The sequence below is a fragment of the Pelophylax lessonae genome, assembly GCF_965119305.1.
Source record: "Pelophylax lessonae genome assembly, chromosome: 6".
NCBI classification, from domain to species: Eukaryota; Metazoa; Chordata; class Amphibia; order Anura; family Ranidae; genus Pelophylax; species Pelophylax lessonae.
Window position 1 is genome coordinate 19,271,169 of NC_138773.1, and position 68,327 is coordinate 19,339,495.

General features: G+C 43.7%; 1 protein-coding gene and 1 pseudogene across 2 annotated transcripts; both read left to right on the forward strand.

Annotated features, from left to right (window-relative positions):
* The first annotated feature begins 12,948 nt into the window (after nt 1-12,948).
* LOC309557631 lies at nt 12,949-41,688 on the forward strand (annotated as a pseudogene). Its single transcript has 9 exons — nt 12,949-13,017; nt 13,398-13,674; nt 19,228-19,413; nt 22,569-22,618; nt 25,609-25,885; nt 30,129-30,317; nt 33,028-33,077; nt 39,632-39,911; nt 41,411-41,688. The product of its transcript is annotated as an uncharacterized misc_RNA (transcript).
* Nucleotides 41,689-49,861: 8,173 nt separating this feature from the next.
* LOC309557632 (uncharacterized protein) lies at nt 49,862-65,600 on the forward strand (the record flags this gene model as incomplete). The annotated part of the gene is made up of 5 exons (XM_082260421.1): nt 49,862-49,878; nt 52,831-52,881; nt 60,581-60,861; nt 64,131-64,319; nt 64,669-65,600. 5 exons carry the CDS (start codon nt 49,862-49,864, stop codon nt 65,598-65,600), a joined length of 1,470 nt encoding a protein of 489 aa, XP_082116547.1.
* Nucleotides 65,601-68,327: the final 2,727 nt, after the last annotated feature.

The window sequence follows — 68,327 nt, forward strand, 5'->3', positions numbered from 1 at the left end:
ACACAGCCGTCAGGTGGAACGGGACAGCCAATTGAAACATTTCAGCACATGGACAGTCCCCCTACCCTATAAATAGACCAGAGCTGGCAGCCATTTCACATTCTGCTTTTTGTCAGCATAGGGAAAGGTTGGCGAGTGCATCAGGGACAGATTGCCAGACACAAATACAGTATAAGGTAAATAAGTAGGGTGACAATATACATCCTTGCCGGACTCCTTTCTCAATTTTGAACCAGTCAGTTGTCCCATGTCCTGTTCTAACTGTTACTTCTTGACTTGCATACAAGTTTTTCAGAAGACAGGTGGGGTGGTCTGGTATTCCCTTTTCTTTCAGTATTTGCCACATCTTCTTGTGATCCACACAATTCAAGGCTTTGCCGGAATCAATAAAGCATAAGTAGACCTTCTTCTGGAGCTTCCTTGCTTTCTCTGTGATCCAGCGAATGTTGGCATTTTGATCTCTAGTTCCTCTGTCTCTTTGAAATCCAGCTTGTACTTGTGGTAGTTCTCGGTTCACATGCTGCTGAAGTATAACTTGTAGAATTTTCAGCATAACCTTGCTAGTGTGTGAGATGAGTGCGATCGTACGATAGTTTGAACATTCTTTGGTGCTGCCCTTCTTTGGTATCAGAATGTAAACAGTTCTCTTCCAGTCCTCTGGCCATTGTTGAGTTTTCCAAATTTGTTGGCATATTGAGTGCAGCACTTTACCAGCATCATCTTTTAGGATTTTGAATAACTCAGCTGGAATACCATCACTTCCACTAGCTTTGTTATTAGCAATGGTAACCTAAAAGCAAACATTTAATATACTGCAGCTTATTACTCTTAAAATTGAGCATTTGCATTTGTTTTCTTTTTTCTTTTTTTTCGGGGGGGGGGGGGGGGGCTTTTTTCCCCTGGCGAACTGGCCAACAACACATTTTCTGTGATAGGCTCCTTTCACACAAATTGTCCAATCTGAAAAACTGACGGGCGGACCTCTATGGATAGGCAGGTGTAAATATTCCATTTACACCCTCCTACCTCCAAGCCGATCCTGTCTGCTAAAAAATGAAGGCAATCCATCCCTCTCCATCTAGGTGGATCAAATCAGGGTGCAGTCAGGTGTAAACGGACAGCGGAGTCCATTTACTCCCAGCCACCAGTGCCATCTTAAGAGCATTATAGGCTCCTGGGCAATGCAGTGCACTGGGGCCCTGCCTAAACAATCACCCACCAGAATAACAATGCAAATTATCGATAAGGCTATATTTATTGGTACCTCCAACAAAATCAGTACTGATGGTGAGTACTGCTGGCGGGTACTAATGGTGGGTACTGCTGGCGGGTACTAATGGTGGGTACTGCTGGCGGGTACTAATGGTGGGTACTGCTGGTTTGTACCGATGGCAGGTACTGCTGGTGGGTACTGCTGGTTGGTACTGCTGGTTGGTACTGTTGGCAGGTACTGCTGGTGGGTACTGCTGGTTGGTACTGCTGGCAGGTACTGCTCTCAAAATTCATGTACGAGAGTTTACTCCCACTTTAAGTTCATGGAACTTCTGGGAAGATCTGATTATGTTCATTTACTGTATGTTTATGCTCACATGCACAGTAATGAATAAATATGTATAATACTTTCTTCAAGATAATACAATTAATCTTCCTTTGTTTTTATTTTGTCTTATGAACTGTCCAATTGGGACATCTAAGAGGTACAATGTTGGGATCTTCTCCAGATCTTCTAGTGAGGATTACTCCTGGTTGGTGGAACTCCTGACATCAGAATATTTCGCAAAGACGATCCGGGAAGTTAGACCTTGTTACATCTCCAACAATGGATTCCAGCAGTTCATGAATGATTTGTCTCAGTGCACATTTGGGATTCTGTATCACACCAAGAACAGAGGAAGAATCAATATCACCGATATCACCGGCTCCCTGTATGATGAAGAGTTGGAATATCTCAATGGAACACTTGGTACAGAACACACCAAAAAGTGAACTGTTTGTTAGCTAGGAATCAATAGGAAAATGTTTGCAAATAAAGCTGGTTGAATGTGGTCAGTAACCAGACCCTCCTTCTTCTTGGCCAGAAGCTGCTATTGTCCAAGAGTCCAACAACCAACATACAAACACACAATATTTAACGAGTATCACTTCTATGACCATATAATAAAAATATATGTAAGGCCAGAAATCTTGGCTTTTCCTAATTAAGACAGTTATCATTTATGAAGGCCTTCTTGACCTATAATTGGCTCAAGTTTAGGGTGTTTAAAAAAGACCCCTTTCACCAACGGAAAAATTGCAGTAAAAGGCACAGAAAAATTAAGTATTGTAAATGCATATTTGCAGTGTTTTTTTTCCTTTTACCTGAACAATTTTTAATTATTATTGTGCCTCAAAACTTGATAGCATATTTTACTAGTGAGTTCTCTAACACAGCCTCTCCCTATTACCATTTCATAGCCCACTCCTTGTCAACTCCCCTTAAAATATTATTCTAGGTTTAGAAAATTTTAAAGGATAAGGTAACCTTTGTAAAAAAATAAAAAAATAAATAAATAAATGCACATCTTTTTGCCGATAAAAAAAAGGCATTTATTTATTTATTTTTTGCTAGGAGCCTGAAAAAAATTACACCCCAAAACAACAGATCATGGCTGCCATACAATGCTCTCGCAGACTGTCTGCCTATACCTCGTACAGGCAGGCACGCAGATAACAAGCAATCGTGCTGCAAGTTTGAAAAGGACTAAAGCCTCATACATACGCAGCGAATTTCCACCGACCGGTCGTCCATCTTTTGTCCAGAGTGGTGTTTGTTGGTTGGAATGTGTTCTAGACTGCACACGAATTTTGCCGCCCGACAGAATTCTACTTCAGAAGTGATGTCATGTGTTGGATTGCTTTCTTTGTGTTCTTTCTTCACCGAGCATGCCCAGTCTTGCTCATTAGATTTTTCCCCGTCTAAATCTGTACTGACTGCCCGAAAATCGGCCGTGTTTTGACGGAGGACAAAAATTTTATAGCCAGCACACCAGATTTTTTTCGGCCGAAAAGTCGGAGTCGGTTGTCGGAAGCATCATACTAACAAGCCGAAAATCGGCGGATCCATCGTCGGACGAAAATTCCCTGCCGAAGTTCGACGCATGTGTACGGGGCTTAAGCTGTTGCTAGACTTGCCAGGCTTTACAAGTTTGTTGCACAATTGCAGCAAGTCCACATTGCATGACTCCAGATCAACTTTCTCTTCAACCGTTCTGCAAGTCTGCTGCAAGTTCTGGTTCAGTTATGTTGTGCAATAGTCATCCCACCACAGGGGGGCACTGTGGCTGAATTTTCGTGCTGTAGACTTGCAAAGCTCTTGCTGTAGACTCACCACTTCTTTGCACTTGCTAGAGACTTGCTATGCAAATTTTCTACAAATTGGAAATGTTTCAACTGGTTTCAAGTGCTTTGCAAATGTACAACTTGCCAGTAATAATGTGCAGCAAGTTAAGAGACTTACAAATCAACACTGCAAAATATTTGTGGCAAGTTATCCTTCTTGAGAGCCAGGTTAACATATTCGATGACAGACATTGCATGTGATTCGGAGCGCACTGCTCTGCAAATCACATGTGATGTCTGTTCGATGTAAATTAAGCCATATAGATTGCATGGCTGAATTTGCATCCCATTCGGACACAACGCGCACAGGACCCTTTTTTTGGGTCCGCACCAGAATCGGATAATATGGTTGTTCACACCTATGCAATCCAATTCACGTCCGAACTGACAGTATGCATTGTGATATGCGAACTGATCTGGGGTGTCATTATTATTCTCCCACTCTACAAGACTCTGGTCCAGCCACATCTGGAGTATTCTGTCCAGTTCTGGGCACCGGTCCTCAGGAAGGATGTGCTGGAACTGGACAGAGTCCAGAGAAGGGCAACAAAAATAATTAGGGGAATGGAGGACATCAGCTATGAGGAAAGACTGCAAGCACTGATCTTATTCTCTCTGGAGAAGAGACGATTGAGGGGGGATATGATATCAATGTACAAATACTGTACTGGTGACCCTAGCATAAGGAACATACTATTCAGAGAAAGGGAATACAATAAGACACGTGGCCACTCACTAAAACTAGAGGAAAGGCGGTTTAACCCTAAAGTACGTCGGGGGTTCTTCACTGTAAGAGCAGTAAGGATGTGGAATTCTCTTCCGCAAACCGTCGTATCACCAGGGAGCATCGATAGTTTCAAAAAAATATTGGATGGGCACCTTAAAGACCACAACATACAGGGGTATACAATGTACAACATACAGGGGTATACAATGTACAACATACAGGGGTATACAATGTACAACATACAGGGGTATACAATGTACAACATACAGGGTTATACAATGTACGGTTAACAGCAAACACACACACACATCATAGGTTGAACTGGATGGACTGATGTCTTTTTTCAACCTCACTAACTATGTAACTATGTAACACCCCCAGCGATTCGCACGTGGCAGTGTGAACTGCCTGCGAGTTGCATATGATGCGGGAACCCGCAGTGGATTTGCAGAGTTCCTGCATCGCATATGTGTGAACTGGGACTGACTGGGCAGTTACTCATTGACAAAAAGAGACAGTGGACTACCCAGTGCGCTCTACAATGCCATGGTAGTTCATTGAGAACTACGAGCTGACAGATGCAAAGGCTGTTGTAGTTTATTCATTCATAGAACTCTGTGAATGTGTCAGCATCACCTGTGGGAGCAAGTGATGGGGAGTGCCCCACGGAGGTTGTGAACCCAACGGCTGACTGCTAAGGGTCGATGGCTCAGAGAAGCGGCTACACAGGATCGCAGCCATGGACCTGGACAGGTAGCTAGAGCATAATACCTAATTTCCACTGAGCGGTAAGGTACGGTTTGGTACAGTTCAGTACGGTTCGGTACACCTGGATCAGGCTTGCGTTTCCACTGCCAACAGTACCTAAGCTCAACAGTATTGCTCCACCCTGTTGGTACGATACTAATGTGCTTGGTACCCCAACTAAAGGGTTCCAAAAAAGTGGTACGGTACGGTTCGGAATTAGGGTACCATTTACAACTTTTGACAATGGAAACAGCAAAAATTGTGTACCATACCGAACCGAACCATACCGTACCACTCAGTGAAAACTAGGCATAAAATTCCCCAGGGCATGGAGTCTAAAAGCCAGAGGGTTTTTACTAGAGCCTCTAATGGTAAGGAAGGACTTGGCTGCAGCTGACTCCAGGTCGTGGCCCCCAGGGTCTCCCAGCTCACGGCTGGCTCTGGTGGATGGAGAGGAAGCAGCATCCCAGGGCATCAAGGGATAGTCTGGAGAACACGCCAAAGGTCGGGGCAACCAGCAGACATGGATGGTAAGGTGAACAAGCCAAAGTCGGTACACAGAGATCCAATGTAGCGCAAGAAAACAAACAGGGAAGCCTTCACAGAATTGTTGCTCGGACAAAGCTGGCTTGCAGTGTGTGGGTTAATATAGTGTTTCCCATTAGAGGCTGGGGTGGAGCCATTCTGAGAGAAGATTACAGTACTTAGACACACAGGTGTGAGAGCACAGTTCCTAAAGCTGATACACAGACCAGAGAAGTAAGCAGACAGTCAGGGCATGAAACATTACTGCAGATTCATGACAGAATGAATGATGCAGCCGCTGATTTTTTAAAATGTTACTAAACCCACAACATCGGTGTGTATATGCAGTAAAGCATGCTTGTTATACTCACTGTGGAACCTAAGAGGTTAAACCTCTGCATTGTAAAAAAAAGGCTGTTTGATCCTGTCTTCTCTGATCCTCCCCTTCTTCCACTGTCCCCAATATATTTCCTGATAATACAGAGCCAGTGGACAGGCTGCACATGCTCAGTGTTGTGTATTGTATAAACAAAACTGGAATTGCTGCACTTAAAAAGAGTCCAAAAAGAGAAAAGTTACATGTTATGTTCCAAACAGCAATAGTTTTGGGCAGGCGTCCCAATACATTTGACAATATAGTGTATATACATCCATGATAAGTTAATGGACTAAAATAGGAACCACTGAATCCATGATCACATATCAGTAAGACATAATGCAATTGTTATCAGTACAATTAGAAAGATAGCAATCAAATGGCATTCATTCCCTGTTCAGAGGAGAAGAAATGAACCCGTAGTAAGCCTGTTACAAAGAAACAAAAAATAAACCAAACATCAGTATATGAAAGTAGTTTCAAAAGTAAATAATTCATCAATCAAAAATAAATGTACATAAAATAATTCAAATTGGATTTGTTTTTGTAATAGAAATCTGTGCTATTAAATATTGGATGTTTTTTGACAATATTTAATGATTATCTGTGACAGTTTATTAAGGGGTTAACCACTTAACGACCGCCTACCGCAGTAAATTTACTGCGGCAGGCAGCCACTTCTGGGCAAAGTGACGTAGGTCTACATCGCTCGCTCTCAGGTCTACGTCGCTCGCTCCCGCCCCCGCTCATCAGCGGGGAAGCCAATGCGTGTGTCAGGTGGCTCCAATTACCGCCTGACACCCGCGATCGCTCCCCGCTGAGAGAGAAGAACGGTTGGATGTTGTAAACACATCTGACCGTTCTTCTCTCTGAAATGATCACAGAGCGCCTGTGATCCTTCTATATAGGGTCACAGGTCTCTATGATCATTTCAGAAGCCACGCCCCCCAACCAATCAAAATACGCTTATTGCGATTTTTTTTACCAAAAATATGTAGCAGAAAACAAATCGGCCTAAAATGTTAAACAATTTTGATTTTTATATATTTTTTTTTTTTTGAGAATGTCATAGCAGAATGTGAAAAATATTGGGTTTTTTTCAAAATTGTTGCTATTTTTTTGTTTAAAGCGCAAAAAATAAAAACTGCACAGGTGATCAAATACCACCAAAAGAAAGCTCTATTTGTGGGAAAAAGAGGACGTAAATTTAGTTTGGGTACAGCGTTGAATGACCATGCAATTTTCCGTCAAAGTAACACAGTGCCGAATCGCAAAATAGGGCCTGGTCATTAACCCCCTTAGCGGTATCCCCGAGCGTGACTCGGGGTGGATTTTCCCTGCTATTATCGGTATCCCCGAGTCACGCTCGGGGTAAATGTGCAGAGCATGCAGCGCTGTCCCTTACCTTCTCCTGGCGATCCAGCGATGATCACCCATTGCTGTGACTGCCAGCCGAGATCCCCGCCGCTCCTCCGTCTGATGACTTCCTGGTTCTGTTCCCTGCAGCAGCAATGCTGCATGGGAGCGGAACTGGGAGGGAAATTCAAACGTTGCACAAAACACAAACACATAACATTTATATTATATAAATGCATTATTTTTTACTGATATGTGATAATTGCTTCAGTGGTTCCTATTTCAGTCAATTGAATTGTTATGAATGTACTGTAAATACGGTATATATATATATATATATATATATATACACATATACACACATTTTTTTAATTTAATTTATTTTTTTATAGATAAACACAGATTTACATTTTTTTAAGAGATTCAATTTCTCAAAATATTCAAACATTGATCATTAATTCATGTTTTTTTTTTAGGCCTTATAAATAAAATATATGCAAAGCTGCTATATAGTGCCTTTAAGATACATATCACTAGATTAGACGTTTGTATCCAAATTACAAATCTTACATAAACAGAGGGAACATTGAAAGAACATGGTCACTGACCGATATTTTTCTAACAATACAGGCAATTAAAAAAAAAAAAAAAATTAAAATGTAGCAATATTGACTGATAACCTCCTCTGTGTGCCCAGGGAAGGACAATGTCCTTGTGGTGGTCGATGATCTGGAGGACAGCAGTGATCAGGAGAAGACTCGGATCCTGGAGAATCAGCCCAGTATTGGAGTGTGGGCCAGTGACCTCCTCCTCATATCACACACACAGAAAGCTGATAAAAGTCAACTCGAAAGTATACTGAAGAGTATAAAGCAATTTTTTCATCTGTCAGGTAATTATCTCTTGATCTCTGTTCACTGGAGATAACAATGGGGTAATTCAAAATGCTGGTGAGTATAGCAGGGGCAATACTCGGATACCCAAAGTCCCAGGGACACCCCTGGACACATAGCCTGAAATGTTGCAGTTCTTAACAAATACCACAAAGATAAGTTATTATAGCACTGTAGTTGTGAATATGGTTAGTGGTGGTTGGTGGTGGTGGTTGGTGGTTGTAGTTGGTGGTGGTTGGTGGTGGTGGTTGGTGGTGGTGGTTGTTGGTGGTGGTGGTGGTGGTTGGTGGTGGGGGTGAAGGGTGGTGGTTGGTGGTGGGTGTGACGGTACTAACCGTCACTATGTGTGACGGATCACCCTGTCCCTGGATTGTAAACCCCTTTGTGTCATTTTCCTATGAGTTTGGGACATTGCCCTTTTATTGCATTTTATTTTCCCTTTATTCATCCTCTGAACAACTGAAGATGGCATGACTCATGGCATTGAGTTAATGTAATGTAATGTTGCAGCCCATTCCCCCCCCCCTCCTGTTTCTGTGTCTAAGTGTGTGGATTCATGACACAGACAATGGTCTGGGCTGGAGACATCTCTCCGCAGGGGGTGTGTATTAAGACAGCCTGTTTCAATGTACAAATGTTCTGTTCCCATTGGTTGGTCCTTGTCCCCCTCCCCCCCCCCTGTGGCAAGGCTAAGGGGAGTTTCCCTTAGCTGTGTGTAAAACTGTATGTCTTGGAATTTAATAAACATTTCTTGCTTAGACTCACAGCATAGAGTGTCATCTCATGTTTATGGGAGAAAGCTATACCAGCTCTATCTCCCTTCTGCTTGGATCGCTCAATCACTAGCTATGGTGAGAGCGATTCCTGCTCTACTCTACAGCATCCCTCACACTAGGAGGAAGAGAACATCTCTGGCGGCGAAACCCCACTTTCTATGGGGGTGGTCGCTACAGTGGGGGTGATGGGTGGTGGTGGTGGTTGGTGGTGGTTGGTGGTGGTTGGTGGTGGTGGTTGTTGGTGGTGGTGGTAGTTGGTGGTGGTTGGTGGTGGTGGTTGTTGGTGGTTGGTGGTGGGGGTTGTTGGTGGTGGGGGTTGTTGGTGGTGGTTGGTGGTGGGGGTGATGGGTGGTGGTGGTGGTTGGTGGTGGGTGGTGGTGGGTGGTGGTGGTGGTTGTTGGTGGTGGTGGTGGTTGGTGGTGGTTGGTGGTGGGGGTGGTGGGTGGTGGTGGTGGTTGGTGGGGGTGGTTGTTGGTGGTGGTGGTGGTTGTTGTTGGTGGTGGTGGTGGTTGGTGGTGGGGGTGATGGGTGGTGGTGGTGGTTGGTGGTGGTTGGTGGTGGGTGGTGGTAGTTGGTGGTGGGGGTGGTGGGTGGTGGTGGTGGTTGGTGGTGGTGGTTGTTGATGGTGGTGGTGGTTGTTGTTGGTGGTGGTGGTTGGTGGTGGGGGTGATGGGTGGTGGTGGTGGTTGGTGGTGGTTGGTGGTGGGTGGTGGTAGTTGGTGGTGGTGGTGGTGGTTGGTGGTGTTGGAGGGTGGTGGTGGGAGGGGGAGTTCAGACCACCATGCAAGTGCTACCTTTTTTAAAAAGAGTGCATGAGTCTTTAGCTGCAGACTCAAGCCTGTTACAGATTTTTTTTTATATGGAATGGCAGAAATGTGAAAATAAATAAATATAAGCTAAATATAAGTTAATCAGTATATTTTTTTTAAACCTAAAAATTGACTTAAATCCCAACATCGGAAGTAATCCCCACTGTCAATGTTGGGATTTAAGTCAATTTGTAGGCATCCTGAGTTGAACTACCCCAGATTTGGTTCGAACACGGTTTAGAGAACTTCAAAGATTTTACGATGTTGAATCATAAAAAACAGTAAAATCAAAGGGAGACAAATTTGTTCAATGAAAAAAAAACATAAAAAACAGCATTTTTGGGCACTACCGTTGGAAACATGTACCAATGCAAACGCATTTTTTTAAAATTCAATTTTGACAGGAGAAGTGGTGTTTTTATAGCATTGACATTTACAAAGGAAACAGAACTATTTTAAATTGCATGAAGAATGCACGGCGCTTGGGCTGTATTTTAGCTCAGTAAAAAAAAATAAAAAATGTAATGAACTTTTTCAATCTGCAGTGTGCAAGAGGCCTTTGGCATTAGTGGGCAGGGTGCGTTTTGATTTGAGTGCAATACTAATTAACTTTTGTACTGATTAGTTCCCGCATTGTGGCCATTTGATAGTAGTATTTGAGAATCAGGATTTTGTATTTTTTAAAGTATAATTACACACAAAGAGAGCAGCGATTCTTTATATATTTTTACATATTGCAAATTTTCAGTTGCTTATGTATCTGGAACCTTTGATTTTTACTGACAGCTGCCTATGAAATTTTTCACCATCTTAAAAGTGGTTGTAAAACCCATTTTGTTTACATTTACCTATAGGTAAGCCTACATTAAGGCTTACCTATAGGTGCTATAAATATCTCCTAAACTTGCACCGTTTAGGATATATTTACAGTGCATGCAGCCAATGACGTCATTGGCGCATGCGCCACCCGTGCCATTCCTGCATGCGCGGGAGTGATGTAATCGCGCCCCCGGCCAATCAGATGGCCGGAGGACGAGATCCAGGAAGCAGGACGGCCGGACATGTCGGCCGTCCTGTCGGCACTGAGGGGGCTTCGTTTTTAGGTAAGTACTTCACAATGAGCTAGTATGCGATGCATACTACCTCATTATGCCTTGTCTTTACAGGTTTTTTTTTTTTTCCCACATTTTTTAAACGGGTTTACTTCCTCTTTAAGTTGCCAGGTTTTATGACCATGGGTATTCATTACTTAAGAGTAGGGGTGTCCAACTCTGGAGGGCCAGGATCTGCACACATTTTTACTATTTCTCTAGCAGACGGTGATAATTGAAGTAAAGTTTGGTGTACAGAGTCAAAAAATTACTAATTTAATGCCAAAATCAAGGTGTCACGTACCTGGTCAGTGAAGTTGACGTGTAGAGGAGGGCCTCTCATACAGCTCTGGCTCGAGTGCAACTGATAGTTAGACAGCAGCCACAGGAGCACGGTGACGTAGGAGTGCCTGTAATCAGTCCAGTAGTCTGCATGGCCACAGTCAGCAGGGAGATGTAGTAGCGGACAGGCTGGTAGAAGGCAGCTGGAAGCAAGACTTGCTGGGCTGATAGTTGTAGCAGGATGCAGGGTCAGACAAGCCAGGTTGGAAATGGTCAGGCAGATGGACATAGACGGTAGACAGCAGGATGGTCGGGTCACAAGCCAAGTCGGTACCAGGAGAGCAGTAAGGCAGGATCAGGAGGCAGAAGCGAAATCTAGAAGACAAGCCGGGGTCAGGGTATGAAGCAGACAATCACAGGTTAGGGATAAACCGGATCAAGATCAGAGGTCACACTGAATCAGGAACAACACACAGACGCTGCAGACCAAACAGCAATGAGTCCATGCAGAAGGCCTGTTTAAATAGCCAGTCTGGCGTGATCATTAGTGACACGTGCGCGCATTGATGCGTACGCCTATGCGCACTCCCTAACCCATGAACAAGAATGTCTGCTTGACCAGTTGCTGGTCTACGCATGCACGTATGGTGCGCCTCGGAACTCCATCTGTGCTATGGACCTGACTTCTCTGACACAAAGCCTGTGTGGCCCTCAAAAACTGGAGTTTGACATCCCTGTTGTAGAGTAATGACATTTCTAGTTCTCATGATTTCAATTATACAGACAGTTATTCTTGTCTCCACAACTTTTGTATTTTTCAGAAAGTTTTCCAAAAAGAAGGCTACAAGAGCAAAGACGGAATTCACTAACTGTGAGTGACAAAGTCGAATAATTTTTTGTTGCAAAATGTATATAGACAGACATTTTTGGATCTCCAGTGACTAGTTTTATTTATTTGTGATGTGAAGTTTATGGATAGTGATGGGGAGAACACCCCCGGGTTCTGTTCTACACCAGAACAGGGAATAAGGTCTGACCATAACCCAGAACCCTATTTAAGTCTATCAGTACAGAGCTTGAAAAATCAAAAGTCACAATTTTTAAGGCTTATATGCAAGTTATTGCCATAAAAAGGGTATATGGTACTGCCCTGGGGAACATGTATCAATGCAAAAATAACTTTTAAAAAATTACATTTTCAAACAAGCAGTGATATTATGTTTGAAGTAAAACAATAAAAACAAAAAAAATCCTTTAAATATTGTGCCTGGGGGTCCCCTTAATCTGCCTACAAAGTGGTGCATGTGTATTATGTATAGAACCTGCTGCAGCAAAACTGACATTTCTAAAGAAATAAAAAATGACAGTTAAATACATTTTCCCTGCAAGCTTTCTCTAATTTGTAAACAATGACTTGGGGAGCCAGTCTGTATGATGAGGCCACAATTTAGTGCACATAGATGCTGCTGGCCCCCTCATATTGGCATGGGAATGTCTGCCCCTCCTAGTTGGCCCCTCAGACATGATGGAGGGGGACTTACTACATACATTTATTAGACAGTAAGAAATGGGTGATTGGATGCACTTTATTGAATGAAATGTGGTGTTTGGTTCACTATAAACTGTGTACAATTAGGGAATGCCTCTAAAACTAATTAAAAAAACTAAAAAAAAAAAAGAAAGTAAATAATAATAATAACAGGGCAACACCAGCATCGCATTGAGACAAACTGCCACTGACGATTTAAAAAATAGGTCAGGGGAACAAAAAAAAAAGGACGCAGCAAAAAAAGAAAAAACACTATACAACACTCACACTACACTAGTACTACACTAACACTACACTGACACTCTACACTCACACTAACTAGCTTGCTGAGCCCTGCTCTTATCTCCAACTTCACACTGCAAAAGGTTCCATGATAAGGAACCTTTTATAGTGTGGGCTTGGGACTATGAGCACTGAGCCATGATTGGGCAAAGTCATCATGGCTTTGTCCAATCAGGGCTCTCACAGTGGTCTGTTGGGCAAAGCCTTGCACATGACCAGTGGTCAGGTGCAGTGCTTTAGCCAATCAGGGTCATAGAATGCACTGTGCAGTGCAATGTGGGGCACTCAGTGGCAAACATCTTGAATGGGCTCTCTTCGGGACCGAACCAATGCTCGGCCCGAACAGCTCACCCACTCACCCATCTCTATTTATGGAACAAAACTTCTTTTTTTTAAATGAATAGTAGGGGGTGTTGAGGTTTTCCATTTTCGTAGAATCAGAAGACGAGTAGCGATAAGTATATGTGAGATCCAAGCATGGAAGCGGTATGGGTGCGTGTCAATGCCTAAATGAAGGAGAGCCAGAGCAGGGGAACAAAACTTCTTATAACTGGGACTTTTTTACTTTTTTTTTTACCTTTTTTTTTACCATAAATATGTTCTCAGGGGGCTCCAACACCAACAAAGCCCAGCATTGCTGTCTTCTCCATATCAGAAGAGGGTCACATTCAATGGTTGAGGAGATTGCTGTCATCGGACATATTTGGACACCAACATGTCACCTTCCATAGTATCTCTCCAGATGATGGATGGCTCGGGGCTGTGGACTTTCAGTGTAAAGTTGCCGTCTTATATCACACAATGCACAGCGGAATGTTTCCGGACAACCCTTATGGAGAATCTCTGTATCACAAAGTGTTACAACGAATGTCAGAAAAACTCGGTAAGGATTCTGCTCAGCTTAAAACTTTTTGCTACATTTTATCATTTCAATGTGTGTAAGGAGTAACCTGCCATACATGTAGCTTATTTCTGAAAATCAAAGAAAATACTGCATTTCTACAAGGCTGCTGGCGCAGCTCATCCACCTCATGTACAAGAAAAACAAAGATTAAAGCCGCACTCCACAAAGTCATACCATGAAGTTTATTCAGTATAGATGACTTCCAACACAGTCCCTGCCAAAGTCACTCCCCTCTGAAGCATTTCAGTTTAATGGGGCTTCTTTGTAGATGTAGCACCCTCCTAGGTAGGTGCTAGAGAGAGCGAGAAAGTAAAGTTTTGGATCCTTTCTGCTTGCCAGAAGGATTGCCAGGTAAAGCTACATCGTTCTCTGCTTACCAGAGAGCAGGATCTGCTAGTGAGGTCTGATCATTGTGCTCAGGTGCAACTCAGTTTGTCTGAAGTTTTCACACTGGTCCAATAGGGATGCTTATTGGACAGTGGGAGGAAACCTGACAAATGAATGCACAATCATTTAGTACAGTGTGGTTATTTGCAGAGGAAAGTGTCTCTGTGTATGCTGGGATACTGTATAAATGCTTGGGGTCTTTCAGCGAGAGAGTCCTGGAGGGAGGGGGCGACTGCCTTCTCCTCTGTAGAAGTTACCATGCAGCCTCAGGTGAGGGCCTAAAGAGCTAGAGAGGAACTGAACCCAGAGGTCCAGTAAAGCTGACTGGAAGGAAGATACTGGAAGGATCTGATTCTGTATACAGTGAGTACAGATCTGTGTCATGGGGCCTGACCTGAGGGGAGCCATCCCTGCAGCTAGAAGAGTAAGTGCACGGGTGTCAGTAAAGGGGTTGCTAGAGAGTATCCTGAAGATAATATAGTTCAACAATTCTATTGCTGGAGAAAGAGCAAGAAGACTTATCCCGTTCCATACATGTAGCAGTATGGTCAAGCAGTGTCTCACTGCTTCCACAAGCAACCTGGTGAGGCCAAGTGAGAGTTGTTCTTATCAGCTGTACATAGTTCAAGTTGTAGTATCCACTATTCCCTTCTCCCATCCAGGTTCCACAATAAATACCAAAAACCAACACCCCTGGACTGTTTATTGAGTAACGAGCCATTGGGAGTAAGCCCCGTACACACGTAGCGATTGTCGGCCGTAAATATTCGGCCACTGACCGATCGGCCGATTGTCGGCTTGTTAGTATGATGCTTCCGACAACCGACTGCGACTTTTCGGCTGAACAGAATCTGGTGTGCAGGCATTAAAATTTTTGTTGGCCAACACCAGAACGGCCGATTGTTCGCCAGTCAGTACAGAATTCGGCCAACAAACAGCAGATGAGCAAGACTGGGCATGCTCAGAGAAGAAAAAACACATGGAAACCATCACATGACATCACTTCTGCAGTCGGCTGTTGTTGGCCGACAAAATTCGTGTGCAGTCTTTAGCACTTTTCAACCGTCAGGACAGCCCTGGACAAAAGACGGCCGATCGTTCGGCCGACATTCGATACGTGTGTACGGGCCTTAAGAGTGAATGTGTGAACTGTACCCTAAGAGACTGTCTGCTGGTAATCAGAGGAAGCCCAACAAGTCATCACATATCAAGCCTTACAGCCTACATAGAGAACCAATGGTTCAATACTTGCGGGCCCAAAACAAGCATCTAGATCAGGATTAGAGGTGAGCTTGGGTATTCTCTGAACTATTCTATCTGAACTTCTACGTTGCACTTTTTTGCTGTTGACCTCATTGCCCTTATATGGACATCTCACCATATTTGGTCAGTGTTGGGGAATTAACCAATGCTCAGCTGATGAAGTGAAAGAGAGTCTGACTTGGAAGTTTGAATAGAGTTGAGTTTGCCCAAGCTCAGCTCTAATCAGAAGTTATGGTGCATACTTGATGCAGGTCAATGACTATAAAGCTATAATTTTCAGATGTAAATTAGCAATCTCAGTTTATGTATTTCTTTCAGGGTAGGTGTAAAGCTAAATTCCAGCCTTCCATCCAGACTTGCACAATTGTATGTGTTTCTCTCGTTTCCTGGCCAAAGGGCATCTAGCATCACTTAACTCTTTCCTACTCAACCTGACTACATGGGACCTGCCCATTTCATTAACTGGATTTCAGTTCTTTTAATCATGGAGGCTCAGTGTTCCAATGTGGGTGTTCCCTAAGGTGGTCTTTATGCAAATACAGCGTGTCTAGGAGAACCCACTCCTTGAGATTGACACCCACCCATTAAAGCAGCTTGATATTTGCATATTGTAACCCCTCCCAAGAGCCAGGCCACTGACAGAATCAGGACGGAGGACTCTTTAGAGGGTGTTTTCCATCCTTCTGTCAGCTGATCTACTGGCAATGCATAGAGATGCGTAGAGACCCATTGATGACATCACCGTGTCTAAAATAAGGTATGTAATGTAAACAGAAAGATTTTACCTAAAAAAATCGCATTAACATGTTTGAAGGAAGAAAAGAGGGACCAGTGAACGAAAAATATAAGCATATTGAACCTCAGTTGTAAAATACTTCTTTCCTTTATTTGTATACACCCAGTTCAAGTAACATGTTTACATTGCAGAGAGAAAAACCATATAGGTAATAGGACTTTAAAGGTAGCCACCATTAATCCCATAAGGAAGAAAATCAGTACTCGATTATATATAAAAATACAAAATTTATTTATAACAAAATAATCAAAAATTCATAAAAACCCCAACATGAATGGTATGCATGAGGTGGTAAACCACATGCTCCTATAGCAAAATAACCCATAAATTGCCCATCGTATGCCAGGGTCTGGTGTCTGTGGATCACAGAAACAAATGACCTCCGGTGTCCGGGCCAATATGGATTCTAGTATGTAGATACCAATGGATCGCTATGCGTTTTGCTAAGCAGCTTCCTCAGAAGATCCTATTGGTGTTTGTATAGTAGTCACGAGGCATCAAATATTTTCTCATTTTCAATATGAAAGAGTGATGATGGTGATAGGGTTATTCTTGTATTGAAAATATGCACTATATATCAGTTTCCTTCTTGCTATTCAGGAGCCATGGCTCCGCTGAGTGCCGATCCAACCTGTGGCAAAAGCCCCTCTAGCAGGGAGACAATGGAGATGTCCACTCGGACCATCTCCATATCTCCCCCATATATGTAGGGGGAGAAAATGGCCACCAGGAAATGTCTCCGCCCCCACGCCTGCTTCGCCACGTCTATTGGAACGTGGCCCGTCCACGCCCCCATTCCGATAGGTGCGGTGGGCGTGGAGGATTTGGGTTCACTATGTACTCTCTTTTCAATACTCTATTCCCTCTCCATTGGGTCTTATGTTCACTCTTCCTTCAGTTCTCTATGCTGTTTCCATCCATTCCTCTATGCAATCATCATTCACTACGTTTTGCAGTCTTCATTCGGTCCTCTACACAATCTCAAATCAGTCCTCTATGCAGACTCTTTTCAATCCCCAATACTGTCTCTATTGGGTCCTCAACATAGTCTCCATTCAGTCCTCAATGCAGTTTCCATTCAGTTCTCTTTGCAGTCTCCATTCAGTCATCAACAAAGTCTCCAATCAGTCCTCTAGACAGTCTATATCTGGACCTCAACACAGTCTCCATTCAGTCCTCTATGCAGTCTTTATTGAGTCCTCAATGCAGTCTCCATTAGGTCCTCCATGTATTCTCTATTCATTCCTCCACACACTCTGAATTCAGTCCTCCATACAGTCTCCATTCAATGCTCTATGCAGTCTCCATTCATTCCACCACACAGTCTCTATTCAGTCCTCAATGCAGTCTCTATTCTTTCCTCCAGAAAGTCTCCATTCAGTCCTCTATGTACTTTCCATTCAGTCCTCTATTTACTCTCCATTCAGTCCTCTATGCAGTCTCCATTCAGTCCTCTATCCACTATCCATTTAGTCCTCTTTGTACTCTCCATTCATTCCTCTATGTACTCTCCATTCAGTCCTCTATTTACTCTCCATTCAGTCCTCTATGTACTTTCCATTCAGTCCTCTATTTACTCTCCATTCAGTCCTCTATGTACTTTCCATTCAGTCCTCTATTTACTCTCCATTCAGTCCTCTATGTACTCTCCATTCAGTCCTCTATGCAATCTCCATTCAGTCCGCTATGCACTCTCCATTCAGTCCTCTATGCAGTCTCCATTCAGTCCGCTACGCACTCTCCATTCAGTCCTCTATCCACTCTCCATTCAGTCCTCTATGTGCTCTCCATTCAGTCCTCTATGTACTCTCCATTCAGTCCTCTATGCACTCTCCATTCAGTCCGCTATGCACTCTCCATTCAGTCCGCTACGCACTCTCCATTCAGTCCTCTATCCACTCTCCATTCAGTCCTCTATGTACTCTCCATTCAGTCCTCTTTGCACTCTCCATTCAGTCCTCTATCCACTCTCCATTCAGTCCTCTATGCAGTCTCCATTCAGTCCTCTATGTACTCTCCATGCAATCCTCTATGCAGTCTCCATTCAGTCCTCTATGCAGTCTCCATTCAGTCCTCTATGCACTCTCCATTCAGTCCTCTATGCACTCTCCATTTGGTCCTCTATGCACTCTCCATTCAGTCATCTATGTACTCTCCATGCAATCCTCTATGTACTCTCCATTCAGTCATCTATGTACTCTCCATGCAATCCTCTATGCAGTCTCCATTCAGTCCTCTATGCACTCTCCATTCAGTCCGCTATGCACTCTCCATTCAGTCCTCTATGCACTCTCCATTCAGTCCTCTTTGCACTCTCCATTCAGTCCTCTATGCACTCTCCATTCAGTCCTCTATGCAGTCTCCATTCAGTCCTCTATGTACTCTCCATTCAGTCCTCTTTGCAGTCTCCATTCAGTCCTCTATGTACTCTCCATTCAGTCCTCTGTGCACTCTCCATGCAGTCCTCTATGCAGTCTCCATTCAGTCCTCTATGTACTCTCCATTCAGTCCTCTTTGCAGTCTCCAATCATTCATCTATGTACTCTCCATTCAGTCCTCCATGCAGACTCCATTCAGTCCTCTATGCACTCTCCATTCAGTCCTCTTTGCACTCTCCATTCAGTCCTCTTTGCACTCTCCATTCAGTCCTCTATGTACTCTAAATTCAGTCCTCTATGCACTTTTGAACCAGTCCTCCATCCACTCTCCATTCAGTCCTCTATGTAGTCCTTATTCAGTCCTCTATGGTCTCTTAATTTAGTCCTCTATGCATTTCTTGATTTGGTCTTCTGTGCAATCTAAATTCAATAATCTGAACAGGCCCCATTCTGTGTTCAAACTCAACAATAAGACTGAATAAAGTTGCATGCACAAATGTTAGATTCTGAGATGCAGCTCTCCTTCATGGACAATGTCCCGCCTGATGGGGTACAGGGGAGTATAAGACTGGCAGGTGAAAGGGGGCAGCTGGATTGGGGGCAGGTGAGGATAAGACTGAAAGAGGGGCTGCTGGGTTAGAAATGGGACCAATAATAATAGTCAATAATAATTACCAATACTGATTATTACTTTCATTTTGTGCACAGGAAAGGAAAATGTGGTTATGATAATTGATGATGTGCAGCCTAAAGAGATGATGTGGGTAAAGAAGATTCAGTCTGACATTGAGAGATTAGCCGAAGATCTCTGCCCCATGGTACATAAAGATAAAGAAGATGAAAAGAAGTTGGTACAAAAACTAAAGGCAGTAAAACGATTCCGCCATATGTCAGGTAATGACTTCACCTGTAATGTTTCTGATCAATTCTGTCCATTGAAAACATTGTAATAGAGAGCCAAAGGCTGACAACTGTGATCTGGGAAGTGATGGTAACAGTGATAGGAAGAATACGAGAACTTAAAGCTGAACTCCAGACATCTCAATACACGGAGGAAATATATAGGTGGGATCTGTTTACCTGGCAAATTATATACATGTCTGTCCATCCAGTCCTGGGATTTGCACAGCTCTGCCACATAGGAGCTTCTTCGTTTTTTTTTTTAAGTGCAATGCTGTCTTTTCGCTGCTGTGGGGTCCCCGGTGCCACCATTCTGGTTTTGGAACATCCTTAGGCAACCGGGTCCACACAGCATATGCACAAAGTTGTGAAATGCAAGGAGACTGATCCTGCAGCCTTGTGAGATTTGTCCCAGGAGGCTGTAAGTAGAGGAGGTCAGGATGAGCGCCATCATTCTAGCCCAGGAGAGAACTGAGAATTTTTTTAAAAACACGACACTCTTATTTTTGAATGAAGTCCGCTTTAAGGAATACAGAGGTGTCATCCTCTCCTCCCCCAGCCTGTGATTGGACAATGAAGTTTCTGCACTTCAATGAAGAGCTAATTTCTGAGCTCACTTTGCTCTCTCCTCTTTCAGTACATTTGCATGCAACTTGGCTACTAGTCTTGGCCATCCCTAGGTCATATATTGTTATTTCATTATTTTTATATGTCAGTAGTCACAAATCTCCATGTGTTTACCCAATTTATAGCTACCTGGAGTTCAACTTTATCCTCTTAAAGATTTACCCCCCCCCCCCCCTTTATGACCAGGCCATGTTTTTGCAATACGGCGCTGTGTTACTTTAACTGACAATTGCACGGCAATGCAGCGCTGTACCGGAATATAATTGATGTCCTTTTATTTCCACAAATAGAGCTTTCTTTTGGTGATATTTGATCACCTCTGCGTTTTATTTTTTATTTTTTGCACAATTATTTTTATTATTTTTTTAAACATAAAAGACTTTCTGCTATAAAAAAAAAAAAAATATTCAATAAAAACATTTAAAAATCAAATCTCTTCTGGTGCTCCTGCACCCACGCAGAGATTGGCGCACACACTCTGTTGCTGGATGCTATGGACTATAGCCCTTAACTGGCGATCGGAGACGGTCCCTTGGACCCAGGTACTGTCAAGAATGGAGGCGATCAGAAGTATGGAAAGGGTTCATCATACTTTGTATGATACTATGCATGTGTTTCATAAAAAATGGGAGAATTGGTCTACGGGCTAATTGGGTCTGTGGTTTTCTTGCCCTATCTCAGCACTCGGTGGTTTAGCTGGTTGTTTTAGCCTTATGTTATACCTCATTACTCAGGATTGTGTATATTTTGCAGATGTTGTTTGTCTACTGAAGTATGCCTTTATCCAATGTAGTTGTAATCTGCGCTGGACTCTTCTATACCATAACATAGTGGAAGCACTGCCACTTTGGATGCCTTTACTTTTATTTATTTTTTCTTTCTATTTTTTGCAGTTCAGATTTTGCACTGACTTAACTATGTTCTCTGTGACCCCCGTGGTTACATTTGTTTGTGATATTGTGTAACTGTACTTTTCTAATTTTTCATGCTTTGATTTTGTTCTTGGTTTTACTTGTTCTTAAAATCCAATAAAAAAAACGTTTTTAATAAAAATCAAATCTCTTTATTAAATTTAGGGCAATTTGTATTCTGCTACCTGTTTTTTTGGTTATAAAAAATCCCCAAAAGTGTATTTTGATTGGTTTGTGCAAAAGTTATCGCTTCTACAAACTAGGGGATATATACTGGAATTTTTTTTTTTTTTATACTATGTAACACGGGGGACCATTAGCTCAGTGGCAGATGCGTTTCTCCAGTGATTCACTGTAGTCAGGTACTAGATTTTAAAGGCCTGGTAGCCCATTTTTATTAAAAGGCAAAAATAAACAGTTCGTAACATTGGTTTCCCACGCAGGGATTCTTCTCCAGTCTATATATATCAAACTGAAAATGCTAGCCCACCTGGCTCTCTCACTTTTACTCAGTTTTTTCAGAAGCAGTACTTCTGCTCTTTTCGTTGGTCCCCAGACCATGGACTCTCTGAAGCGGTAAGCTTCACTGTGGCCTTGGTCCTCAGGCCGTCTCCTGTCTCTTCAGACAAATACCCAGGTGCTCTGGCTGCCACCTGCAGCCACTGACTCCCAGACATCCACTGGCCGGCAACTGCTGATCGGCTTGTGCCCAATCACAGCACAGCCGAGGTGCCCCCTACCTCGAAGTGCCGGATCATGTACTAGGTGCGTGATCCGGCACAGGAGAGCCTCTGCCATCATATAATGAGTTATGCGGTTGGCAAGCAGAATACATCTCCACATTAGGACATGAAAGGTGTCAAATGATTTTGTGACTTTGTAAACAGTGGATTGCAATATAGTAACAGACAGTGCTAGGACAAGGTCACCTAGAGCCAAGGGCAAACATGCCATACTGCCCCCTTCTCCCCCCCAAGATATATAAGCATTATGCATCAGCAAAAATCGCCCTCAAAAACACTGGGCACTAATTTGCAAGCTTACCCCCAAAGCAGAAATGTCCCCTCCTCCCAGTACAAATCCTCCTCCCTGCTGAAATCTCCCTCTCAGCACAAATCTTTGCCCCCCCCCCCCCAAAAAAAAAATAAAAAAAAATCCTGTACCCCTAAAATGTACCCTCTTAGTACACATCTACTCTCCCCATTTCAAATCCCCCCTTAGCATAGATCTTGTTCCCCCCATCCCCCCTCCCAAGACAATCCCCCTAAATCATCGCTCTTAGCACTCCCCCTCAAATTTCCCCAACTAGAACAATACATACCCCCTGCCGCCCCCCAAATTCCCCCTACCAACACAAACCCCTTACCCCCCCAATTTACTTGTGAAGCCCCTCCACCTCATATGATACCACAGCGCCCAGGGAAGCCACCCCCTCCTGCCCACCCCTTGTCCTGGCCCTGGTAACAAAGTGACATAGAGCAGCAGGGAGCTGTGAAAAGAACGGTTGTGGTGTTAGTTTAATAGTTACTATGTCTAGGGGAAAACCTACTCTTCAGTCTTCAAATCTCTCTATTGTACCCAAAATTGTAAATGTACTTTTATTTTTTACAGAACATCCTCACAAAGTGGATCTTCCTCCACAAACCTCAAAAACATTAAATGTAAGTAATAAAAGAAGAATATTCTATTGGTGTGACGATAAATGTGTGGCTAAACCTGCAATACTGCAATCTATTGATTTTTTCTCCATTAGAAGAACGGTATGAATTAGTAATAATTTCAATTTTTTTTGGCTGGAAAACCAAGAGACCTCTGCAAGCATTTTTGTTGAAAGTGTCGGGAGCCCCCAAATTCGGAGCGTTTGACTTTGATATACACGTGGCTCTAGCTTGCCAGCTGGCAGAGCCTCTGATAGTGTGGGACCACCAGTCCTCCTGTAGGGGGCCTGGGCACACAGGGGGGCCCTAACAGCACAGGGAATTAGTGGAGTTGGGCAGGGGGGCAATTACAGAAGGAAGCCTTGTACAGCTCTCTGCAGCAGCTGAAAGCCAATTTCTCCCCCTCCTGCCAGCTTTCAGGTGCTGCGGGGAGAGAGACACAGACACATGGCATCGCCCCTGTAATTGCTTCTCCGACACTGCTTCCGATCCTCCCCCTCCCCGTGTGCCCCCCTTTCACTGTGCCTCCCCCCACCCCCACCCCTTCCCAGAGCGCTGCAGGCTTCCCTGTCCTGTAAAAAAATAAAAAATCTAAAAAAAAAAAAAAAAAAATTAAACATTGTAATAAATAATTAAAAAAACATGTAAAATAAGATAATTGTAAACATTTATAACATTTTAAAAAATATATATATAATTTTTTTTTTTTTTTTAAATGTAAAAAACAATTAAAAAGGGCTAATTCACACAGGTTCTCTGTTATGTTTGTGCCTGCTAATAATGATATTGGAGTATTTTTTAGTGAAAATATTGTCTTCATATATAGGGAGGGGGGGGGGGGCTGCCAGGTAGGTTGTATGGGGCCCCGTGATTTATAACAGCAGCCCTGCCAGCTGGTACTGTAACACATTAGCATCCTATCCCTCAATGCAGGGATGTGTTCTTCCTCTCTGACCAATAGAGAGATATCCATTACAGGGAGATGGAGCTCTGACTTTAGATGTACAAAAAAAAATCTATTTTTTTTGCTAGAAAATCACTTAGAATGTACTATCACCCATGCATTAGTGAACAGTGGCAGTTTATTAACTCCTTTGTGCTGCATTTAGTGGCACCAATGTCAGTATTTATAAACCCCATTCATACTGCAGCATAAAGGGGTTAATTAACACCAGGGGCTGACTGGCAACTTTCGGCCCAGGGGGCAAATACAAACCAGAAGCCCATGGTACAGCGACTCTCCCCCATGGTACAGCGACTCTCCCCCATGGTGCAGCGACTCTCCCCCATGGTGCAGCAACTCTCGTTTTTCCAGGCCTTCTCCTGACCCCCATTCCAGGCTGAAGCTCCTCTCCAAGTACTCTCTACTTACCGGCCAAATCCGGGTTCCCCACCTGGCCATCAGCGGGCAGTTGGAGGGAGCTGGGACAGCTCAGTTGGGGCTGCCTGGGGGAGGAGAGTCTCTAGTGGGGCATGGAAATGGCCTCTGCTCAGACACAGTTTACACCATCCATGCTGGGGGAGGCCTGCGCTCTGTCCTTGTCTTCATCCCGCACTCAGTAGGTCAGCGTTGGGACTTTTTACTTCTCTTTACCAGGAATCCTTTAGGCATGTCTGTGGCAGAAGTGGTACAGCCTTTTTAGGGGGCATCAGAGAGGCCTGGGGGGGGGGGGCAACTGCCCCTCTGCCCCCTGGCCCAGACCGCCCCTGATTAACACTGACACTGGTGTCACTGCCACTAATGCAGAACACAAAGGGGTTAATTACCTGCCACTTGCCACTAGTGCATCAGTGATAGTACATTAACCCCCTTCATGCTGCAAACAATATTTTTAATTAAACCCCCCAACCAAGAGTTAACCCACATCAGCCTGTTCACATTGAACAGACACACCATAGGATAGGAAATATTCATCTGCCACTACCAGCCCAGGCCCCAGTCCTTTAGTTATTTCTCTGCTGACTTGTGCAGTGGTTGCAGCAGCCAGCACTCTTCTCTTATTGAGCCTCATGGGCCGGCCTCTATATGACGTTATGTCAGCCGGTGTTCTCCTGAAAACTCCAACTTGCCTAAATCTCCAACTACGTCATCTCCGGTGATTCTCCAACAGCAATAATTGGAGATTTTGACCAGTTGGTGTTTTCACAGAACAATGGCAGAGCATACACTACAGTACACAATATAATGGGTGGACATTGTTAGTCTACCTGCTAGAACCCAACAACATGGCCATCTCCAAGGCGGCGACAGCTTTTTTCCTCCTTACCCGGTGTTCTGTCAAAACAGACTAATGGTCATGTACTGTAGTGTATACACTGCCACTGTGTGAAAACACCAACTGGTCGAAATCTCCAATTAGTGCTGCTGGAGAGTCACTGGAAGTGACGTGGTTGGAGATTTTGGCGAGTTGGAGTTTTCAGCAGAACCCCCGGGACTAGGAAGCTCCTGTCAGGTGGAGATCACTGCGCCTGACAGGGAAGTGTTTTGGTCCGGGAGGAGGAGCACACTCAGTGCAATGGCACCGCGCCACAGGGGCCGAACCTAGTCTTTAACTGTAATGCAGTGTAGCCGGCGGTTGGTGATTATGTCCAGTCTCAGTTTATTGGGCCTATATTAATGTAGGGACCTGGAGCTGCAGCTCCGATAGCCCCTATGTAATTTCCACCCTGCCCTCCCCAACAGACCATGTCGAACATTAAAAAAAAGAAATTGTCCCTTCAGAAACCAATAATTCCAGTAGTGTCAATCTTATGCCCCCCCCCCCCCCCCACTGTGCTCTGTGTTTCTCTCTTTCAATCCCTGCATAACTACTGTGTCCTCTAGTGATGTAAGGTTTTGTAGGAGGAACCACTGAATGCAGCAGGAGACAAGGAATCTGATACCCCCAGAAGTGTTGGTTTTTGAATAGAAGATGTATTTTTAATAGAACAGTGATATACCTTTTCCTAATTATAAGTCTTTGAATATTTACAATGTTCACACCTATTCTCAGAAAACAGCGACAGCTCGGGGATCCACCATTGGTATCTTCTCTGTATCAGAAGAGGATCATATCGGTTGGCTAAGGAGATTGCTGTCATCAGACACCTTTGGACAAAGAGAAGTCACCTATAATAAAATGCCATCATATGATAACTTGGGACTTGAAGAAAGAAAACTTCCATGTGCAATAGCAATCCTATATCACACTATGAAGACTGGACCAGCTATCACTCCACAGACGGAGTTTTTGTATCACAAAGTAACAGATCAGCTGGTACAAAATCTAGGTAAGAGTCTTCCTAACTGAAAGATTTTATTCACATTCTTAAATGTATCAAAAGTTCTAAAGGCAGATGGTTTTCTTATCTTTATGTATTCTATGCATTGATGGAGAAGTACAGCCAAAGCTCGTTTGTCTGTACTTCCGTGGATCACAGGTGTGCAGTTCGTTCTGCATGACTTTGACCCGTATTCAGCAGACAATGCGCTGAAGCCCGCTGTTGTCACAGGCTCAGGCAAGATCGCAACAATGAAGTTGGATTCCATCCACATGCCTGGACCACCACACGGCTCAGCCTCTCATCGAGCTGCTAAGAGCCTCTCCTGTCCCCTCCACAGTCCAGTGAGTGAGGAGGGGGCAGAGCAGAGAGCGGTGACTGACAGTCACCAGCTCTCTGCTCAGGGAGCCCTGAGAACTGAGCGATCAGCAGTGTTAGATTGCTTGGTTTTCATCCTTAGAGCCGGCAGGGGACAGTGCTGCATCCACCGCGTTTAGTATGATTCTGCAAAAAAAAAAAAACATATATATATATATATATATATATATATATATATATATATATATAGTAAACCCCCGTTATATCACAGTTCAGTTTTTGCGGTCCCAGTATATTGCATTATTTTTCTGTAAGACCTATTAATATTATTTTACTAATTAAATCATTGTTAATGAAATATTTTTGTGTTTCCCATTGCTCTTGCTCTGTCTCTCAGTATCTTTTATGTGTTTAAATGTCTTTCTATTGTTTTAAAAGTGTGTTTAAAGACCTTTTAATGCTTTTAAGGGCCCATTCAGACTAGCGCGACACGACTTGGTGGGGGGACCTGTGAAGTCTTGGTGGGGCGAACCTCGGCGCGACTTGCACGGACTTCATATAATGGAAGTCAATGCAAGTCACCTCCAGGTCGCCCCAAAGTAGTACAGGACACTTTTTCTAAGTCGGAGCGACTTGTGTCGCTCCTATTAGAACGGGTCCTGTACTATTCAATGGTGAGCGACCGACCGCGACAAGTCGCCTGACAAGTCGCGCTAGTGTGAATGGACCCTAAAAGTACAGTGACAGTTAAAAAAAGATGCCTAGAGTGTATTTAAATAGGGGATTTCTATTTCGCGGATTTACACTTTTCGTGGGTGGGTCCAGAACGTAATCCTCGCGATAGAGGGGAGTTTACTGTATATATATACTGTATGTATATATATATATATATATATATATATATATATCTCTTCCAGTATCAGCTCTCCCCAGCCAACTTCTTACCTGGCTGTTCTTTCAATCCAGTGCTGTTCCCCCGAGAGCAGAATCCCTGCTCACTCTCTCACCTCACAGGCACAAATGCAACTACCAGAGTCATTGTCTCCTGTTGCTGTAAATCAAATCCTGTGAGGAGGGAGCGGGCGGTGGGGCCAAGCTGTACTGAGTGTGTCTATAGACGCACACAGCCTGGCTCAGAATCAAACCCACACGTCTGCTGCCATAGCAAATGCTTGTTATGAGGACAAACACAGAAGAGAAGGAGCCAAGAGCAATGGTGAGGGACCCCAGAGAAGGAGGTTCGGAACTGCTCTGTGCAAAACCATTACACAGAGCAGGTACATATAACATGTTTGTTATTTTAACCACTTGCGGACCGCCGCGCGACTATTTACTGCGGCAGTCAGCCGCTCCTGGGCAAACGGACGTAGGGCTACGTTGCTCGCCCAGGAGCCTGTAGGGGGCGAGCGCGCGCCGCCGGAGGCGCGCTCCCGCCCCCGCTCGTTCACAGGGATCCCCGCGTTTGTGACCGGCGTCTCCGATGTCCGCCAGCCACTCGCGATCTCCCGCAGGAGAGGGAGAAAGGCAGACGGCTGATATAAACACAGCCGCCTGTCATTCTCCCTGGTGTGAGTGCAGAGATCATACGATCCTGCTATGTAGGATCATATGTCTCTGTGGTTACATCACAAGCCACGCCCCCCCCACAGTTAGAATCACGCCCCTAGGCATACATTTAACCCACTGATCACCAATAAAGTTAACCCCTTCCCTGCCAGTGTCATTTTTACAGTAACAGTTCATATTTATAGCACTGATTACTGTAGTAATGTCACTGGTACTCCTAAAAGTCAGTCAAGGGTCCGATCTGTCCGCCGCAATGTCGCAGTCAGCCCAAAAAAAATTGCAGATCGCCACCTTTACTAGTTAAAAAATAAAACAATAAAAATGACATAAATCTTTCCCTTAGTTAGTAAACGCAATAACTTTTGCGCAAACCAATCAAAATACGCTTATTGCGATTTTTTTTTTTTTACCAAAAATATGTAGCAGAAAACAAATTGGCCTAAAATGGTAAAAAACATTGATTTTTACATTTTTTTTTGAGAATTTCATATAAAAAAATGTGAAAAATATTGTTATTTTTTCAAAATTGTCGCTCTTTTTTTGTTTTTAGCGCAAAAAGTAAAAATCGCACAGGTGATCAAATACCACCAAAAGAAAGCTCTGTTTGTGGGAAAAAAAGGACATCAATTTCATTTGGGTATGGCGTCGCACGACCGCGCAATTGTCCGTTAAAGTCACGCAGTGCCGAATCGCAAAATAGGGCCTGGTCTTTGAGCAGCCAAATACTCCGGGGCTTAAGTGGTTAATAAAAAAAGCTGAGCCTTTATAACAACTTTAAGATATATCTCCTGTATTTTATATATAGAGACCTTCTTCATCTTCTACATCAGTTTTAAACAGCAGATGGCAGGGCATAAATTGTTCCTATGGATGTTAGCAAATAGATGTCAGTAGATCTGGAGAGATCAAAGGTCCTTGTGGCCATGGTCTCTGGCACAGAAAATGATGGGAATTGGGAGATGATCTTTCTGCTACAATTCTCTACCGCCTATATTTTTGTTATTTTTCAGTTTAATTTTGCTTTCAAGCATCTTTAAATGGTTTTATAATTGGTGTACAGAATGGATGTAGCAATGTAGTCTCCTACTCATGTGATTTATGTTCTTAGCTGTTTTTTTTTTTAGAACGCTGGTGTAACGGAACCGCGACCCACACTGTGTTGTGCTCTTCCGTCAGTATATGGCTTCCTTCAGTCTTGAACATAGATATCAGATATCCTAGCCACCCCCATACAAAGTTAATAGACAACTTTGCTTGTACAAATTCTGGAACCTTCTCCTTTATTGAACAGTCTCACACCATTTATACACACATGATGACTCCCCCCTCCTAATCAAATTACCCCATCAAGTCACGTGCCTGATTACATTATCATATGCAGATGAATTTTTTATACAGAAATAGAATTAACCTGAACTAATTATCTAAAGAACAACCAATGCAACTCTACTTTTCTACCAGTAACTAATAGATGACAATGATTCAACCAACCTGAGTCAATTAACTAGCAGACTGCTGTCTGCCCCTGAATTACAGTATCATTAGTGTAAACACAGAACCTATTGTAGATAACAGGTGAGTAAATCAGCATATTCATTAATGTGTGGAAGACAGGTGGTTGAGCTGATGATCTTAGCATCTGCTATGAGTCTTACTATCTTGGGGAGACATGGACTTGAATCCAAAGTAACATTACTCCAAGGGCCCCACATATAGTGTCTGTCTTTCATCCCCAGTGATGGTGCATGCCGTCACATATCTCCCCCCCCCCCCCCCCCCAAATGTAGACTAACCAGGTACCAGACCTCCAATCGGTCTGTGCCTGAGTTAGTCAGGTAATAAGTCCCAAAGAGTCAATCCATCCGGGCAGCCTCCTTGACAAAGTTCCACATAGTTTGTAAGTTTTTCCCAGCAGGGCATATGGAGCTCTCATAGCCGACCAGTCTGTGGAAGTCTGGTTTGGGCAGGCCAGACTGGGCTTCTTGGTCAGCCTGTGTCCCTAATAGACAGAGGGTGACTTACACATAAGAGGGGCCTAGGGGGCTGAGAGAGGGATTTCCCAAACTCTCTAAGGTAAGCTGTGTTCCACGGGCCCCCGTACCAAAGCTGGGACTGATCATGTGACTAGCAGGAAGACCCTCCCACTAAGCACTCAGGAAGCAGGAAGTAGCTGCAGGTGGCGGGAAGTCTATGGAATTTACAGTGCATGTGAGTTCCAAAACAAATGGCAGCTGGTAGGTTAGCTGAGTGAGGTTTACTAACATATTTGTTTGCAACAATGCATGCAACTCTCCAGAGGAAGAATTTCTCAACAATCCTTTGATGAAATCTGCACCTTATTGATTATTGATCTCTTCCTTGTACACAGGGAAGAACAACGTGATTGTGCTAATTGATCATCTGCAAAGTTATACCGATAGAAAATTGGCGATGGGGATTCAGTCCAGGATGGAAAAGATGGTTGGTGATCTCCTCTACTTCTTTCAAGAAGAAAAACACAACCAAATGGTCCTGGTTCAAAGACTAAAGAGCCTAAAGCTGTTCCACCAACCTCCAGGTAATTTTTCACAGCTCTCTTTACCCATAGCTAGAGGAATAAGGTTCCATGCATACTAGCTTAAAAAAAAAAAAAAAAAAAAAAAAAACGTTCCTAGCAGCAGCTTTTGAGCATTTTTTTTTCTGCTTCTAGAAGCAGAGAGCATTATCTGCCCATTAACACTATTTTAGTCTAGTGGCGTTTTTTAAGCTTCAGCATTCAGGAGCAGAAAAAAAAAAACTTTTTTTTTTGGTTTTATTTTTTGCCAGCAGAAAAAAAATGCTGAAAGCTCCTAAACTCTCCTAACACCTGCTAAGTGATGGTGTCCAGCATTATTTTGTTCTTATCTGCATCCTTAACAATGGATAAATCCCTGCTGACAGCTGAATGTCAACAAATGAATGTCAGCAAAATAAAACTTGAGAAAAAAACAGCATGGGGGTTCCCCAAAATCTTTCTAGGCCCTTCTGGTCTAGTATTGATTGTAAAAGGGGAACCTCATACCAAATTATTAAAAAAAAAATGGTGTGGGGTCCCCCCAAAATCTATTCCAGACCCTTATCCAAGCATGCAGCTCGGCAGGAAAGTACCACCTCATCCTGAACCATACAAAGCCAGATTTATTAACAGGGGGATACTTTGGGGCAGCCTCCCCCCCCCTCCAAAGCATCTGATCTCGGGTCTGCGGGCTGAAGGCTTATAAGAATCTGGAAGCCCCCTTTAACCACTTGCCGACCGCCGCACGACTATCTACGGCGGCGGTCAGCCCCTCACAGGGGCTACGTCACTAGCTTGTGAGGGTCTAGGGAGCGAGCGCGCGCCGCCGGAGGCGCGCTCCCGCGTGGTCACGGACCCCCCCGCGCGTGTGACCGGCGGACCCGATGTCCGCCGGCCACTCTGCGATCGTCGGAGGAGAGGGAGAAAGTCAGGCAGCTTGTGTAAACAAGCTGCCTGTCATTCTCCCCTCTGTATGAGAGATATGTATTGTATTGTATGTATTGATCACTCTGCATACAGCTGAAGCCACAGCCAATCACAGTTAGAATCACGCCCCTAGGGACACACACAGCCCCTCCCTCTCAAATAAAGTTAACCCCTTCGCTACCAGTGTATTTTTACAGTAACAGTGCATATATATAGCACTGATTACTGTAGAAATGTCACTGGTAACCCCAAAAGTGTAAAAAATGTCAGTCAAGGGTCCGATCTGTCTGCCGCAATGTCGCAGTACCGCAAAAAAAATTGCAGATCGCCGCCATTACGCGTTAAAAAAAAAACAACAAAAATGACAAAAATCTTTCCCTTAGTTAGTAAACGCAATAACTTTTGCGCAAACCAATCAAAATACGCTTTTTGCGATTTTTTTTTTACCAAACATAGGTAGCATAAAACAAATTGGCCGAAAATGTTAAAAAATTTTGATTTTTACATTTTTTTGGGGGGGAATTTCATATAAAAAAAAGGGAAAAATATTGCTATTTTTGCAAAATTGACGCTCTTTTTTTGTCTATAGCGCGTGATCAAAAAATCGCACAGGTGATCAAATACCGCCAAAAGAAAGCTCTGTTTGTGGGGAAAAAAGGACGCCAAATTTGTTTAGGTACAGCATCGCACGACCGCGCAATTGTCCGTTAAAGTCACGCAGTGCCGAATCGCAAAATACCCCCTGGTCAGGAAGGGGGTAAAATCTTCCGGGGCTTAAGTGGTTAACAAGAGGCCCTCCAGATCCCGTCTCCCCCATGTGAATGAGTAGGCCTACTCGTTCACCAAAAAAGTGGTAAAAGTGAGTAAAAATGAAGAGCCAGCTTTTGACAAGCCCTTTATTAATTAAATAAAAAAAAATGGTCCCATGATGTAGTTCCAATGTCAATCATGATGAATGATGGTCGCTGAACCTGAAATAAAAAAAGAGGTCCCCAAAATCCATTACCAGTCCTGGTATGGATTTTAGGCCTGGTTCCCCTGCACTGATATGGATTTTGGGGGGAGGGAACACCTACACTAAATTTTTTTTTTATGCCGGCATTCTTTTGTTTATATGTAGCTGTCAGTGGGGAATCCCACTGACAGCTGATGAGTCATCGGTTGTTAAAGAATAAGTCCAGGCAAAACCTAACTAACGCTAAACCTGCTCTGTGCCACATTCTAAACCTAATCTATCTAACCCTGTAAAGCAAAAATCTCTTTACTTATCTATTCTGCACCTGATCTGGTCCGATCTCCAGCGGTGAAAACTGTGTGCAGGAGAGGACCGACAACGGCTGTGAAATGAATGGAAGGTGACGTCACCCATAGACTTACTATGGGGCTTCCATTGTCAAGAGCCTCTCTTGCACCCGCCTCCACACTTAAGCCGCCACTGACAGCACAGCGTGGGACCGGACCGGACCTTAACAACAAGCTCCACACTGCTAAACGCCGGCAAAACGCCAGAACAAAAACACCAGCTAATATTAGGTGTTTTTTTTATATTGAGTTTTTTCCATCCTTTTTTCCAGCTCCTAGTGTGCATAGAGCCTAAGCCTCTTCATTTTATCAGTCTGGAATTTAGAGGAAAAAATTGACTATTGCATTCTGGGAAATAATGTCAGCAGAGAGGACAACAGGAAGATCACCCAATCTCTGATGTCCGAAACAATTTATTTTACCCTTGATAGTTTCAGTTTCTTTCATTTAGAAGTTGATGTGGAAATTTGGATAATTATTGTATTGTAATTTCTATATTTTCTAGATTATAGTCCACATGCAGACCTTGTTCAGCCAGAATCTGGAACATTAAATGTGAGTAAATGAACAGAAATGCCACAGTGTACTAAAACTGTAAGTTGTACATTTTGGGGTTTTGTATCTGATTTCTTTATTTATTATGGTCAGGACAAAAAGGAGAATCCTGTGCCATGAATGGGGCTATATTCATATTCTATGCTCATTCTTAGCAACACCATGAATATTAGATCACAATAAGTGGTGACTCTAGGAACAATATATAGGGGGGCACATAAGATACCACAGTTAAAACGGGGGGAGGGGGCACTCATAATTTTCGCCACAATATCATACCACTGAAAAAAATTAAATAAGTATATATAAATAAGGTTACAAAATACGAGAGTAATGCTTATGCAATGTTACCTTTTTATTTTACTAATCTAACACTTAAAAGACAAAAGCTTTTAAGAGTTTTCCTTTCTTCCACAGGTATTGCTTCAGATCTGAAAAAGAGGAAAACTCTTAAAAGCTTTTCTTTATAGTTTAAAGCAATTTCAAAAAACATTTTTACCCAGTAATGGTGTGTTTAGGCAGTAATAGCTCCTAGTATTGGTGCCCATTCATGGAGTAATAACCCCTTGTATGGGTGCGAGTTTACGCAGTATTAGCCCTTAGTATTGGTGCCAGTTTATGCAGTAATCGCTCTTAGTATTGGTGCCAGTTTACGCAGTAAGAGCCCCTAGTATTGGTGCCAGTTTATGAAGTAATTGCACCTGGTATGGGTGCCAGTTTAGGTAGTAATACCCCTAGTATTGGTGCCATTTTACGCAGTAATAGCTCCTAGTATTGGTGCCAGTTTATGCAGTAATAGCCTCTAGTATTGGTGCCAGTTTACGCAGTAATAGCCTCTAGTATTGGTGCCAGTTTATGCAGTAATAGCTCCTAGTATTGGTGCCAGTTTATGCAGTAATAGCCTCTAGTATTGGTGCCAGTTTACGCAGTAATAGCCTCTAGTATTGGTGCCAGTTTACGCAGTAATAGGCCCTAGTGTTGGTGCCAGTTTATGTAGTAATAGCCCCTAGTATTGGTTTGAGTTTACGCAGTAATAAAGCCTAGTATAGGTGCCAGTTTACGCAGTAATAAAGCCTAACATTGATGCCATGCTATCAGCATGGAGGAGGTAGGGAAGAATAGTGAGACCTGCCAACGACAATGATGAAAGTGTTAAGGCCAGCCGCGACAGTGGCAATCAATTCATGGGAGATCTTTATATTTTCCCTGTGGGTCTCCTTATGCGCTACAGTATAGCACAACTCTCCATCTGGGACTCCTTCCCTCAGCCACACACCATGTCTAAACGAAGGGGGAAGGCTGCTACAGTGCACCTCTCCATACGGGACTCGTGCCGCTACAGCAGGCGTGCCCAACCTTTTGAGGAGCGAGGGCCACTTAAGGGACTCAGTAACCAGCCATTGGCTGCAATGAGCGTAGCAGGCAGATGACAGCATACTGTATGCGGTGCAGACACGGACACAACCCGCTCAACTCTATGGGCCCTCCAATCCAATCCGCCCAGACAGAAGAGGATAGATCCATTTCTTTTTTTTAAGTGGATCGGATTGGAGATAGGTGGATGTAAAAGGACACAAGTCCTTTTCCATATGCCGCTTTAAAGAGGTGAATAGAGGGTCTGATTGGGTCCACCTGAAAAACAGACAGGTGGACCCGATTGGACCGATCGTGTAAAAGGGGCCTAAGGCTGCTTTCACATGGATGCACTGCGGTTTACCTGCACCTCAACTGACCTCAATCTTCACTTCTTCCTCAGGATTCCTGCAGGTATCGCTGGCTGCTGCTGTCCCCCAGGTGGGTATGGCTGGTGGGTAATGCTGGCTGGTACTGCTGGCGGGTACTGCTGGCTGGTACTGCGGGCAGATACTGCTGGTGGGTACTGCTGGTGGGTACTGCTGGCGGGTACTGCTGATACTGCTTGCTGGTACTGCTGGTGGGTACTGCTGGTGGGTACTGCTGATACTGCTTGCTGGTACTGCTGGCGGGTACTGCTGGCTAGTACTGCTATCTGGTACTGCTGGTGGGGACTGCTGGCAGGTACTGCTGGTTGGTGGGTACTGCTGGTGGGTACTGCTGGCTGGTACTGCTGGTTGGTGGGTACTGCTGGTGGGTACTGCTGGCTGGTACTGCTGATTGGGACAGCTGGTTCCTCTGACGCCCACCAACAGAGCATGATGCTGGAGGAAGCATGCGGCTGCAGCAGAGAGCAGAGCTCTCCTGTATCTTTCCTTTCACATGAGGAGTACATTTGGTATCACTCTGCCTGTGACAGGAGCCTGAACTATACAGGAAGCATAGGCTCCGCTTCCTCTAGTGCAGGCTCAGTTCTTTATAGTAATGCGAGATCCCGCAATCTAGGTTTACTGACCGCCTTTCAAGAGCAGGAGGTGGGATCCTGTTGGGGGGGCACATGGGGGGGGCACAACATAATGTTGGGGGGGAATGGCTCCCTCTGCCCCCCCCCCCCCAGTGACACCACTGATCACAATCCGATTGGGGGGAAGAGATGTATGTGTTCTGCAGTACTCATGTGTAATTCATCTTTCCCTCTTTCCTCTGTAGGTCTGTAAGTTCTGCAGTTTAAAGCGCACTTGTCAACCAGCGAGGTATTGGTATGTTGCTGGACTTCAAGTGGTTATGTTGGGATGATGCTTGTAGCTGCACGCATCATCCCAGTACCAATTTTTAAAGCCAGTGGTTGGTCTTTTTTTTTTAAAGAAGAAGTAAACCGTTGTTTTTTTTTTTCTGACCTGCAAAGTAAAGGCATCGCATACTAGCACATTATGTGAAACTTACCTGCAAACGTAGCCCCCCATCGATGCGTCGTCGCTGCTGGAGGCCACATCCATCTACGCCCGTCTTCCTTCTGGGTCCGCAGGCTCCAACTGTGTAAGTGGCCGGAGCCGTGTGATGTCACTCCCGCACATGTGCACAGGACTCTGAAGGAACAGAACAGGCGGCCCTTCCTTCGAAGCGCATGTGCTGATGATGTCATTGGCGGAATATACAGTAAATATGTCGTACGTTAACGGTATACGTTTAGGAGATATTTACAGTACCTATAGGTGAGAGTTATTATAGGCTTACCTATAGGTACAAAGGATCAATGAGAGTTCACAACCACTTTAAAAGCAATCCTAGTGGCCTTCTGCAGCTTCATCGGGCTTTCCCATCCCACCGGAACATCCAATCGACCAAACCAAAGCAGGGAGTAAAAACCGAAACATTGCTTAGTAAAAACAGTTCACTGTACACACATTACACATTGTTAGGCACACATTTAACCCTTAGATCGCCCCTAGATGTTAACCCCTTCCCAGCCAGTGTCATTAGTATAGTGACAGTGTAAAGCACAGATGTCAAACACAAGGCCACGGACCGAATGCGCCCCCCAGGCCATTTCATGTGGCCCTCACACCTCTCCTGCAGCTGTGGCACCCCCCTTGTCTCTGTAGTTGGCAGCAGAGAGGAAAGAACTCCTTTTACCAGATTCTTCTCTGTAGAGCTGCAGAAAGGCTCGTCTTTGCCCCCCCCCCCCCCTTCTCAGCAGTCTGCAGCAGAGAGGAGGGCTTAACTCCTCTTTGTGCAGCTGCAACACCACCTTGCCTCTGCCTCCCCTGGTTTCAGCATTCAGCATTATTATTATTATTTTTTTTTTTAATTGTCAGTCTTTTTTCATTTATATCACAAAAAAATAAAAAACCCAGAGGTGAACAAATACCACTAAAAAAATCGCAAAAAATAGCCTAGTCATGAAGGGGGTAAAATATTCCTGATCTTAAAGTGGATTTAAACCCTCTCCTATACCCAGTGAAGTAAACAGCCTCAGATGATACACAGAGATTATACTAATCTCCCTACATAAGTTTTACCTGTATATCTGCTGTCTTCAGCTTTATATATTCTTTAGAAAGTGCACAACGTGTTAGAGATTTTCTCTTCCTGTTCAGCCCTGGGAGTGGAGTCTTGGCATACACTGTGTGACAATTACATAGTTACATAGTTACATAGTAGGTGAGGTTGAATAAAGACAATAGTCCATCCAGTTCAACCTGTGTAGGTGTGTGTAATCATCTCTCATACCCCTGAATGTTCTGATCCTTGAGATGTATGTCTAAGAGTCTTTTGAAAGTCTCCATACTACCCGCAGAAACCACCTCTTGTGGTAGAGAATTCCACAATCTTGTAGCCCTAACAGTAAAGAACCCCCCTCGTTGCCTGAGGTTAAAACGCTTCTCCTCTAATCGCATTGTATGTCCTTGCGTCCTCATGCAATCCTTGCGACTGAATAGCTTTTTTTCTATGCTGAGATCACCATTGAGATATTTATAAATTGCTATCATGTCCCCTCTCAGGCGTCTCTTCTCCAGGGAGAATAAATCAAGCGATTGCAGACGCTCTTCATAATTAAGGTCCTCCAATCCCCTAATCAGTTTAGTTGCCCTTCTCTGGACTCTCTCCAGCTCCAACACATCCCTCCTGAGGACTGGCGACCAGAACTGGACAGAATACTCCAGATGCGGTCGGACCAGAGTCATATAAAGTGGAAGGATTATAGTCTTATCTCTGGAATACATCCCTTTCTTTATGCATGCTAATATTCTGCCGGCTTTGGCAGCTGCCCCTTGACATTGCATGCTATTGCTTAGTCTATCCTCTACCAAGACTCCCAGATCTTTCTCCATTTTTGATTCCCCCAAAGGTTCCCCCCCTAAAGTGTATTGTGCTTTTATGTTTTTAGTCCCCAAGTGCAAAACCTTACACTTCTCCACATTAAACCTCATTTGCCAAGTCGTTGCCCACTCTGTTATTTTGTTCAGGTCATTCTGTAGGATATCTGCTTCATGCTGTACAGTTATTGCCCTGCCTAATTTTGTGTCATCTGCAAAAACTGATAACGAACTACTGATCCCATCCTCAATGCTGTTTATGAATAAATTGAACAAGGCTGGTCCCAGGACTGAGCTTGGGGGACCCCACTTACCATCCCAGTTGATTGGAGGAAAGGCACATACCCCCTCTCCACATAGGCAGAGGAAGGAAGGAATGTGCTGTGACAAGACCAGCTGTCTGCTAATCTATTTATAGCACCCACCACGACACAAATTTCAGCCTGCTTTTATCTCAGTTGATAGAGAACTTGTCAGAATTTTTCATGCTGATAACAGAGGAATGGAGCAGGAGAAAGTCATGGGACTCAGGGCTTTTTGAGAGAGATAAAACATTGCAGATAGATGTGCTTAGGTAAAAGTAAATTAATCGGGTTTACATCCACTTTAAGTGGTTACGTAATAGCAAAGTTATTGCTAAATAAAGAGGTCCAAACAGAAATGTAAATACTGCTCTGAGCCATAGGGGGTGCACAAGGATGAGAGGGGAAGTGGTACTGTAATGGCATATACAGTATTTCACAAAAGTAAGTATAACACTCACATTTTTGTAAATATTTTATTCTATCTTTTTATGTGACAACACTGAAGAAATGACACTTTGCTACAATGTAAAGTAGTGAGTGTACAGCTTGTATAACAGTGTAAATTTGCTGTCCCCTCAAAATAACTCAACACACAGCCATTCATGTCTAAACCACTGGCAACAAAAGTGAGTACACCCCTAAATTAAAATGTCCAAATTGGGCCCAAAATGTCAATAGTTTGTGTGGCCACCATTATTTTCCAGCACTGCCTTAACCCTCTTGGGCATGGAGTTCACCAGAGCTTCACAGGTTGCCACTGGAGTCCTCTTCCACTCCTCCATGACGACATTGCGGAGCTGGTGGATGTTAGAGACCTTGCGCTCATCCACCTTCCATTTGAGGATGCCCCACAGATGCTCAGTAGAATAATCAATTAAACACAGCGCTTGCATACATGAATAAAAAATATATATATAAATAAGTATAAGTGATCATGTGCCTCTAATGAATAACAAAAATTAAAAATAGAAAATGGTATAAGTGTCCAAATGAATTTAAATATGGTATCCAAAGCAGTGTCCTTTAGGTAGAAAAACAAAAAGTGATAAAGTGCTCCAGTGCAGATGGTAAAACACTCGTGCTCCAAGTGGTGGTGACCCCTCCAGGAACCCTACTCACCAGAACATGTGGACCCTCGGTAGGGTCAAAAGAGCCTGTGATCAAGTGAATATAGGCAGCACCAGAACTTCTCCTTAATGCCAATGGCTGTATGGACAATCTTGTTAGATGGTAATCTGGATGGCTCCAAAATGGTAATTGCCAAGAAAAAAGGGGGACCAGGGATAGTGAAGCCTGTTTCATATATTTTATTGATAAATAGAAGCCAAAAACATACTTGCAGTGTATTAATAATAAAAAGCAGAAGATGTTCTCTTATACAAGCTGTACACTCACTACTTTACATTGTAGCAAAGTGTCATTTCTTCAGTGTTGTCACATGAAAAGATAGAATAAAATATTTACAAAGATGTGAGGGGTGTACTCACTTTTGGGAGATACTGTATATAATTGATGAAGTGTACATTGGCCTCTCTCATATTCCGCTCTTTGGCTCCAATTTATATTTTCTTCTTCTCAGATAATATCAGCTCCAGCTAGTTCTGTCATTGGTGTCTTCTCCCATTCAGAAAAGTCCAAGAGTATCTGGTTGTACAAACTGCTGTCATCTGAAGAATATGGAAACCACCAAGTCAAATTCCAGCAGATTTCTCCTGCCCATGTGAAGGGATTTCAATCAATGGTATCACGTTGTAAATTTGGGATCTTGTATCACTGCATGAATCGGGGGTACCAACCTCTCACCGATCTGGAGAATTCTCTGTATGATGACGAGCTGAACTACTTGTCAACTAAACTTGGTAAGATTCTAGGTTAGGATGTACTTACCCTATGGTTCAATTATACTTACTTTATTTTCTTAGTAAGGAATAAAGAGTTTACCTCTAAGGTAAGCCGGCTTCCAGTGTATTTGTTGCTATATATCCTGTATGGTTCCTATTTGGGTCATAATTTAGAGTTGGAGACTGCAGTGTGCAGAGGGGCCTTAGCATGGCTTTACATATTTATGAGATTAGGGATGAGCTCAAGGTTGGGATCGAACTTTGGCTATTTGAGCATTCAGACGAATGGCTAAACATTGACCTGTTTGGCAGGAGCTGAACATAATGTATAATACTGGTATTACGTCCGCTACTGTATTGTACTGTACATGATAGCTTTCCGCTGTCAATGGTTGTTATGGATGCCGGCACTGCCATTATCATCTCTAGCCCATTCACATACTGGGAATCCCATGTAGGAAAATAACTGGAGATTGTTTTTTTTTTTTTGTTTTTTTTAACTGTCATATATGTTGGGGGACCTTTTGAGGGTCCTGTGCCCCTCTTTTCTTTTTTCAAAGAAGCCAACAGGGAAATGTACTTTGCAGTTTTTTTTTTTCCTTTGTAAATGTCATTGGATAAAAAAAATATCACTTCTCCTGGCCAAATGGGTGTATTTATTTATTTTTTAAATTTATTTTTGCATTGGTACATATTCCCCAGTGCAGTGTGCTCCTCCCCCACCCAAACTATTTTTTGACATCTCTTTGCCAATTTGACCAGAAAACGGCATTTTTGATTTGACAGATTGGATTCCAATTGATTTCAATGCAGTTCTGGTTTGGAATCTGAACTTCTTTTAATTTCTCCAAACCATGTTTGAACCAAACTCAGGGAAGCTCGGCTCATCCTGACTAGGCAACAAAAAAACCTGTTTTCTCAGCTAAATTGTTAGAAGCATTTAATTAGGTTTTCTGTGCTAAGTAGCTGGATCGAGTGTTTTTTATTATAATTCATTATAATTATATTTATTTAGAATTTTATTAAGCCCCTTTAATTCTTTACAGACAAAATTACCACTTGCCGATATACTGCAGCAGGCTGAAATCTTTCCCCTAGTTTGTGGAGATGATAACTTTTGAGCAAACCAATCAAAATACATTTATTGGGATTTTTTTTTTTTTACCAAAAATATGTAGCAGAATACAAACTGGCCTAAAATAATGAAAAAATAATAATTTTTATTTATTTATTTATTTATTTATTTATTTGGGAATGTTATATAGCAGAAAGTGAAAAATATTGTTTTTTTTTTCAGAATTGTCGCTCTTTTTTTGTTTATAGTGCAAAAATAAAAATCACACAGGTGATCAAATACCACCAAAAGAAAGCTCTGTTTGTGGGGAAAAAAGGATATAAATTTTACTTGGGTACAGTGTCGCAAAATCGCGCAATTGTCCATTAAAGTAACGCAGTGCTGAATCGCAAAAAATGGCCTAGTCATTAAGGGTGGTTAATTGAACTTTTGATTGTTACAGGTAAAAGAAGAGTGATAGTGGTGATGGATGAAGTGGGTAACAGTGAGGAGGAGGCAAAATCCTGGACTCTGGAGAAACAGCCCAGTCTGGGGAGGTTGGCCAGAGACATTCTACTCTTCAGTAAATTAGAAAAAGCACATCAAGAGAATCCCAACAGAAGTATGCATGGAGATAGGAATCTGAGCACATTGTATGAGAAACTCAACACAATTAAGGAAATTCTAAAGGAAGCAATGACTTCTGCTTCATTTTCCAGTTGAAAAGAAGATTTGGTATAACTCCACCTCAGTATTCTTTATAATATCAAGTCAGTTGTTTCTAATTTCTCTTCTAATATACCTCTATGTTGCAGCAGGATTTTGATATGAAAAAAGTGAGCTCCTTGGACAGCTACCATCACCCCAGGAGACCAATGGGTCCATACACAGTACAGAAATGGGATTAGCTACACCTCTTTTAAGAGACCATGAAGTTGGAAAATAAAGAAATCTACAACTTTTATGATTTTTTTTTCATTGAACATATCTTATATTATTTCTCCCAAAGAATAGTTTGTCTTTTGCTTAGTATCCTTAAAATGTCTCGTCTTGTACAGGTCTATTGTTTCCGCCTAGTAAAGAGCTTGCAATACTGTCTATAGGTATTGATAAATACCCAATTTTATATAGACAGATGGTCCTTCGTATCCTCCTGGCTGCCAGGTCTCTCATATTTCGTAAATGGAAAACTACACTAGCTATCAACCTCTCGGGGTAATAGATACAGTATTGTCAACTGTATCTATCAACTGGAGAAATCTCTGGCAATCAATACGCTCTCATACTGTATACTGACTTCAATTCGTCTTGGAATAGTTGGATGTATCACAATTGAAACCCCTCAGTTATTACTGTAACCTAATCCAGTCTCTTATTGGTACCACATGCTCAAACTCTATCCAGTTCCTGAGTGGGCCCAGTGAATGGGGGGGGGGGGGGGGACTCCTCTTCCTGGCACACTATGTTCCCATTGGGAGTGCACAGAAAGACGAAACCTCACACTGGGAGGTTACATTTATATTTGTATGTGGCCCCATTACTACAATGCTTTACATGTATCAACGTTATAACTACTCTATTTGGAACCAGTGGAAACAGATTGTTATTGCAGGTTATAAAAGTTGCTCATCTCTTATTCCTTTGTATTTCTCTTTGTACATTTTGGTTTGTGTATTTTTGTTTTTCTCTTTGTTTGACAAAATTTATAAAAACATTATTAAAAAAAGGCATCCATAAAATGTATGTAGGCCCAAAATCAATTCTTTCAGTATAAAATATATAATGTCATGTCTCACTAAATGCAGTTTTCTTGAGCATTTTTTTTGTATCTGTTGTAAAGTGTTTTAGTTGGAGATCTTGCCAGTACCTATGCCTCCTGTTTCTGGCTGACACTGACCACTCACAATTAGCAGCAGTGTTGTCAGGCTGACCTGTGCATTCCTCAATTTGCTGTTGGGCTTCCTGTCTCAAAGGCAGTGCAGTTGTCAACTAAAGGAGAGTGAAGGGTATGCTAACAATGTGTGAATATTCTATAGACATCCAAAGACATCTATAGGTACCTCAACAGGTGACCACTGACAACAAGCAACTTCTCTATAAAATATTATTTATAAGGTTGGTGAATTTTTCTGTCTGTTCTTGTATAGACGTGGCAAAAAGTTTTGAGAATAACCCAAATATTAATTAATTAAAGTCTGCTGCTTCTGTGTTTTTAGATCTTTTCTCAGATGTTACTTTGGTAGCATAATTACAAGCATTTCATAAGTGTCAAAGGCTTTTATTGACTCTGACCTGTCCTTTCAGCCCCAAATCCAATCATTGTCAAAAACTTGTAGACTTCACCTCCGCAACATCTCAAAAATGTGCCCCTTTTTAACAACTGAAACCACCAAGCTACTCATTCACTCCCTTCTTATTTCTCGCCTCGGCTACTGCAACTCCTTTCTCATAGGCCTACCACTTCATAGGCTTTCCCCTCTTCAGTCTATCATGAACACTGCCAGGCTTATCCACCTTACCAACCGCTCAGCGTCTGCCTCCCCTCTCTGCCAATCCCTACACTGGCTCCCTATTGCCCAGCGAATTAAATTCAAAATACTAATCACAACATACAAAGCCATTCACAACTCTGCCCCGAGCTACATCACCAATCTTGTCTCCAAATATCACCCAAATCATCCTCTCTGCTCCTCTCAAGACCTCCTACTCTCAAGCTCCCTTGTCTCCTCCTCCCATGCTCGTCTCCAGGATTTCTCCAGGGCCTCTCCCATCCTCTGGAACGCTCTACCTCAACCTGTATGGCTATCTCCTATTCTAGCTGCTTTCAGGCAATCCCTGAAAACTCATCTCTTCAGGGAAGCCTATCACTCCGCCAACTAATCTTCCATCAGCTCATTCCCTACTGTTACAACCTCTTGTACCACCTGCCCCACCCCATTTGATTGTAAGCTCTTCTGAGCAGGGCCCTCTTAACCACCTCCCACCCAGGCCATTGTAAATATATGGCCGGGTGGGAGTCTCCTCCTTCTGATCGGACGTTCCGGAACGTCCTTCAGAAGGAGAGAGATCGCGCTGCCGCAGGTACCCGCAGCGGCGCGATCTCGATGTGTCTGTGTCCCTCGGACACAGAGCAACATCATTTGGCAGGAGGGCCCTGTGATTGGCCCTCCTGATCACATGACGGCTGTGTCCAATCACAGCCGTCATGTAATGTAAATAGAGCCGTTGTAACGGCTTCGATCTCTTCTTCTCCTGACAGATCCTGTCAGTGAGGAGAAGAGGGATGATCGGTGCTGCAGCAGGGGTGATCAGTGAGTATTTCTAATTACTCACTGATCACAGGGGGGGGGTCTGTGCTGGTAATCAGAACATTGATTACCAGTGCAGCCCTGGGGGGGGAGGGGTGCCACTAAGCCCCCAGGCATGCCCACCCATGACCACCAGGGATGCCCACCATGGCCACCAGGGATGGCAAGCAGGGCTCAGAGAGCCCCCCAGTGCCCTCCCTATCAGTGTTGCCCACCAATGCCATCTATCAGTGCTGCCCACCAGTGCCTTTATTGTCATCAATCAGTGCTGCCCACCAGTGCCCATTATTGCCCACCAGTGCTGCCTATCAGTGCCCATCAGTGCCCCCCATCAGTGCCGATCAGTGCCACCCATCAGTGCCGATCATTGCCGCCCAACAGTGCCACCTATCAGTGCCCATCAGTGCTCATCAGTGCCACCAATCAGTGCCCATCAGTGCTGCCTATCAGTGCCCATCAGCGCTGCCTATCAGTGCCCACCAATGCTGCATATCAGTGCTATCCATCAGTACCACATATCAGTGCCCATCAGTGCTGCATATCAGTGCTACCTATCAGTGCCCATCAGTGCTGCATATCAGTGCCACCCCATCAGTGTATCCTCATCAGTGCCTGTCAGTGCAGCATCATCAGTGCTCATCAGTGCAGGAAAAAACATATCTATTTACAAAATTTTATAACCTAAACAAAAAAACTTTTTTTTTTTTTTTCAAACTTTTCAGTCTTTTTTTATTTGTGCACCAAAAAAGAAAAAACCTGACGGTGATCAAATACCACCAAAAGAAAGCTCTATTTGTGGGGAAAAAATGACACGATTTTGGTTTAGGTACAGTGTTGCATGACCGCGCAATTGTCATTCAAATTGCAACAGCGCTAAAAGCTGAAAATTGGTGTGGGAAGGAAGGGGGTTTAAGTGCCCAGTATTGAGGTGGTTAATCCTCTTGTATTTTATTATATTGTAACTGTATTGTCTCCATCTAACATTGTATTGCGCTGCGTAAACTGCTGGCGCTATAGAAATCCTGAATAATAATAATTGTCCATTACATAAAGTTTATGCAAAGAGTTAGTATTTGCAGAGTTGACCCTTTTTTTTTCAAGACCTCTGTAATTCTCCCTGGCATGCAGTCAATCAACTTCTGGGCCACATCCTGACTGATGGCAGCACATTCTTCCATAATCAATGCTTGGAGTTTGTCAGAATTTTTACCCGCCTCTTGAGGATTGACCACAAGTTCTCGATGGGATTAAGGTCTAGGGAGTTTCTAGGCCATGGACCCAAAGGTTCAATGTTTTGTTCCCCAAGCCACTTAGTTATCACTTTTGACTTATGGCAAGGTGCTCCATCATGCTGGAAAAGACATTGTTTATCACCAAACTGGTCTTGGATATTTGGGAGAAGTTGGGAGTCAGAGGATGTTTTTGTACCATTCTTTATTCATGGGTGTCTCCTTAGGCAAAATTGTGAGTGAGCCACTGCCTTGGCTGAGAAGCAAACCCACACATGAATGGTCTCAGGATGCTTTACTGTGCTTTTACTGGCATGACACGGGGCTCATGGTAGCATTCACCTTTTCTTCTCCAGACAAGGTTTTTTCCAGATGCCTCAAACAATCGGAAAGGGGAATCATCAGAGAAAACGATTTTATCCCAGTCCTCAGCAGTCCAATCCCTGTACCTTTTGCAGAATATCTGTCTGTCCCTGATGATTTTCCTGCAGAGAAGTGGCTTCTTTGATGCCCTTCTTGACACCAGGCCATCCTCCAAAAGTCTTCTCCTCACTGTGCATGCAAATGTATCCACACATGCCTGCTGCCATTCCTGAGCAAACTCTGCACTGGCGGTGCCCAGAACCTGCAGCTAAATCAGCTGTGGAAGACAGACCTGACAATCATTGGACTTTCTTGGGTGCCCTGAAGCATTCTTTACAAATGCAGTGACAACGTTTTTTTTTGGGGGGGGGGGATTAAGTTAATTTTCATGGCAAAGTGGGACTATCACTCTTGATAAAATTTTGGAGTATATGCCAAATGCCATCATAAAAACTGAGACAGCAGACATTGTGAAAATTAATATTTGTGTCATTCTCAAAACTTTACGCCAAGGCTGTAATATAATAACAGAAAAATTAAATAGAAAAGTTGTACTGTGGGTAGGACTTCATAGGCACCGTGAAACCAGTTTTATAATAAAATACAAAAAGTTTATAGCACAATTGTATAAAACACAAACAAATTTGTTGAAATTCATACAAAACGTTTATCTATTTACATAGATGACTATATATATATATACTGTATATATATATATACTTCCCAGTAGCCCTGGACAGATGGCGTGTTGGTCACTATGGTATCCGGTTTGGGGCATTTCATAAATATCTATTTTATGGGATCAGTGTTGAGCCTTCCTTGTGATCCGTTCACAGTAAAGCCACCTTTCATCTAATTAATGGATTTAAAATCCATCCAGCTTACTAGAAATCCCCCCCTGAAGAAGACTGTGCAATTTGAAACACATTGGGGTCTATTTTCCTATTCATGATCGTGTGATTGATGAGGATTTTCATGACTTTGTATATGGTTATCTATGTAAATGGATAAACATTTTGTATGAATTTTAATACATTTGTTTGGGTTTTATACGATTGTACAATAAACGTTTTGTAATTTAATATTATACTGGCTTCATGGTGCCTATAAAATCCTGTCTATAGTACAATTTTTCCTTATCATTCTATTTAGGGATGTGGCACCATTAATTAGGCATTAAGACCCACTGACATAACCTATTGTTCTTGTAATATAATGGGCTTAACATTTGATCAACACTACTGGCTGAATAAAATACCAAAAAGAGTCAATACGTCTTGGTCTACTTTACTTTCTAATAGAAAAGACCATGAAGATATCCATGTATCTGGAGTATTCTGTCCAGTTCTGGTCGCCAGTCCTCAGGAGGGATGTGTTGGAGCTGGAGAGAGTCCAGAGAAGGGCAACTAAACTAATTAGGGGATTGGAGGACCTTAATTATGAAGAGCGTCTGCAATCGCTTGATTCATTCTCCCTGGAGAAGAGACACCTGAGAGGGGACATGATAGCAATTTATAAATATCTCAATGGTGATCTCGGCCTAGAAAACAGCTATTCAGTCAAAGGGATTGCATGAGGACTCGAGGGCATACAATGCGATTCAAGGAGAAGCGTTTTAACCTCAGGCAACGTGGGGCGTTCTTTACTGTTAGGGCTACAAGATTGTGGAATTCTCTACCACAAGAGGTGGTTTCTGCGGGAAGTATGGTGGCTTTCAAAAGACTCTTAGACGTACATCTCAAGGATCAGAACATACAGGGGTATGAGAGATGATTACGGCCACACACACCTACACAGGTTGAACTGGATGGACTATTGTCTTTATTCAACCTCACCTACTATGTAACTATGTGGTCATATCGTTTTCATTATATTTACAATCCTAACTATTTGTATTTAGTCTCTTGAATGCCTGATAATTTATGATGTGAGAACATGCTATTAGGAAATTTTAAGCTGTGTACCGTATTTTTTGCCGTATAAGATGCACCGGCATATAAGACGCACCCTATTTTAAAGGAGGAAAATCTAGGAAAAAAAGATTCTGAACCAAATACTGCAGTAAAATATTTTATATCAACAGGTGAGGGTATAGGCATGGCACAGGTGATGGTATAGGCATGGCACAGGTGATGGTATAGGCATGGTACAGGCATGGCACAGGTGAGGGTATAGGCATGGCACAGGTGATGGTACGGGCATGGCACAGGTGATGGTATAGGCATGGCACAGGTGATGGTATAGGCATGGCACAGGTGATGGTACAGGCATGGCACAGGTGAGGGTACGGGCATGGCACAGGTGAGGGTATAGGTATGGCACAGGTGAGGGTATAGGCATGGCACAGGTGATGTTTTAGGCATGGCACAGGTGATGTTTTAGGCATGGCACAGGTGATGGTACAGGCATGGCACAGGTCGGCTTCAATCACTTACCTGCTCTCCTGGGCTGCCTGCGAGACGTCCACGGCGCTGCTCCTCTCGTCCTCTTCTTCTGATGGCGGCGAGATTCCGGGAACCGTCCACAGCGCTGCTCCTCTCATCCTCTTCTGTCTTCTTTGATGGCGGCTCTCTCGGTCCGGCGGGAAGGAGATCGGGCGGTGACGGTGCGTGACTGACGCACGCACCGGCACCGCCCCCGTTGCGACGTCAGCAGGCAAAATGTGTATTTGCCGTATAAGACGCACCAACTTTTCCCCCCCTGTTTTGGGGAAGAAAAAGTGCGTCTTATACGGCGAAAAATACGGTAACTGTAATTTTCTCAACACATTGCGCCACATTGGAGTTTTTTATTGTCCTGGCTGTTACTAGCCAGACAATGATTCAGTCTGAACCAACCTAGGTTTGGACGGAACTTTGGTTTTTGGGAGGTTTGGACAAACATCCAAACTATTGTCTGTTCAGCAGGGTCTGAGCATTTCTACACCGTCTATATGTGACAGCTTCCTGCTGTCGCTTGTTCACACGGAGGAACCTTGCACCTGCAGCCTTTCTAGGAACCAGTGATATCACTGAGAATCAAAGGGGTGGGGATATCAGTAACATCACTGCCCAAATATGACCACCTGTCATATTTTGGCAATGACATTGACCATGGCCCTATTTGGGCAGTGATGTCACCATAATCCCCTCTCCTTCCCTTATAAAGCTGATGACAGCTTAGGGAGCTCTCATTTGGCTATGTGTCGGGATTGGTCATGTCTCGTCGAAGTCAGTGGGCCGAAGGCATTGTGATATATGATGCATTAATAATGAGTGACATTTTTGGGGAATTTTGTTTTTTTAATAAGGTACTTGTGAAATTTTTGGGTGTCTTTATTTCTAGGTTTAAATTATTTTTATTTGCGAGTAAGAAGGGGCACTATACAGTATACCTCCATACATAATACAAGTACCATGTATTTTATACTCATTCATGTAGGGGTGATGCCAGAATCTGGGGGCCCCCTCATTATAAAAGGGGCTTCAAGATTCTGATAAGCCCCCAACCCAAAACCCTCAGGCCAGGGTTGATGTCTTCATTCCCATGGAGACAACCTGCTTTGCAGTGGGAGGGTCCCCCCTGGCAAGACGTCCCCACATGTTAAAGGCATGTGGCCTGGTATGGTTCAGGGTGGTTCATGCTCATCCTCCCATCCTTACTGGCCAGCCAGGCTGCATGCTCAGAATAAGGGTCACGTACCTGGTTGGTGAGCCTGATGTGCGGAGGACGGCCTCTTGTACAGCTTCGGCTCAAAGGGGCACTGGAGGTGAGACTGTAGCCGCTGGAGCACGGTGGGGTAAATGCGCCTATGATCAGTCCAGTAGTATGTGCCAGTAGCAGCTGGGAAGGAAGGCAGGAGTAGCTGACAGCGGGCAGATAAGACAGCAGGCAAGTGTGCCAGCAGGATAGCTGGAAGCGGGCAGACTGGATTGGCTTGGCCGATGACAGACTGTGGATGCACAGCAGGAAGCAGGTGTCAGAAGATGTATAGCTGGACTGAAGGAGCTGTTGCAGGCTGGAAGAGCTGGAACCATGGTCAGAAGAGCCCGGTAGGTAACAGACAGACAGTTCAGGCATATATGGCAGACAGCAATGTAGTCGGGTCACAGGCAGAGTTGGCAGCGGATGCAGGATCAACAGGTGCAGCAGGCAGAGACAGAATCCAAGATGAAGCCAGGGGACAGGACAAGTAGCAGACAGGAATGGTTGGAAGCAAGCCGGGTTAGGATCAGAGGTCAAAGGCAGGAATCAGGAATGCAGAGACATACACAGAATGCTGTAGGCCAAACAGAAATTAGCCAGTGCTGAAGCTCTGTTTAAATAGGCTGTTTGGCGCCAGATGGGCGCATTCGCGCATGCACATGCACTTATGTGTGTGCCTGGAAACATTGCCAGGAAAGGCTTCGCCATAGTACAGATACTAAGGATCTGGTATGAGGTTTTAGGAGGACCTCACACATTTTTTTTTGTGTGTGGAGTCCATGGTAATATTTACACCAGACTCAAACAGTCTGGTAGGTATTTTGGAGGGAACTCTTTGCAGATTTTTTATTCTTGCCGTAGGATGTGCTACAGTAAAAGTCACATTTATAAACAGCTTCTTAAAAAAAAAAAAAAAACACACACATCCATATGTCACCCAAAATAAAAAGCAGACCATTGGAGCTGTCAATGACTTATATCTTGGACAGCATTTTTAAATTCTTTTTTCATTTGTAAATGTCCGCAGCACTTCATGTACATCACAGAGATGTCCCTTCACAGGCAGGATTAGGACAACCCAGACATGTTATTTAAAGGAAATTGATATTTTAAATGTTTCAACTTAAGCAATTTAAAAAATCACTGCATTGCATTGGTACATGTTCTCCAGGGCAGAGCCCACTCCACTATTTTTAGCCCAGAAAATGAAAAGTGTTAATTTCACAGATTTGGCTTCTTTGAATTTCAGTAGCATTTGGGTTTGGCATCTGAACTTTCTTGAAGTGTGCTAGACCTCTGCTCAAACCAAACCCAGGGCAGTTTGGCTCCTCACTAATAATGATAGGGACAATCAAAGACAACCCCCCCCCCCCAAAAAAAAATAATAAGAAGAAGAATTTCCTTCCCTATGGCTTGCACTGGTCCTTTAAGGAACTCAATGCCAGGGGCTGTTACAGTGACCATGTGATTGGGGACCCATTCTACCACCACCTTATCATCAATGTGGTATAGGAAGCTATCAGTGCTGGGGGGCTCATAATTGAGCATGCTCCTTGCACAAAACACATTCTCTATGCATATAAGTGGTAGAAAGGAACAATGTCCACCTCTGTTCTGCTACATATATGTGTACAGCTATCAGGAAGGGAATAAAAATCCCATACCGGTCCATAGAATCCAGCAATGTTTTTCTTGCAGCTGAAATTTTATGCGTGCTTCCTTTGCTCTGTGCCATCATCTTGGATCCAGGTTCATTGGGGGCCATGTGTCACTTCCTACCTTTGACACTTGATCCCCAAGTGATATGCTATGCAAGCGCAAAATCTTGCTATACTTTGGAGGTCTCCGGCAATGTTAACATTAAAGTGGTTGTAAACCTCAGACATGAAATATGAACAATGTGTATCCCTCTATAGCGTGTACTTATGTCTCATTTAAGAGCACAAATTGTACTTTCTGTCTACTGCTTTGTTCCTCTGCAATTAACCTGAGTCACTTCTAACAATTTTTCCTGACACCAAGAGAAAAACATTGACAGGGGAGGGACCTCCAGCTGATTGACAGCCTCAGCTCTGTTTCTGTGAGCTGTGTGAAGGGAGGTGTGTCTCTTACATCCAGTCAGCTCTAGAAGCTCTCCTCACTAAGCTCTGTAGAGTGTAGGTTCAGCTCTCAGACCCCTTTTTTTCTGAACTCTTAGACAAGCTTATAAATTCAGCATTTTAAACGGATGTAGAGAAGAGAAGACTGCAGATAGACAGATAAAACTTATGTAGGAGGATTTGTTTCATCTCTGTGTATCACCTGAGGCCAGTCACTTCATTGGGTATATGTAAAGGTTTACAACCACTTTAAGGTCTCATTCACACAGGCATACGAATCTGTAGTAGAGCCATCTTCACCCACATGGGCCTGCACCCTAATCCATTCATCAGACCTGAACCGGCGTACAGTTGGCATTGTGCTGGGAGATCCCCTTCAGGTCTGTGCAACTGTCCAGCTGTCCTTGAGTTGAACAGGCAGTTTACAGGGCCCTGCAAGGAATACCTGTTTCTCCTGTTGTTCTCATGGGTGTGCAGATTGATACATCAGTGTGAATGAGGCCTTCTTGACCAGAAGCCTTTTGGGATACGTGATGTGGATATCCTAGGAGGCAATGAGTGGCTGAGAAAAAGTCACTCTTGCCTCTTCCATTTTCCTCATGTTTATGTTGACTTGTATTGTCTTGTTCCCTAGCCCTGACGAAGAGAGATTCCTGACCCCAAGAAACAAGTTGACTTTTTCCTCTTGTAATGAAACTTAAATCTCTACTGGGCTTACAGAATTGTGGCTTTGTCATATTTTGCATTTTCTCTAGGCAAGATATAAGGAAGTAGAAGGGGAACACAGTAAAATAAATAAATAAATATATATATATACTCAACTAAAAAAATACAATTATATGAGAGTGAAAAGGAAGTGGCTTAGAAAAAAAGTCTGAATAAAGATGAAAGGTCTTCTTTATGTTCTATTTAGTGTTTCTGTTTTGAAGTGAATATTTAACATGAGAAAGATCCCAAAGGTTGCTTGATAGGCAAAGGTGTTAGTAAACCAGAAAAGGAATTTCCAAGGATCGAGCTGTAATAAACAGGATCATAAAGGTGGACAAAGTACACACCTCACTAATAACACCACAGAGTCACCTCTGGATCAGCTTTCTAATTCAGATTTCTGATGGATGCACCATGAACATTTATTGATAACATGTTATAGAGCAGAAGGACCGACACCTAACTAGAGCAAACGGTCACAAACCACACAAGAACAACCTACGCACTGCTGGAGAGACACCACTTCCAACAGGCAACATCAAGGTATGAACTTACTAAGATTATTGTTCAGTTACGGGGTGCACTTCATTTAGCAGTACGGTCATGGTAACATCTTATCTTGATAGATATCCATAAGGCTGACTCCCATGGCTAAAGTAGGTGGGCAGGGCTAGAAACTCAAATACAGAAGTCTCACCTCTGGGTCTTGAAAAAAAAAAAAAAAAATATATATATATATATATATATATATATATATATATATATATATATATAAAATTAAAGGTACACTTTGAAAATACATCAGATCTCAATGGGGAAAAATCTCATGCTGGATATCTATAATGGTATGGACTGGATAATGTGTTAGGATCTATACTGTTATGGACTGGGTAATGTGTTAGGATCTATACTGATATGGACTAGGTAATGTGTTAGGATCTATACTGATATGGACTGGGTAATGTGCTAGGATCTATACTGGTATGGACTGGATAATGTGTTAGGATCTATACTGGTATGGACTGGGTAATGTGTTAGGATCTATACTGGTATGGACTGGGTAATGTGTTAGGATCTATACTGGTATGGGCTGGGTAATGTGTTAGGATCTATACTGGTATGGACTAGGTAATGTGTTAGGATCTATACTGATATGGACTGGGTAATGTGCTAGGATCTATACTGGTATGGACTGGATAATGTTTAGGATCTATACTGGTATGGACTGGGTAATGTGTTAGGATCTATACTGGTATGGACTGGGTAATGTGTTAGGATCTATAAGGATCTATACTGGTATGGGCTGGGTAATGCGTTAGGATCTATACTGGTATGGACTGGGTAATGTGTTAGGATCTATACTGGTATGGACTGGGTAATGTGTTAGGATCTATACTGGTATGGACTGGGTAATGTGTTAGGATCTATACTAGTATGGACTGGGTAATGTGTTAGGATCTATACTGGTATGGACTGGGTAATGTGTTAGGATCTATACTGGTATGGACTGGGTAATGTGTTAGGATCTATACTGGTATGGACTAGGTAATGTGTTAGGATCTATACTGATATGGACTGGGTAATGCGTTAGGATCTATACTGGTATGGACTGGGTAATGTGTTAGGATCTATACTGGTATGGACTGGGTAATGTGTTAGGATCTATACTGGTATGGACTGGGTAATGTGTTAGGATCTATACTGGTATGGGCTGGGTAATGTGTTAACCGCTTGCCGACCGCCGCAAGTAAATTTACTGCGGCGGTCAGCCCCGGCCAGGCAGAGTGACGTTAATTAACGTCACTAGCCTGGGAGGGTCTGGGGAGCGAGCGCGCGGCCGTGGAGGCGCGCTCCCGCTCCCTCGCGGTCACGGACCCCCCCGCGCGTGTGACCGGCGGACCCGATGTCCGCCGGTCACTCGGCGATCGTCGGGGGAGAGGGAGAAAGTCAGGCGGCTTGTGTAAACAAGCTGCCTGTCATTCTCCTCGGTGTAAAGACACTGATAACACGGTTCTACTATGTAGAACCGTTGATCAGTGTCCTTACACCTCAAGCCACGGCCAATCACAGTAAGAATCACGCCCCTAGGGACACACACAGCCCCTCCCTCTCAAATAAAGTTAACCCCTTCACTACCAGTGTATTTTTACAGTAACAGTGCATATGTATAGCACTGATTACCGTAGAAATGTCACTGGTAACCCCAAAAGTGTCAAAAATGTCAGTCAAGGGTCCGATCTGTCCGCCACAATGTCGCAGTACCGCAAAAAAAATCGCAGATCGCCGCCATTACGCGTTAAAAAAAAAACAACAAAAATTACAAAAATCTTTCCCTTTGTTAGTAAACGCGATAACTTTTGCGCAAACCAATAAAAATACGCTTTTTGCGATTTTTTTTACCAAACATATGTAGCATAAAACAAATTGGCCGAAAATGTTAAAAAATTTTGATTTTTATATTTTTTTTTGGGGAAATTCATATAAAAAAATGTGAAAAATATTATTATTTTTGCAAAATTTACGCTCTTTTTTTGTTTATAGCGCAAAAAGTAAAAAGCGCACAGGTGATCAAATACCACCAAAAGAAAGCTCTGTTTGTGGGAAAAAAAGGACGTCAAATTCGTTTAGGTACAGCGTCGCACGACTGCGCAATTGTCCGTTAAAGTCACGCAGTGCCGAATCGCAAAATACCCCCTGGTCGTTTAGCAGCCAAATCCTCCGGGGCTTAAGTGGTTAAGATCTATACTGGTATGGACTGGGTATTGTGTTATGATCTATACTGGTATGGACTGGGTAATGTGTTAGGATCTATACTGATATGGACTCAGTAATGTGTTAGGATCTATACTGGTATGTACTGGGTAATGTGTTAGGAATAAAAGGATGCTAGATCGTTTGTTGGAAATGGAAATTATAAACCTACAGAGGTCTGAAATCAAAGACACCCCGAAAATCAAAGTGAAAAAATTAGACAGCAGACTAGTCCATTTTTCTGAAATTTCATTACAGCAACTCAGAATAGTTTTTTATGGCCCCCACATGCAGATATAGTGACTGCAGGCTCCTTGGGAGGCCAGATATAGTGACTGCAGGGTCCTGGGGAGAGCAGATATAGTGACTGCAGGCTTCTGGGGAGACCAGATATATTGACTGCAGGGTCCTGGGAAGACCAGATATAGTGACTGCAGGCTCCTGGGGAGACCAGATATAGTGAATGCAGGCTCCTGGGGAGACCAGATATAGTGACTGCAGGCTCCTGGGGAGACCAGATATAGTGACTGCAGGCTCCTGGAGAGACCAGATATAGTGACTGCAGGCTCCTGGGGAGATCAGATATAGTGACTGCAGGCTCCTGGGGAGAGCAGATATAGTGACTGCAGGCTCCTGGGGAGACCAGATATAGTGACTGCGGGCTCCTGGGGAGACCAGATATAGTGACTGCAGGCTCCTGGGGAGACCAGATATAGTGACTGCAGGCTCCTGGGGAGACCAGATATAGTGACTGCAGGCTCCTGGGAAGACCATTCTCTGGAATGAACACAGAGAGCCTGTGATCCTCCCATTTAGGATCACAGGTCTCTGTGTTGATTCCACAAGCCCCCCCCCCCTCACAGTTAGAAAACACCCCCCTTGGCTCACACTTTGATCCCCCTGGGTTAACCCCTTCCCTGCCAGTGTCATTATTACAGTAACAGTGCATATTTTTAGCACTGATTACTGTAGTAATGTCACTGGTCCCCCCCAAAAGTGTCAAAAATATCAGTTAGGGGTCGCAGTCCCGCTAAAAATCGCTACTCGCGGTCATTATTAGTGAAAAAAAAATACATAAATATTTCCCCTAGTTTGTAGCCATGATAACTTTTGTGTAAACCAATCAAAATACGCTTATTGGGATTTTTTTTTTACCAAAAATATGTAGCAGAATACAAAGTGGCCTAAGATGATGAAAAAATTAGATTTTTAATTTTTTGGGGAATATTATATAGCAGAATGTAAAAAAGATTGTTTTTTTTTTTCAGAATTGTCGCTCTTTTTTTGTTTATAGCGCAAAAAAATAAAAATCGCACAGGTGATCAAATACCACCAAAAGAAAGCTCTGTTTGTAGGAAAAGGACATCAATTTTATTTGGGTACAGCGTCATATGACTGAGTAATTGTACGTTAAAGTAACGCAGTGCCGAATCGCAGGAAATGGCCTAGTCATTAAGGGAGCAAATCCTTCCAGGGGCTGATGTGATTAAGGTTATATTCCTCTTATTTCTTCAACATTTTATCTCCAGCCCCTGAAATCTATCTAATATAAATATTAGTGCAAGGCTCTAATAAATAATTCTATGCATTAGTGGGAACATTTAGGAACATGAATGGGGACACTATGTTTAGCTACAACTACTTATGTAGTTAGGTGGAAAAAAGACACAAGTCTATTTTTAGTTTAGGGACAGACCGATTATCGGCAAGGCCGATATATTGGTGGCCGATATGCACTTTCCCCGATATATCGGCATCGACCCCGGAACTGGCCGATATTGCCGATATTTTTGTGACGTCATTCTCCCTCCTTAGGCCGCCTCCCTCGCCTTGGACAGCCTTGTCTGGAGTCGGGACTAGTCTCGCAGGAGTGTATCACAGCCATACACCCACCTACAGCAGCCCTGTGCCAGCCAGCCACCCACATTCACAGGCCCTGTACCAGCCAGCCAGCCACAGCACTGTATCAGTGAGCCAGCCATCCACTCACAGGCCCTGTACCATCCAGTCTGCTAGCCACAGGCACTGTACCAACCAGCCAGCCACCCACAGGCACTGTCGCAGCCAGACAGCCAGACACCCACAGGAACTGTACCAGCCAGCCACAGGCCCTGTACCAGCCAGCCTCCCACAGCCCCTGTGCCAGCCACCTACCCACCACAGGGTTCCAGCCAGCCAGCCACCCACCACAGGGTGTCAGCCAGCCAGCCACCCACCACAGGGTGCCAGATAGCCAGCCACTCACAGGCCCTGAACCAGCCAGCCACAGGCACTGTACCAGCCAGCCACCCACAGGCCCTGTACCAGCAAAGATAACCAAATCTGCATAGCTGGGCTAGGAAACGGAGAGCGGACTATTTATAGTAAAGTCAATGTGTTAATATTGAAACAAAAGACATCCAAGCACCAGCACACAGCAAATAAACATAGAAGTGAACCACAACAATATAACCAAAATGCCTAACTAAGTAACACGAAACCTAACTACAAACTAACTGTATAAAATATTTACACACATGGGGAACACAGATAAACAGGGTAGACTGGTGATGCAGGTAACAAATGGGAAGGGGGAACCAGGACTGGAATCATGTACGAGGGGAGCAGAATTAAGGCAACGAGGTACAGGATGCAGGGCAAGAGCAGGATCAAAAGCAGGATAAATGGCACTTAGTATCTGGCTAGCAAATCAAAATAATGAAGCAAGGTTTAATAGCAGAAGAGGGACTAAATACCCTTCCAGCAGCCAACACCAGGTAGAGCTGATTACTGGGATATGCTTGACTGCTGGAAGACACCTGCTAGTGGACACCAGAACTACAGCTCTCTGTCCAGGGAACCACAGTGCCACCAGCAGGCAATTCAGGTACTGATAACATCCCAGGAAGGAAATCAGCTGATTTTGGAGTGGATGGAAAATTAGGTTGTCACTGGTCTGCTTCACACCGCTGAACTCTAATATCTAAAGCTATACTTCTGCATCTATTGAGTTGTCAGTTATTCAGTTTTTACACATGAGCTCAGAAATGTTTGACACAGCAGTCTGTTTTTTTATGGTCAGGAATAAAAATAATATAATTTTATTTTATTTTTTAGTGAGGGAAATATAAAATATTTCATATTAATATGTTTGGAGTTCCATCCAGTTCCTTTTTAATATGTCTAATAGGATATAATTATCTGAATAAAAAAAATGTAAAAAAAAGCTGTTGTTTTATGAGCTGTAATCATATTGTTCTATCTGGAGTTTCAGTCAGGGAGAGACAATCTGAAAGCAAGCAGGAAAACCCCTAATGCTCTGTCAGTCGTGTGTTATGGGTGCTGCCTGTAATAAATGTAAATGTTACCTATTCCAGAGGATGTCATTGAACTGGTGTGAAGCTGAACTTCAGCCTTGCCTTCAGTCTTGCACAATTGTACAAGCTCCTCTCCTGTACTGAAATTGCTTCCTCTGATTTCAATGAACACTGTGAGCTTCCCACAATGTGCATTGGGAGCTGCAGCAAGTCAGACAGAGACACCTCATTTCCTGGCTGGAGACAATCCAGCATAATCTAGGTCTTTTCTCTTCAGCATTACTATCCTGTCCCTTTCATTAATTGGATTTCCGTTCTTTCATACATGGAGGCTCAGAGTCACACCTAGGGTGGTCTGCATGCAAGTACAATCTGCCTAGGGGTGCCCACTACTCTATACTGACACCAGCCCATCAAGGCATTTTGATCATGGGCATAACTACAGGGGTTGCAGGGGTTGCAATTGCAACCGGGCCCCATGTTCGAGGGGACCTGTGTGGCTCCACTGTACACCTGGATAGGAGGGGCGGCAGGGGCAGCATGTAGAGAAATCACTGTCCTCCTTTTTCCTCCTGTAGCTGCAGGAGGAAAATGGAGGAGATTGGTTCCACTGTATGCTGCCCCCCCGTCACTCCTCCTACCCAGTTCACTTGTGTTCTGCTGTGTCTGGGCCCCTGTGTGCTCCCCTGGTCCCCCCCCCCCCACTGTGCTACCTTCCCTTTCCTGCCGGCTGCTGTAGGGGATGTGTCACAATAGAGAACCAGGAAGGGGTCGGTAAATATGTAATTTACCAGCTCCTTCCTTTTCTGAATGGACAGAGTCATAGTCAGTGACATTGTAAAAAAAATAGAATAAAATGATAAAAGATAATACAATTAAAATACCAAAAAATAAAAACTACTGACACCAGTGGGTAAACTTCCAGGATCGCAAAGGTCACACTTGTGACCGGGCCCTGGCATTCCACCACCGTGTGGAGGGCCCAAGATGGCAGGAAGGGGGCCCACTGCAGAACTTGTGAAAGGGTACTGCTGCGGGACTGTAATAAAGGGTGCCACAACAAGAGTGAAGGGCCCAGGATCAGTGGGAAGAGCCCCAGGCTTGAAGAGAAGGTCCCCGGCCAGGGGTCACGGGGGGGGGCCCTTCGTGGTTTTTTGCACCTGGTCCCTGAAGGTTTTAGTTACACCTCTGATTTTGGAATTTGCATTACTCCTCCCAAGAGCCAGCTCACTGAGTACTAAGTGGCAAAGAAACTCAGTGCTGACATCCTTTGGTCCAACGTAAAGTATGTAATGAAAACAGAAAAGCTTTATTTAAAAAAATGGGAGTGGTTTCATAATTATCTATCAACTGTGGCAGCTGCAGGGCTCTAATGAGGAAATCTGCTGAGCCTGCATCCTGTAACAGATCAACCGGCACCCCGACCAGGTACCTCTGTTGACGGATGCTCCTGGTGCTTCCCATGGGCTCCAAGCACTCCACCAGACACCCTAACCGCCTCAGACCCCATGAACTGCCAGGGCTTGGTTGGAGTCTCGCCGTCTCCTACCCAGCCTGGACCTACGACAAGGCTCCAGGTTCCAATGGGTGAACCTCTTTTTCTCCAGAGAGTGCAGCAGGAACAGGAACAAGCTATTACACAAGCTCTTACAAGAGCTTAGTGATTATCCAAGGGAGTATGAAGGACATAGCAATCCCTTGTAGCAGATTCCCCCAATGAGAGACAGGACTCTAGAATGAGGGTGAAGTATAACTAAAAACTTTAATCGTACAGCTGCTCTTTTATACAGTTTTCCCCCACAAGGTTACCGCCCAGGTGGACCTTGTTGGGGACAGGACTTGACATTCACAATCCAATAGAAACAGGGTTTTAAACTCAGTCATTCCCATACAGTGTACACAATCCCTCCCCTCTTGCTAATTACAGTATCATATGCAGATGAAAGTGTAGGAACTAAACTAATTATCTAGCCATCTGGACAGAACAATGTGAGGATTTAACAATGGGACAGACACAATCCACATTCCATTTCAATGCACAAACAATAGGGAAGCCTGTCAATGACAGTCTGTGTGTCTCTCTATCTGTCACAATTGTATATGCTATATTGTTTTTTCTTTATTTGTTGATTTTTTCCCCACGAAAATGTAGTTACCCTTTAATTATTTCCCTGCTTCTGTATTTTCTTCCAGAGGAAAAGAAAAATGAAACACTCAGTTGGCATATTCTCCAGATCTGACAAACGTGATTACGCCTGGCTGGTGACACTTTTATCATCGAGTGACTTCAGTGATTGCGTTCAGGATGTGAGGTCCACCGTCATATCCAATAGCGGTTTTCAGCAGTTTATTGATGATGCATCTCAGTGCTCTTTGGGGATCATATATCACACCAAGAACAGAGGACTAGTAAACATCACCGATATACCCGGATCACTCTACGATGAGGAACTGGACAACCTGAATCAGTTACTTGGTAAAGGATATATCGACAGATTAAGAGAAAGTTAGATTGACAAATATACAGGCGGTCCCCGGGTGACAAACATCCGACTTACATACAACGCAAACGGAGGGAGACAACAGGAAGTAAGAGAAATCTACCCCTAGGAAGGGAAGAGTTATCATGGGAAAAAGATGTCTCCATTGAAGCTTTATCACCAATCCTTGTGTCCACAACCAAAAAGTTTCAAAATTCAATTGTCACACTGACAGAAATTGAGGTGAATCTTCTGAAAGGGCACAGACAGCAAAACAAACATCACAGGGGTGTTGGCTATCCAAAACAATATAAAAAAAAATATTTTTTGGGCTAGAGTTTTAGTTACACCTAAAAATGTACCTGTTCCAACTTATATATAAATTTAAATTTAACTTAATCATATAAATGTAACTTAAAGCGGAGTTCCACCCTAAAATGCAAGTTACGTCTATCTTCATGCCCGGGGTCACCTGAAAAACAAATGGATAATCACAATTTTTTTTTGTTTTTTACTTACCTTGTTTAGAAGATAATATACTTACCTTACTTCCTCTTCCTCCCCTCGGCGGCCATGGCGAGTCGTCACTTCCTGGCTTGCAATGATTCCTGGGAGCTGAACGTCATCACTCCCAGGAATCAATGCGCCTGCACTGGCCCCAACGTCAGTTCCGGTGCAGGCGCCGTCATACCTTGCTAAACAGCTTCTGGGCATGCCCAGAAGCTTTGCAGGGATGACGCTGCAGCCCCGGAAGTGACGGCGGGGCCGGTGCAGTGCATTGTGGGACCGAAGAGGACGGAAGAGGATGCAGAAGAGAGGATGCGCTGGCTTCAAGCTGCCCACACCTGAGATGCCAGCGCTGGACAATACATTTTCAAGGTAAGTATTTCTTCTTGCAGGTAAGTGCTACCCGGGACAGTACAGAGGCTATCCATTGTGGAATGTACTAGCCCTGACTGTCCCGGGGGTATTTTTATGTTTTTTTTTTTTCTTTTAGGTGGAACTCCGCTTTAAGAACAAACCTACATAACCCTGTTTGTAACCCAAGGACTGCCTGTATAGGTTAAAAGAGAGGAGAGGAGATTATATGATTCCAGAAGTAGAAGAGGAGAGTAGAGGAAAAGGAAGGGGGGATATGAGTGGAGAGGAGAAGAGAGGATTCTAGAGGGAAGAAAAGGAGATAAGAAGAGGGAAGAAGATACGATTCTAGAAGCAGGAGAGCAATGGTGAGAGAAGGGAATGAAAATGTGGTTCTAGAGGGGGGGAGAGAAGAGGAGAAGTAAGGAGGAAAGAATGGAAGAAGGGAGGAGAGAATGGAAGAAGGGAGGAGAGAATGGAAGAAGGGAGGAGAGAATGGAAGAAGGCAGGAGAGAATGGAAGAGGAGAGGCGAGGAGAGGGGAGGGGAGGGGAGGGGAGGGGAGGGGAGGAGAGGAGAGGAGAGGAGAGGAGAGGAGAGGAGAGGAGAGGAGAGGAGAGGAGGAGGAGAGGAGAGGAGGAGGAGAGGAGAGGAGAGGAGAGGAGGAGGAGAGGAGAGGAGAGGAGAGGAGAGGAGAGGAGAGGAGAGGAGAGGAGAGGAGAGGAGAGGAGAGGAGAGGAGAGGAGAGGAGAGGAGAGGAGAGGAGAGGAGAGAATGGAAGAAGAGATAAGAAATTGGAAGAAGAGAGGAGAGAATGGAAGAAGAGAGGAGAGGAGAGAATGGAAGAGGAGAGGAGAGAATGGAAGAAGAGAGGACAGAATATAAGAAGAGAGGAGAGAATGGAAGAAGAGAGGAGAGGTGAGAATGGAAGAAGAGAGGGGAGAATGGAAGAAGAGAGGAGAGGAGAGAAGAGAATGGAAGAGGAGAGGAGAGAATGGAAGAAGAGAGGGGAGAGTGGAAGAAGAGAGGAGAGAATGGAAGAAGAGAGGAGAGGTGAGAATGGAAGGAGAGAGGAGAGAATGGAAGAAAAGAGGAGAGAATGGAAGAAGAGAGGGGGGAGAGAATGGAAGAAGGGAGTAGAGGTGAGAATGGAAGAAGAGAGGAGAGAATGGAAGAGGAGAGGGGGGGAGATAATGAAAGAAGAGAGTAGAGGTGAGAATGGTAGAAGAGAGGACAGAATGGAAGAAGAGAGGAGAGAATGGAAGAAGAGAGGAGAGGTGATAATGGAAGAAGAGAGGACAGAATGGAAGAAGAGAGGAGAGAATGGAAGAGGAGAGGGGGGGAGAGAATGGAAGAGGAGAGGGGGGGAGAGAATGGAAGAAGAGGGGAGAGAATGGAAGAAGAGACGAGAGGAGAGAATGGAAGAAGAGAAGAGAGGAAAAAATGGAAGAAGAGAGGAGAGGTGAGAATGGAAGAAGAGAGGAGAGAATGGAAGAGGAGAGGGGGGGAGAGAATGGAAGAAGAGGGGAGAGAATGGAAGAAGAGAGGAGAGGAGAGAATGGAAGAAGAGAAGAGAGGAAAAAATGGAAGAAGAGAGGAGAGGAGAGGAGAGAATGAAAGAAGAGAGGAGAGAATGGAAGAAGAGAGGAGAGGAGAGAATGGAAGAAGAGATAAGAGGAGAAAATGGAAGAAGAGAGGAGAGGTGAGAATGGAAGAAGAGAGGAGCGGAGAGAATGGAAGAAGAGAGGAGAGGAGAAAATGGAAGAAGAGAGGAGAGATGAGAATGGAAGAAGAAGAGAGGAGAGGGGGGAATGGAAGAAGAGAGGAGAGAATGGAAGAAGAGAGGAGAGGAGAGAATAGAAGAGGAGAGGAGAGAATGGAAGAAGAGAGGAGAGAATGGAAGAGGAGAGGAGAGAATGGAAGAAGAGAGGAGAGAATGGAAGAAGAGAAGAGAGGAGAGAATGGAAGAAGAGAGGAGAGGTGAGAATGGAAGAAGAGAGGAGAGAATGGAAGAGGAGAGGAGAGAATGGAAGAAGAGAGGAGAGGAGAGAATGGAAGAAGAGAGGAGAGGAGAGAATGGAAGAAGAGAGGAGAGGAGAAAATGGAAGAAGAGAGGAGAGGTGAGAATGGAAGAAGAAAGGAGAGGAGAGAGTGGAAGAAGAGAGGAGAGAATGGAAGAAGAGAGGAGAGGAGAGGATGGAAGAAGAGAAGGAGGAGAAAATGGAAGAAGAGAGGTAAGAATTGAAGAGGAGAGGAGACCATCAATAAAGGAGGAGTAGAGGGATTGAGAAGAGGAGGAGGGGAGAGAGGAGGAAAAGGACAGGAGAGAAAGAGAGGAGGAAAGGTGAAGGGAGGAGTGATGGTACAAAAATATGACTAACATGGTTGATACTTGTGTGCAACCACAGGTAGAGACAATGTGATTGTGGTGGTTGATGATGTGGAGGACAGCAGCTATAAGGAGAAGATTCGGATCCTGGAGTGTCAGCCCACTATTCAGAAACTGGCCAGTGCTTTGCTTCTCATTTCAAAAACTGAAAAAAACAACACTAAAACCCTTATGACAAAACTGAGAACCTTCACATCTTCTACTTCAGGTATGAAAAAAAGTGTAAAAGAAAAAAAACAATAAATAAAAATAACATTTGTTACAATACATTCAAAAAAGCTAAATATAGTAAAACATATTCAAATGTGTATTACATAAAATCAAATATTGTAGACATGAATAAAAATAAAAAATATCTTTAGTTATATATTTTTTTATTTATTATTTTTATTTTTATAAAAGTGAGAAAACAGGTTTGGCCAATTGGATTGGACTGGCCAATATCAGAAAATTGGTTGCATTTTACAAACCACTATCAATTAAAAACCTTTGTACATTGTTTTCTGTCCTATGATCTTAATATGAAAACATGTCCTCTTTGTTTCATATATGCACAGTGCTACAGGGAAGCAGCACCCACAGAGGTCCTGATCCTCAGTCTGGAAGACACAGTCTGGAGGAGAAGCTCAAAGACACCAATAAAACAAAGTGCAAAACTGAAAATTCAGAACCACTGCATGGTGACAAGAGTCCCAACACAAAACCCACACATGAGATTTTAAAGCCATGGATCAGCAACACGAGTCCGGAGGTATCATTCAGCAATGAGGGTCCTCAATCATGGAATGACTGTGATGTGTATGTGTCAATGAGGAAAATTTCAGCACCAGTAAGTATCAATAAGGAGTCTCAGATGCCCTTCAGCACTACAGAGTCCTGCAACAACTATGAGAGTCAAAAAATACCATCCGGTATTGAGAACTTAGAGACATTGCACAGCTCTGGGACTGAGAACATCTATCAGACTCCTGATACATTGATCTATGATATACCTAAGCCACAGTTGCATAATCCAAAGTCTAAAATTTTGTACATTTCTGAAAATTCTGAGAAACCCCCCAACGATGAATGCCAAAATAACCGATTCTGTATTAAAACTTCTAAGATCGGGTTTGAATCCGAGATGTTGGAGAAACTGCCTAGCAAAGGTTACCCAATGACCCAACTGAACAATGAAGCTTCTAAGATACCGTACAGAATTGAGAGTTCAAATAAACCACCCATTGATGAATTCTCAGAGATCCATTTATGCAATAAATCTTCTGAGATTGGATATACCGAGAAAAGTTCTGCAACAAAATCCAACCATGAAAGATCAAAGGAACTATGTGATAATATTGACTCACAGTGCAAAGGTGAAAGCCTTGTTACACCATTAAGAGATAAGTGTCCTAAGCAACTATCTCCACACAAAAGCCCCGAAAGTCAGTCCAACAATGGGAAATGGTCTCTTGTGGTGGATGAACTGAAAAAAAAAACAACAAAATAAAACAATAATGCCAGTGACAAGTCTCCTTAGACACTGCAAAGATATAGATATCATCGGCGTGATTACAATTTTGCTTGCCTGTAACCCTATTTTTATGTTGCTTTTATTTCCTGCAAATATCTGTTATTTGATACAGAAAAAAATCTTATTATATATACCGTATATACTCGAGTATAAGCCAAGTTTTTCAGCATGTTTTTTCATGCTGAAAAGCCCCCCTCGGCTTATACTCGAGTCACTGTCTTTTTAAAAATGGCGCCGCCCGGCGCCGGCGTGTTACTGCGCATGTGTCGCATGCCCGGGAATAGCAGAACATGCACTGGCTTTCCCGAGCATCGGCGGCGCATTTGCGGTGATGTATTGGCACCGGGCGGCCCGATTTTTAAATCGAAGGCGCCTCACCGACAGGTAAGTGAGACTCCTCCACAGCCCATGCATTTCCTCATGCATTGCTGCGGGCATGGTACAGGACATTCTCCTGTACCGTGCCGGCAGCACTGCATCTCCTGTGCCATGCCTGTACCTACTGTGCCATGCCTGTACCATCACCTGTGCCATGTCTATACCTACTGTGCCATGCCTGTACATACTGTTCCATGCCTGTACATACTGTGCCATGTCTATAACTACTGTGCCATGCCTGCACATACTGTTGCCATGCCTATACTTACTGTGCCATGCCTGTACCTACTGTGCCATGCCTGTACCTACTGTGCCATGCCTGTACCATCACCTGTGATATGCCTATACCATCACCTGTGCCATGCCTATACCATCTCATGTACCATGACCTGTGCCATGCCTGTACCATGACCTGTGACTTGCCCGTACCATCACCTGTGCCATGCCTATACCATCATCTGTGCCATGCCTGTACCATGACCTGTGCCATGCTTATACCATGACCTGCGCCATCTCCTGTACAATGCCGCAGCCCCTGTTTTGTGTCTCGTGGTGGTCCAGTTGGGTCCAATAGCTGCTGCATTTCCCACCCTAGGCCTATACTCGAGTCAATAAGTTTTCCCACTTTTTTGTGGTAAAATTAGGGGCATCGGCTTATATTCGGGTCGACTTATACTCGAGTATATACGGTAAGTTAAAGAGCTGAACATACAGAGCTGATAACATATTCTAAGGGGTCTCAAAACTGTCGCCCGTGGGCCAGATGTGGCCATTTGCTTGCCTTTAAAAAAAGTATTGCTGAAAATAAAGAAAAAGTAAGGCTCTGGCTCAAGCTAGTAGATAAGATTGAAGAGATGGAGGAACTAATTGTCATAGCTTGAGACTTACCAGGTCAATTCTCCCATATCTGGGATTGTTGGACAATCTTCCGAAACACAGATAATTGCAACTCGCTAATTGGATGACTGCATCCTCTCCACTTAACTTGCCTCAACCAAACATAGTCAACTCCAGACACGTATAATACATGATAATCTGAACCTAAGACATGGCGGGTACCCTCTCATGCCTATACAAGGGATGAAAGTGGGGGGTCCCAAAATGTTGCTCTAACCATATATCTAGGCAACGTGCAACCTAAGGTACAACTCATGACCTCACCGCTCTTGCTCCCATTCTGCTGATGGTCGTGCTTGGGTGGGGTCGGAGACAGGGGGTGAGACCCACGCCCCTCCTGCCAACTTCCTTGAGCTCCTTGAATTCCCTTAGATACTTATCATACCCCCCTCGCCACCTGATCCCACTGACTCCCCCCCCTCTCTATCTCCTTCTTCTTTCTTTCACTCCCTTCTTCCTTTTCCCTACTGCACTGACCCTTACCCCCCCCCTAAGACATGGCGGGTACCCTCTCATGCCTATACAAGGGATGAAAGTGGGGGGTCCCAAAATGTCGCTCTAACCATATATCTAGGCAACGTGCAACCTAAGATACAACTCACGACCTCACCGCTCTTGCTCCCATTCTGCTGATGGTCGTGCTTGGGTGGGGTCGGAGACAGGGGGTGAGACCCACCCCACCTGCCAACTTCCTTGAGCTCCTTGAATTCCCTTAGATACTTATCATACCCCCCTCGCCACCCGATCCCACTGACTCCCCCCCCCCTCCCCTCTCTATCTTTTTCTTCTTTCTTTCTCTCCCTACTTCCTTTTCCCCGCTGACCTTTCAAATCCTCTTTTACTTCTTAGGCAAATACCACCAATTTTCCTGATCTTTCTTGAACGCAAAAATGTGAATAAGTGGCACCGATACCTGTGGATACTTATGACTGATTGTCGAAATGTATCTTCTGTTATATACCCTTGTGGGACTCATCACTCCTCACTTGTTAAGCAGTCTTCCAAGAGTTACATGAGATATATTTTAGTCTCGAATAGAAGGCATATGATACTCAGAGTATTATGTTCCACTTGATTGTAGCTTTCTGTCCCAGTATTTGTTACCACTAGAACTCGCAATCCCTTGAACTTGTTGAAATTTGATGTTCTTTGTTAACGTTTATAAGTTGTATTCTCATATGTTCCATGCCTGTTTATGCGCCTGTATTGCACATCTTTCATATTTTTCAATAAAAATTTTCTTGGAAAAAAAAAAAAAGAAAAGGGAAGGCTCACTTTATGGAAGGCGCGTGCTACTGTCTTTGATCCCTTTTGGTGTGCTTGGTTATTGGTCAGTTTCTAATTCTATGCACTATGACAGTTTTGAAAGTAAATAACAGCATTTATGCAGACATTACCCTTACACTTAATAAGGTGTTGCTTGGTATT